General features: G+C 43.0%; 5 protein-coding genes, 1 long non-coding RNA gene and 1 pseudogene across 9 annotated transcripts in view; 3 read left to right on the top strand and 4 right to left on the bottom strand.

Annotated features, from left to right (window-relative positions):
* Window positions 1-3,499: 3,499 nt before the first annotated feature.
* wdr35 (WD repeat domain 35) lies at window positions 3,500-22,384 on the bottom strand. Of its 3 annotated transcripts, none has more exons than XM_030357163.1 (28): window positions 21,974-22,384; window positions 21,774-21,891; window positions 19,459-19,530; window positions 19,045-19,137; window positions 18,825-18,953; window positions 18,149-18,282; window positions 17,525-17,690; window positions 16,913-17,058; window positions 16,503-16,628; window positions 15,908-16,093; window positions 15,045-15,080; window positions 14,868-14,928; window positions 13,878-14,022; window positions 12,964-13,045; window positions 12,480-12,533; window positions 12,234-12,343; window positions 11,687-11,921; window positions 10,792-10,872; window positions 10,406-10,542; window positions 9,089-9,292; window positions 8,517-8,663; window positions 8,107-8,239; window positions 7,780-7,890; window positions 6,560-6,724; window positions 5,854-5,994; window positions 5,350-5,506; window positions 4,586-4,826; window positions 3,500-3,830 (listed from the first exon to the last, which is right to left on the bottom strand). In XM_030357163.1, exons 1-28 carry the CDS (start codon window positions 21,995-21,997, stop codon window positions 3,680-3,682), a joined length of 3,585 nt encoding a protein of 1,194 aa, XP_030213023.1. In that variant the 5' UTR covers window positions 21,998-22,384; the 3' UTR covers window positions 3,500-3,679. The 3 variants fall into 3 exon arrangements, with proteins under 3 accessions (XP_030213023.1, XP_030213024.1, XP_030213025.1); XM_030357164.1 differs by having other exon boundaries at window positions 5,346-5,506; XM_030357165.1 differs by lacking the exon at window positions 15,045-15,080.
* Window positions 22,385-22,826: 442 nt separating this feature from the next.
* On the bottom strand, window positions 22,827-32,331 carry LOC115544383 (matrilin-3). The gene is made up of 13 exons (XM_030357291.1): window positions 31,687-32,331; window positions 30,403-30,978; window positions 28,660-28,779; window positions 28,127-28,246; window positions 27,739-27,858; window positions 27,431-27,550; window positions 27,133-27,258; window positions 26,645-26,764; window positions 26,275-26,394; window positions 25,963-26,082; window positions 25,188-25,307; window positions 24,087-24,188; window positions 22,827-23,875 (listed from the first exon to the last, which is right to left on the bottom strand). The coding sequence occupies exons 1-13, from the start codon at window positions 32,249-32,251 to the stop codon at window positions 23,820-23,822; spliced, it is 2,385 nt and encodes a 794-aa protein (XP_030213151.1). The 5' UTR covers window positions 32,252-32,331; the 3' UTR covers window positions 22,827-23,819.
* Window positions 32,332-33,831: 1,500 nt separating this feature from the next.
* LOC115544531 (G-protein coupled receptor family C group 6 member A-like) lies at window positions 33,832-38,839 on the top strand. The gene is made up of 6 exons (XM_030357531.1): window positions 33,832-34,028; window positions 34,117-34,423; window positions 35,776-36,573; window positions 36,884-37,078; window positions 37,306-37,423; window positions 37,720-38,839. The coding sequence occupies exons 1-6, from the start codon at window positions 33,847-33,849 to the stop codon at window positions 38,646-38,648; spliced, it is 2,529 nt and encodes an 842-aa protein (XP_030213391.1). The 5' UTR covers window positions 33,832-33,846; the 3' UTR covers window positions 38,649-38,839.
* Window positions 38,840-41,520: 2,681 nt separating this feature from the next.
* Window positions 41,521-44,447, bottom strand: LOC115544250 (ornithine decarboxylase 1-like; annotated as a pseudogene).
* Window positions 44,448-49,576: 5,129 nt separating this feature from the next.
* On the top strand, window positions 49,577-57,369 carry LOC115543923 (G-protein coupled receptor family C group 6 member A). Its single transcript, XM_030356608.1, has 6 exons — window positions 49,577-49,786; window positions 49,870-50,176; window positions 53,500-54,294; window positions 54,376-54,570; window positions 55,217-55,328; window positions 55,683-57,369. The coding sequence occupies exons 1-6, from the start codon at window positions 49,605-49,607 to the stop codon at window positions 56,606-56,608; spliced, it is 2,517 nt and encodes an 838-aa protein (XP_030212468.1). The 5' UTR covers window positions 49,577-49,604; the 3' UTR covers window positions 56,609-57,369.
* Window positions 57,370-57,701: 332 nt separating this feature from the next.
* odc1 (ornithine decarboxylase 1) lies at window positions 57,702-65,018 on the bottom strand. 2 transcript variants are annotated; one of them, XM_030356606.1, is made up of 11 exons: window positions 64,865-65,018; window positions 63,386-63,533; window positions 63,116-63,253; window positions 62,816-62,989; window positions 62,395-62,567; window positions 61,754-61,970; window positions 61,582-61,665; window positions 59,838-60,000; window positions 59,515-59,633; window positions 59,189-59,403; window positions 57,702-59,018 (listed from the first exon to the last, which is right to left on the bottom strand). In XM_030356606.1, exons 3-11 carry the CDS (start codon window positions 63,215-63,217, stop codon window positions 58,880-58,882), a joined length of 1,386 nt encoding a protein of 461 aa, XP_030212466.1. In that variant the 5' UTR covers window positions 63,218-63,253; window positions 63,386-63,533; window positions 64,865-65,018; the 3' UTR covers window positions 57,702-58,879. The 2 variants fall into 2 exon arrangements, with proteins under 2 accessions (XP_030212466.1, XP_030212467.1); XM_030356607.1 differs by having other exon boundaries at window positions 58,679-59,018; window positions 59,515-59,630.
* Window positions 65,019-66,717: 1,699 nt separating this feature from the next.
* LOC115543866 (uncharacterized) overlaps window positions 66,718-70,231 on the top strand; it is a 10,341-nt gene continuing 6,827 nt past the window's right edge. The window contains exon 1 of the long non-coding RNA XR_003976765.1: window positions 66,718-66,856. This is a non-coding gene — a long non-coding RNA (uncharacterized LOC115543866). The remainder of the gene's footprint in view (window positions 66,857-70,231) is intronic.

Here is a 70,231-nt window from a genome sequence, read left to right on the forward strand (position 1 = left end):
TTGAGTTTTCCTCAGAAATTGAGCCGCGGTCTCCAGTGGGTTAGGCAGAGTGCACACCACTGCACCATTGAGGCGATGAAAATACACAATAATCAATCATCAATAAACAGGATATACATGACATTAAAATGTATGTGTGCTATTTCTATTATTTCCCTTATGTTTTTTTCATGACGACCAATAAAAAACAACAGTGTTACCCCTTGTGTTTTTTTTCATGACGACCAATAAAAAACAACAGTGTTACCCCTTATGTTTTTTCATGGCGACCAATAAAAAACGACAATGTCACCCCTCATGTTACATTTGATAAAAACGACAGTTACCCCCTAGGTTTTAATGGATAAATATCGACAGTGTTACCCCTTATGTTTTTTTCATGACGACCGATAAAAAAGGGCAGTGTTACTCCTTATGTTTCATTTGATAAAAACGACAGTGTTAACCCTCATGTTTCATTTGATAAAAACGACAGTGTTACCCCTTGTGTTTTTTTTCATGACGACCAAAGAAAAACAACAGTGTTACCCCCTATGTTTTATTTGATAAATATCGACAGTGTTACCCCTTATGTTTATTTCATGACGGCCGATAAAAAACGACAGAGTTACCCCTCATGTTTTTTCCATGTTGACCAATAAAAAACAACAGTCAACCCTGTCGACGTTTTTGCGGGGATCCGAAAATGAGCTGGTTAGAGTGTTAACCTACGAACTTATCTATACACCATCAAGACACCGAATAAAATCATCACAATGGTTATACTTGACTGTATAATTCGCATGAAATAGAAAATAGAGACTTCCAACAGAGGACATCAACCGGACTTGAACCCCGGTCTCCAGGGGGTTAGCTCACAGCTCTCTCCACTTCCCAATGAGATTTTTAATTTAAATATGTCTGAGATTATATATGGCAGCAGTGCAATAGACATGATAGCATTACGTTTAAAATTAAAGATATTGTGTTTTCCTCAGAAATTGAGCCGCGGTCTCCAGTGGGTTAGGCAGAGTGCACACCACTGCACCATTGAGGCGATGAAAATACACAATAATCAATCATCAATAAAGAGGATATACATGACATTAAAATGTATGTGTGTATTTCTATTATTTCCCTTATGTTTTTTTCATGACGACCAATAAAAAACGACAGTGTTACCCCTTATGTTTTTTTCATGGCGACCAATAAAAAACGACAGTGTTACCCCTTATGGTTTTTTTCATGACGGCCAAAGAAAAACGACAGTGTGACCCCTCATGTTTCATTTGATAAAAACGACAATGTTACCCCCTATGTTTTAATGGATAAATATTGACAGTGTTACCCCTTATGTTTTTTTCATGACGACCGATAAAAAAGGGCAGTGTTACCCCTTATGTTTCATTTGATAAAAACGACATTGTTACCCCTTATGTTTTTTTGACATGACTGATGAAAAACAACAGTGTTACCCCTTATATTTTATTTGACAAGGACAATTTTTTTTTCATGACGACCAATAAAAAACAACAGTGGTTCACCTGTCGACGTTTTTGCAGGGATCCGAACCTGACCAGTTTAGAGTGTTAACCACCGAACTTATCAATGCACCACCGAGACACAAATAAAATTCATCACAATTGATATACTTGACTTTAGAATTCGCATGAAATAGAAATAAAAGTCATCCAACAGACGACATCAACCAGACTTGAACCCCGGTCTCCAGGGAGTTAGCTCGCAGCTCTCTCCGCTTCCCACTGAGCTTTGTAATCTGACAAAGTCTGAGGTTATATATCACACGATAGCACTACGTTTAAAATTAAAGATATTATGTTTTCCACAGAAATTGAGCCGTGGTCGCCAGTGGGTTAGGCGGAGTACACTCCACTGCACCACTGAGGCGATGACAATACACCATAATCAATCATCAATAAAGAGGATATACATGACATTAAAATGTATGTGTGTATTTCTATTATTTCCCTTATGTTTTTTTCATGACGACCAATAAAAAACGACAGTGTTACCCCTTATGTTTTGTTCCTGACGACTGACAAAAAACGACAGTGTTACCCCTTATATTTTATTTGACAAAGACAACAGTGTTACCCCTTATGTTTTTCTTCATGACGACCAATAAAAAACAACAGTGTTGTTAATATTTTTCATGACAACCAAATAAAAATGAGAGTGTCACCCCTCATGTTTCATTTGATAAGCACGACAGTGTTACCCCTTATGTTTTTTTCATGACGACGATAAAAAACGACAGTGTTACCCCTTATGTTTCATTTGATTAAAAACAACAGTGTTACCCCCTATGTTTTATTTGATAAATATCAACAGTGTTACCCCTGGGGGGGGGGGGGGGGAACCTCAGACCCCCTGTCTATTTCTGTGCCCCACCAACATGTTTGATCGCCAGCCACCACTGAGAATGACCAATGGAAATAATTCTCTGCACAATTTGAATTGTGTTTAAATGCTACAGTGGTCATTTGTTTAGCCAATTCATGTTAAACAATGAGGGTTTTGATTGTCGGGTCGGGCCTTTGATCGAGCGTTTGTGTTTTTTTTGTTTTTGCTATCATTGCTTTATTGGCCTTTATTATTTACAGAGAGTGCTGCACGCACTTCCTCCCCGTTGTTTTCCTGCACAGACATTGAAATGTTTAAAACAAAACAGATAAAGTACATTAGATAATAATTTTAATAGCACAATAAGTGGGTCTAGATTCTATATAATATATATATATGTGTATATGTATGTATGTGTATATATATATATATATATATATATAATATAAAGTTAAATACATTTGCTCGCCTTGTATATTAAATGTTGTTGATTATGATTTAAGTTTTTATAGTGTATATTGTGAGGCAGAGGTAGGCTAATTCAATGGGTGCATTAGTAGCTTTACATATTTTCATAAACATATGGAAAACATGGGATAGGCCTCGGGATACAAGTGAAAAAGACTTTGTTCCTACCAATACCACATTTTCATTTGGTCTGCTGATAAAATAACTTTTGCATGCATTATGCAGGATTTCTTTCATGGTGGTTGGTGTTCATTAGTCTGTGCCCTCATTGCACTCAAGTGGGCCATCACATTCATACAGAGTATTCCCTTATGTCCCATCTCAATGTATTGATATGACAATAACAATTATTGCTGTCTTTTATAATTCTAAGTTCAGCAGTTTTGGTTCTCAATTAGATATTTAATGATGATCGCCCAATGCAGCACAAAATAAACACTCGATCTTTCCTTGTATTCGCTTGTGAAGTAGGCCTACACTGACAATCGTTTCCATACACAAAAAAAATAAGCTCTTTAATTGATTTGTTGATTTGTCAAAGTTATGATTTGAAGATAAGGGTGCTTATCTGCTTATTTATCTGGCATTTGTCTATCTGTTTTGTTTTGGATGCAATTATAAGCCCTCTCCATTAGAGGGCAGAAAGGGACCACATAATTGCTTGACTTGATGACATGCTGTTGAAGCATTAAGGAGCATAACATCACATATTTTATGTACTGTAAAGCGTCTGCCAAACAACAGAAACACATCAAAAACAGCAACATATAAATCCTGAGCAATCAAATGAAAAGCATAAACAATGTTTAATGAAAAAATATATGTACAGCAAGAACATTGAGCGTTGAATAAAATGACGTGATTGTCTTCAGGCCAGAGAGGAGTGGCACAGTGGGCAGAAGTTATATTTGCTGATCTCCTGCTCCATGGCGCAGTGTTTGCACACGGTGCACATCCAGAACTGAAACTCTTGGATGGGCCGTCCCGTCACGATGCACGTCGGCAGCTTTCCGTCCGTCCTGCCGGGGGTACAGACGTAGAGCTGATAAGAAGCGCTGAATCGCTGGACGCACCGTGAGTTGGATGTAAGAGACTAGTGTAATCTGCAGAAGAAACTGCATAGCATTGATGATAAAGTATTCACATTCGTTATTTCCTTTGTATTTAAACAGTGACACCCGCTGGCATTAGACAATGCACCACAATTGCATTATTTAACTCTGCAAAATACAAAAGAAGATCCTCCCAAAAGAAGGGAAAGAGCATTGTGTTCACGTAACCTGTTGAGATTACGTCAAGCACAGAAGTGACACAGGTGCGGAGAACAAAGGTACTTCCGTAAACTGGCCCATTATTTTGGCAACAGTGTGCAGGCTATTATCCTCATCCTCTTTGTGCAGACTGGTCTCAAGCACCTGACCTACATTACGTTAAGCCCTTAGTTGGCCCCGACAGCCCAGCTCGATTGGTTTGGCATTATTAATAAGAAATGTTTGGTCGTTATTGTCGATACATAAGCACTTCATGCAGCAGCTACGATATTATTGATGCATTATTGATAGACAATTGATCCAGTATAAAAAGCAATATCTATTCCACTTAGCCCATCACCAGACAGACTTATCCATTATGCTCTTATTCCTGGGTAAAGTTACCTGTGTTTTTCCCTGTTTACTTATTTACTCCAGGTAAATTGCTGAAGGTTTTTTTGTCCCCAAAAACGAACCCCCCTGAACTGAACGCGTCTGCTTGAGAGTGCCCGCTGCCGGCTCACCCCTCGGGGGCGCTCTGGGGCTCCAGAGGGCGGCTGTCCTTGGGGCTGTGCTTGGTGAAGATCTCGAATGCCAGGTCCTCGTACTGCTGCCTCTGCTCGGGCTCCAGGCTCTCCAGGGACTCCAGCTTCATGAAGGCCTGGGAGCAGGTGTAGAAGGCCCTGCTGGCCGCCGAGCACACGGCCAGCAGGGAGTAGATCTCCACCGCCGGGATCGTGTCCTCGTAGTCCCGTAGGTGGAGGGCTGCGGGGGTGGGGGCGTTAGTTAAAGCATTTAAACCACAGTTAAAGCATTACCGCGCACCGATCGCATGTGGTTGAGTTTGCTGCCCCCTAGAGGTTTGAAGCATTGCAATGCGGAACTGTGTCCGAAGACGGTAGCACGGTTTAACCTTTGCATAGCAAGAATAAAAAATACATTTAGCGAAGTGGATTATATGAGAAACAATCAGATAAATAAAACCACCTTGCTATGCAACCTAGCAAGTGAGCCAAGGCGTGGGCCCAACTGTTGCCAGCTGGTTGTTGAACTGCCCTCGCTCTGTCCTATTCCTCAATTGAATTGCATAAACATTTTCTGACCATTTTCTCCATTCACCTAAGCTGTTGTGCCCTTTTTACAGCGTTCACTTTGCATTACTCTTTAATCTGAACCCCGATCCATCGTCCGCGTCGCAGTATATAAACCGGTTCACAGCGTAGCCCTGCTGGCGTTGCAGAGGCCTCCACCGGCACGGCCACACGTTCACTCAAGCCGGCCCACCTACCGGTCCGCACGGCGTCCTCCGTGTGGCCGTCTATCAGCTGCCTCTGGGCCAGCAGGAAGAAGTGGTAGGCCTGGGCGCCGCGCCAGGGGTTGTCCACCACGCGGTTGTCCGCGGGCGTGGCGTCTTCCTCCAAGAGCCCGTCCAGCGCCGACGTGGCCTTAAAACCCCCAGAGGGCAGTTCACTGTTAGCGCTGTGTTAGTTAACAGTGGGTAGGATTGTGGAGTGGTATGAAGGAGGGATTCAGACAGTCAAAGGGTTAGACAGTCTAACCCTAACCCTTTATTATGTGTCATTTTGTAGGGTATACATATCCACCTGCTCAATGTCCACAACTGCTTACATCTTAATTGGGGTTATCGCTCATTTCTGAAAGATGAGGAACCTAAATCAACCTCTTACACGTGCAGGACCTGAAATGAGTGTAAACTACTTTACGGGGAACTTGTGGTGAAATGGGAGCAGACCGAGCAGTGACCCAGGGAGGGTGCGTTCCTGCCACGTACCTCCGACTTGCTCCCCTTGGCCTTGGTGAGCTGGGAGGCCTTGACCTGCTCGTGGTGGTCGTTGGCTAGCAGCGCTGCCAACACGTACAGCTTCTTCACCCTCAGCGGTCTGCTCCTCTTCTTGGCCTCCTCGGCTGCGATCTGGAGGTAGTTTCCCCCGAGAGAAAAGTTAAATCCCCTGGCACGGCTTCAGCCTCTCCCCACAGGCTGTGCTGAGCTGCAGTGAGCTAGCGCTGGGATTGCTTTGTGCCAAGTGAGGAAATACGAAAAGGTGGATTGAAAATACTTGAGGGTTTTACTGATTTGTCCCTCCCGGGGGATTTGTCCCGGGAATGCAGAAGGACAACAGGATGAGGCCAATGATTAACGCAAACGAATGGGAAACCTTGAGGAGGTGAACGGCAAGACAGGTCGAGGGGAGAGACAGATCACTAGAGCTGCAGGGAACTGGAGTACTGCACAGCCAAGTTTACCATTTCTACACGAGGACAATTGCCAATTTGGAAATTACACACGTTACATACTTTACGTATTATTTTTAATATGAATCTGAATATAAATGATATTTTTCAGCGTCATAAATAAACAAATCAAGGAAACGGTTTCAATGGGGATTTCTTCACTGAATATAATCAATGCATTTACTACAAGCACTGCCCTCATTAAGACCCTAACAGAAGGGGATCCACTCCAGAAGGTGCCCCACCGTGAACATGAGCTTGGCGGCGTCCAGGAAGTGGTGGGCCTTGCGGTAGAGCTCCACCGCCTCCAGGGTCTTGTTCTTCTCCAGCAGATGAGACGCGTACTTGGCCAGCAGGGACTTGATCTCCTTCATGTTGTAGGACTTGGCCAGCTCCACAGCCTTGTTCCACTGCGGGAGGCACAGCAGGATGCGTTGACATGTGAGACGGACGCACAACGTTTACGCTCACCACACAGAGTATGAAGTGTGCAGCATTATAAATGTGTAAGGGGGGGGGGGGGGGGGGGGGGTCAAACTAATGTATGTTTCCTTAAACAGGGTTATGTGTTTTGATGTTGATTTGTGAGGTGCACAAAGAAAGTCTATGTTGTCACAGTTAAGCCTTCGAAAGCTATTAAACTGAAGGAAAAATTAAAATTTGGGGGGAGCAGGTCTCTCAAAATCTCATATCAATAATAAAAAATACACATAAAATTTTTTATAATAATCATACTAAAGAAATAATATATTATAAACTGTTCTTCAAGCTGAATGAGTGTTCAGAATAATTTCAAATCTCTCAACAAATGATACTATATGTAAAGCTCAACAATATTTGAATAACTACAAACAGTATTGCGGAAACATGTTTGTGTTTGTTTATTGCATCCTGTGTGGTGTTTTAAAAAGGACGAGGGAAACGTCTGAATGTCCTCCCTATTGCAATCATGCTGACAGTTAGAGAAAGCATCCTGATCATTTTGTGGTCACCAAAAGAGAACATTATCACAGCAAGACCCCAAGACCAACCGATTTAGCTTCCTCTCTCTGCCTAATAGCGGTCTTGCTTTGCTCTGAGCAACAGCCAGCTGTGGCCACAGAGGTTTGTATCACAGCCTCACAATGGAGGTAGCAATTTGTATAAGCTCTGACAATGTAGGCTAGCGGATGTCAACCGTTCACATATCCTCTCAATGCAAATCTCTAGGCATAGCATCTCTTATTTATTAATTAATACTCATAATGAAAATGCTGTACGTACATTATATTAGATGTATGCAAAATAAGAAGAACGATTTTTTCTAAATAAGATAACGAAATGAGGTCATGGGCTGATCAATGAATCAAATCAAATGTGCCTAGTTTAATATAAAACATCTCACATGGTACATACAATAATGACAGCCCATACATGGAGACAGGGGAGATGAGGGCTGTGGGACAGCGGCGTGGTCCCGGCTCACCTGGTTGAGATGCACGCACACGTCCACCGCCGCCTTGGGCTGGCTGCACCTCAGGTAGGCCTTCACCGCCTGGTTACACAAGCCCACGGTGACAAACATCTGGCCAACGTCCTGACACAAACACACACACACACACACACACACACACACACACACACACACACACACGTTTAACAATGTGAAGGATAGGATAGGGTAGGATGGAACAGCTTGAGGGTCTCATATGTATTGATCAAATGACACAATGCCGGACATATGTCACATACATTTTTCTGTAACTCAACACAAGAATAGCAAATCGTCCATGCGTGACATAATGCAGCTCACTGGTAGCAGTTTGTGGTTCTCGGGCAGGGAGACACAAAGTTTCTCCAGGCCGTCATAGTCCTCCAACATGTAGTAGCACTCGGCCAACCGCTCCTGGTTCCGTCCCCGTAGGTAGTACTGCAATGCGTTCTGCCTAGAAGGAGCAGCAACCAAACCAGAGTTTCATCTTCAGTCATGCCCAGCTGCAAGCTGTGCCATTAAACAAGGATACCAATAAGAACCAAAAAACAAGCAGCGGAAAAACATAAAAAGGGATAAAAGTGAAGGTGAATATTTGTGTGATGAAAGTCCAAAGAGTCTAGGAGACTCTTTGTACTTACCAAGCACTTACTATTGCTAGGTTAACCCATTCCCGTGAACACCAAAGCTAGCTAGGTTAAGATATAAGTACTATTTCTAACCCTCCGTACCACTTCTGGCGGTCAGCGAAGTAGTCCCCGATGGCGTTGTGGGCCTGCTCCAGCAGAGCGTCGTCCGAGTCCCCCGAGCCCGTGGTGAGCAGCTGCAGCACGCGGAACCAGTCGCCCAGCTTGATCCGAAGGCTGATGGCCAGGTCCCTGCACGCACACACGCACGGAACGCACACAAGCTGTGGTTTTAATTAAAAGGGCACAAAAGTGAACCACTTACCAAGTTGATGACTTCTCATCATCTAACCATAACGTTGTTGTCCGCCATGGTTCCTCACATGGATAGACCAAAAAAGGACATCCAATCCTTTTTCCTCCAGCATCTAAAGAAAGTACATACATTTCCGTACATACTAGGGACTTCGGTTCACAGCCTCCATCTTCCAAGTTGAACCCCTAGCTGTTCTCCATAGATGCCGACGGTGAGGCTGAACCCCCTTTTTAAACAGTAAGAGAGAACGCTAAGCCTCCCTGTTGTGTGTTGGCCCACATGTCCCCTTGCACTGCCTGGACGAGCACCGCAGGGGACACAGGTACAAACGTCCCCGTTGTAGTCTGGCACATGGGGTCACCTGCGGTCCATGTCGAGGTACATCCGCTCGGCCTCCTCGAAGCGGCTGAAGTAGGCCGCCACCTCGGCCTGCTTCATGGCCTCGCTCTGGAGCTTGGCCAGCCTCTTGACCAGCTCGATGCCTTGGTAGTCCTTGCAGTGGACGAACGCCTGCTCCGCCGTCTTCATGTCCAGCTGCTGGAGGGCTGCCTCCGCCAGAAGGCGCCTGGGGGGGGGGGGGGACAGTGTTACCAAGAGGATCAGTCACTGTGAACCTCTATCATCGCGTCCATTTGACGATGTGTAAAAATGAAAATAAACCTATCTGAAGCATATTTCGCAACCCATCGTACCCCATTGTAGTCGAAAATCTGGATTACAGGACATGCCCTAAAGCGATCACGATACCATGATTGAATTATCTGTACTTCTGTTTCTGTGGCAGGTATGCTAGAGTGGGGTTGTCCTTCAGTGAACGGCATGCAGCTGACCTGATGCTGCCCAGGTATGAATATGAGAGCAGCCTCACTGCAGGCTCCTCTTCCTTGACGCTGATGTCAAATCAAGGTCTCTGCATCCTACACTCAAGGTCAATTCCTACTGTGTATTCGATGGGCAGTAACCTAGCACGTAAAAGGCCTGCCATCGTTCAGTGTGCGTCTTTATTTTCCAACGATTTTTGCGAAGATCGTGTCAAGACACATTAAGAGATTTGTGAGATTTGTCACCGCACGAAAGAGCGGTTGACCTCGAGTACAGAGGATCGGCAATCATTCATTCATGTGTTCAGCAGCTCAGTTGGACGACGCTTCGGAGGTTTCTTCTGAGCTTTGGGCGCGGATGCCCGGGGCCGGCGGCGGCTCAGAGTATTTGGAGGGCGGGTGTGAGAACCGAGGAGGCACCCAGAGTGCTCCCTCCGCCGGCGACATCACTCGGCCCGCTGCTCCCTCCGTCTCGCCGCCGAGACTCAGAGGTTCCCCCCCCCCCCCACACACACACCCCCCGACACCACCAGCACCAACGCGTGTTCCAAAGGACCGGTAGCCATGACGTGTCAGCAATTATTTTAGTGTTCTTCATTTTTTAGGGAACGAACACTTGGTTGGAGACAAAGAAGAGTTCCTACTTTTTTCACCCCAAAGGCCCTACTTTACACACGCACACGCACACACACACACACACACACGCACACACGCACACGCACACGCACACGCACACACACGCGCGCGTGAGCGCGTGCGCTCGCACGCCACCTGAGCTCCTATGATGAATGGTACATGGTACTGTACATCCGTCACACATTCCCCTGTATTGCTAGCCTGGAGGTGGTGTGTTGTACCAGAGCCTGGGGTGCGGGTTGTCCTCGATGAACAGCGAGGCGTCTTTGATCCCCACTTTCTCTATGAGGGCCCGGCTGTCCCTCAGGGAGCGGATCTCAAAGTTGATGAGGTAGTCCTTGTTGGGCATCTCTGGTTCCTGCAAGGGGGTCACATTTACATACGGCCATAGTAGCGGACTTCCTTAAACAACTACTTGGGCTTAATTCCATGGCTAAATTCCCTAGCTAGGTTCCCTAACTTTCTTCCCTTACAACTCAGTTAGTATGTTTCAGAGATAATCTTTAGTGTTTCTGGCCTGCTGTTGATTAACTCATTACTTAATACTCAATTCATCGACGTTGTGTTGAACACAGATCTTATTTTCTGCACGAGAATAGACTTTTACCTTCATGATCTCGTCAAGCAGGACAGATTTGATCTCCAGATCCTCAAAGTTGCAGATGTATCCAGATGTTTGAATGGGTTCCTGATTTTTAAAGACGGAATAGATCAAATGTTATTACACATTTTATAACACACATCGTACAACAAATAATGACGTCTGTTAATAATTATTGAATCATTACTATGAATATGATTCTAAATATAATCGCAAGCGGTGATTAACGGGGTCCAAAATTAAAAGTCAAGAACACACTAGTGGAAGATATATAAATATGACATATAATTATGAATGAAAGATGTTGATGAAGATGTTCCACTTAATGAAAAACTGTGCCTAGGCTTCCAGGTGAGCCGGAATGTTGATTGCCTGATGAATTTCAGATGCTGTTCAATGTTGTGTTTCTTAAATAAGTGGCAATGACAGAATGTCATGTTCAGATTGTTCATATTGCTCTAATCAAGATTCAAACTCTCAATCTAAGGATCACCAGTACACGGCATTATCCCGTTGAGCCACTGACATGCCTGAACTGCATGAAGCCTCATTCTCTCCAACTTTATTGGCCAATATTTCTCAAATGGAACCAAATAAAACAAGTTCTGTTTGATGATTTTTGTGAGATTTCCTATGGCGATTTTGGTGAATTTTTGATTATTTTTGTAGCCTGTGAATCTTTGCATCATGTTTGGCTTTAAGACGAAATTGTGGGAAAAGTAAACATTTTTAGGGCATAAGACCCGGGGTTTTATAGATGCATCTGATTCTAGAGATGAATATTTGGAAATAACTTTGAGTCCAGGTCAATCTGGTGAGGAGAAATAAGGCCAATTCCTGATTTTTGACAATAGCGCCACCTTTGGGTGCAGTACCAGAACCAGCCCCCCCCGGCCCTAACCTCCGGGTCCAGGTTCCTGAAGACGTACATCCGGGTCTTCTCCATCATGGAGAACAGGTCCGGGTTGTCGTTGGCCCACTTCATGTCCCAGACGTCCTTGCGCTCGAACTTGGACGGATCTCCGGCCGTGGCGCTGGCCCCGCCCCCGCGGCCCCCGGGGCTGTCGGTGGGGGGGCCGTGAGCCTCCACATCCAACAGGGTCAGCACGCCGGCCACGTCGATGACCGCCAGGCGACTGAGGTCAACAGAGGTCAACAGAGGTCAACAGAGGTCAACAGAGGTTCACTCCTTTCGGTTCACGTCTAAAGGGAGTCTGTTTCCACCATTTAGTTTGACTGAGTCTCGATTGGAAACAGAATGTAGTTTGGGTAAGCAAACAGTTACCACTACAAGTACAATGACTCGACAGCTTAGTATGAAAAGGGCATTTAACGTTCACTATCTTTGCAATTTGGAACAGTGTGGATCATTTGGGGGCTTGGGGTTGATCTCAAAAGACATATTGTGGTAGTTTAGGGCCAATCACAAGTGTCAAGCTGTTGCATACCTGGAGTTGCAGTTCAGGGACAGCTGGTAGGCCCTGTTGTTCAGAGTGTATTTCTGGACCAGGACCATGGTAGGGAGGCTGTATCTGTGCACGGTGCCCGACTCCCGGCCCTTTGAAATCGGACGACCACAGTCAAACGTACGGTACCACATCGTCATCTTTACAGAGTGCCATCGCAAACACTTGGTCATGTGGGGGATAACTATAATCCATTACATTTTCCTAAGAGAGCATGAGCGTACGTACCAGCAGGAGCGTCTTATCGGTCGCAGTAATACAGCAGATGGGATCTCGCGTCGCCTGCATTGGAGTTAAAAAGCAGTATTTCAACTATAACCATTGGTGGAATGGGATACTAAAAAATACTCCATACTCCACACTTATAAAGCTAATGCATTATCCTTACAGACCTACATACTGTTCTATATGATCCCTGAGTCATTCAAAAATATTTTTTATAATCTGAAAGAATAGTTGATAAAACATGTTCACAGGTCTTTCTGTGCATGATTGTCATTTCTATCTGAAGTAGATGTGAGGCTCTTTTGCACTTTGTTGTATGCTGTTTACTGCAATAACGCACTGTAAACCGCACACATACAAACTACACAATGTGTTCTCATTAAGGCGCGTCCAGAGGGAAGGGGAGTCTCTCTCGCGTGGAACGACTTGCCGTCCTGTGTTAGGTTGAATAAAAGAAATCCCAAATCAAAAGATAAAACCAGCTCACTGTGAAGGCTGTGGTGTAATCCAGCCCTCCTCCTCCACTCTCCCCCCCAGCACTGGACGGGGCGTTGTCGATATGGTACAGTCTGGACAGAGCGGCGAGACGGGACAAACCATTGAGACAGTGAGAGGGGAAATCATTTAAACAGTGAAAGGCTGTGTGTGTGTGTGTGTGTGTGTGTGTGTGTGTGTGTGTGTGGGTGTGGGTGTGTGTGTGTGTGTGTGTGTGTGTGGCTGGATGAGTGGGGAAATGGGGTGGAGGCGGTATGAGGGAGGGGGAGGGGGGGGGGGGGGGTTGGCACGGGTGGCAGGAGCCCTCTGGCAGAACCCTGGGCTCGGGCCCCTTGGGGGGACCAGTCTGGGACATAAGCTGGGATCCATTCAGCCACATGAATGGCTGCTCTTCTCCCCACCTCATACCGTCAGTGTGTAAACATCAGTGGTGGTGGCGGTGGCAGCAAATAGTCTGGAACGCACCCGAGTGTCCGGAATCAGCAGACCTGCAGCGATCTTGCCTCCCTGTCACTTTCCACACCGCGCATGGTGTGTGTGTGTGTGTGTGTGTGTGTGTGTGTGTGTGTGTGTGTGTGTGTGTGTGTGTGTGTGTGTGTGTGTGTGTGTGTGTGTGTGTGTGTGTGTGTGTGTGTGTGTGTGTGTGTGTGTGTTGAACGGTAATACTGTTTATATGCTGTTTCACAAACATACCTACAAGGATTTGTGAATTTCTACTGTCATGCTCCCTCCAATCTATTTTCCCCACCTGGTATTTCCTGTTTTAGTCTTTTGGTCACTGGCTTTTCACTCGATTTTCCATGTATTTGTCTCGTCAGAGAGAATCTTGGAAGTCCGGTGAGCTTCTCTGTATAAATACCGTCTGGAGTGCATCGAGTTTGTGGTGCGTTCCTGTACGAGCCTCACCTTTCCCTGCCCTCCTTCCTGGTTCTGGTGACCTGGTTGATCTCCAGAGCAGTCAGTTTCTTGGCCACGCGGTACTGCCACGTGTAGAATGCCTCCTTGGACGCTGCGATCACATGAGTCTTGGTCATGGTGACGTAGAGCGGATCTGACCCAGGAGAGCGGAGGGAGAGAGAGAGGTTCAGTACAGGGTCAAAGGGAAGGACAGAGCAGCCTAGAGTACGGATTGATCCATCGCTTTGATACTGAGGGCTGATAGAGCTGCTGCTCACACGCGTTGTGTTCGCTGAACTAGTTCACGTGGCCTTTATAATTGTTTTATACTTTTTTTTTGCTTCAAATTTTGCTCATATTTGTCTTATCTTATGTTCATTTATTACAACGTATTTCAATTTGCTGCTTCAATTAAGATTTGTACCGTGTATCAACTCAAACTTCAGACGGAAAATTATTTGTTCATGTGTCCCATTTCCCAGGGCATGACTAATAGATTGAACATAAATGACAAAACCATCTGGTTTGAACTGATTCTTTACCTATTTGTGATTACAGACAGCCTGTGACAGTGGTGTGGCTATGAAGGCCTTGTTAAGCCACAGAGAGGAGAGATCTTCCCCGTAAGATCCTCCTCCTGTTTGTTTAGCATGATGCCATGATGTATGGCGGCTGCACACCCAGCCCTGCCATTTACATCAAATTTCCAGATCTGGCCGTCGCCAGCGGTAACAGAGCAAACATTTCACCAGGGTCATGGAAAAGGAATGCAGAATGTCTGCGCGAGATAAAAAAATGGCCGCTGAAGGATGGAAAGGATAGAGTCATGGAAGCCCAAACTGTGCATTGAGGCAAACTTGCTACTGAAACTTTATGGAGGACAGAAACATGCACGGACATTCTGGCAAATTCTATTCGTTGGAGACGGAGCCATCAAAAGTAGCTCTAGTCCGAAGCTAACATTTCAAACCATTTCTTGGCTGTCACCGACCAACTCACCAATATCAATGTACTTTGAATCCAAAGGGGTCCCGATGGAGTTGCACAGGACCAGCACGTACTGTAACACAGGCATGCATGGACACTTTAGCCCCATACACACTGCAGGTGAACACTCCTTGATGTTAGCTGTGTTGGGTTAAGTACGAGTGTCATTAATAGTGGTTTGTACGTTACCCTGGCCCGACTGCCCAGCTCTATCTCAGTATCCTCCTTTGAAGCGACAAGTCAGAAGAGGAACAGCCAGCAAGACATGCAAAAGAGTCAATGTGATCCAGAAGGTTGTTATCTCTACCATAATGTCTCTTATAGAGGCCTACAACATGCAAAGAGTATGGGTGATATTGACTAAATCACAACAGCACAATATATTTGTTATCAATATAATAAAGACATAAATGGGTTTACGGCCTAAGAACGGTTGTTTCAGTGATTATTAGTAATAAATACCAAGTAGGGAGAAACATGCATTTGAGTCACTAAAAATGATACATGCAAAGCATATGACCGCTGTCAAGGAAAGTGCTATTACTTTTTTCTGTCATATCAATCCGCAAGTAGTCCGGTAAATTATCAACCCCAGCGTCGCTAAGCTACGTCAACGTCTTTGGCGGACTATTTCTCTGTTGATCAACACTACGAATGCTGGTAACAAATAAATTGTAAAAGACGCACCGTGTGAAGTAATTTTTTTGGCAATCGTTTCCATAAGCTAAAGACGCGTCTAGTTCACCGTCATGCAGGCTGTGTTCAGTAAAATAAATAGCGATCTGTTTTCGGCGCATGCAGGCCTATCTGCCTAAGCCCACATGGAAATAATTTAGATGTTGAATGTTGATAAAAAAAAAACAGATTGATTTCATACAAATCATAAAAGCCTCTCCCTGTGTCATTGTGTGTGTGTGTATATATGAAGTGCATGCGTGGGGGGTTCTTGATTGACCGATTTGAATATTATTCGAATACTTGAATAGTATTTTTTGCCAGAAATGCACATCCCTAGTGTGTGCATGTACACGTGTGTGCGCGTCCGTGTATACCTGGGGGTGGTTCTCGTCTGCCTTGGTGGCCAGGATGCAGAAGTCTCCCGAGGTGGTGATGGACAGCAGGCTCTTGACGTACTTGATGAACTTCTCGTTGTTCTTGGTGTCCCAGAAGACCACGCAGTACTCCTGCCTCTCTGGCTTAGTGTAGGCATAAACCACAGTGCTGGAGCAGTACCCCCACTGAGAGAGAGAGAGAGAGAGAGAGAGAGAGAGAGAGAGAGAGAGAGAGAGAGAGAGAGAGAGAGAGAGAGAGAGAGAGAGAGAGAGAGAGAGAGAGAGAGAGAGAGAGAGAGAGAGAGAGAGAGAGAGAGAGAGAGAGAGAGAGAGAGAGAGAGAGAGAGAGAGAGAGAGAGAGAGAGAGAGAGAGAGAGAGAGAGAGAGAGAGAGAGAGAGAGAGAGAGAGAGAGAGAGAGAGAGAGAATATAGAATACAGAATACAGACATAATGCTCACGGTATTGTAAGACACAAAAGCACTCCCCTAATGGTGTGCATTATAATAATAATAAATGAAATTTATATAGCGCTTAATATGGTACTCTAAGACGCTTTATGGTATAGGCCGTGATCCACATGATATTGATGTGTACCTTATAATCTGGCCTAATGTTGGCGAAGTAGATGTAGGAGTCCACAGCCAGGCCGATACGCAGCCCCCCGCCCTCCCAGGCCACCGCCGTCATCTGCTTGCCCGGCACCTTCAGAGTCCTCAAGTGCTGTTCCATCACGACAACAAACAGAACGTCGTTACTTATTACAGCTTTGAAAGAAAATGTTAATGTTGAACGCACGTCCGGTGGCATTGAAGGAGGGCAGAAAATATGGAAGGACAAGGTAGAAGGCAGGAAGGATGGAAGGATATAATGAAGGACGGAGGGATGGAAGGATAAAAGGACAGACGGAAGGAAGGAGAGAAAGGTGAACATCCTTGGTAATAACCACGAATGAACGGGAGGTGAGAATTGAAAAACGAATACAATACAACGAGCGTGTAGCATACCTCTCCAAAGGGCGTGTAGAACTGGACCGCGTTGACCTCCTTATCAGACGCGGAGGCCCGCAGCGAGCCCCCCACAGCCAGCACGCTTCCGCTTTGGTTCCACTGGATGCTCACCACGTTCATCAGCGTGTCTATGTACACCGGGTCTGGGGGAGCAAGACTCATTTTCACTAGCCTCGTCAGACCATCCTGACCCCACTCATTCCGTTTCTCTCGGCAGATCAGTCAGCGCTCGAGCCCGTTGAAGGCCAAATGACCGAGACAATGGTGGTGCGCCAGGAAGGCGGAGGAATCGCCATCAATCAGAATTCTTTTTTATCAGAAATAGACTGAATAACCATTTTAAAGATGAACAGAAATCTGCAAGGACAAGGAGACAATGTTTTCTGTCTTTAGTTCCTAATGGAATCGGCAAGAGCGAAGAGAGCCAGAGCATCACCTAGTTATTTTATCTGATTGGCTTTTCTAAACCATATTGAAAATCAATCAACACCCAGCCGAGACCAGACTTAAATATATTGTGTAACGCAAACTTGGATGACATCTGGATGGTCTCACGGGGGCTCAAACTACTAGCGGGGGCTTCCCCTCCTTCAAGATTCCTTCGCTTACTTTCGTCACTCTCGTAGCGCATGATCTGGCAGCGGCCGTTGTCGAAGCAGATGGCGAGGCAGGGGCAGTCGGGCTCCACGTAGCCTTCGGCTCCGGCGTACCAGTGGATGCCCGCGATGCTGATGGCTCCGTTCCCATTGTTCAGAAAGCCCACCGTCATCTTTACCTTCGGTGTAAAGAAGAGGGGAGAGATAAGGGGAGGGGAGAGATGTCCTCCGTCGTCTACGGCGACGAAGGAAGCTGTACTGGGTTTGGTATGGATGGTTCTGCAGGGGCTAACAATAGCCCTAACTCAGTGGGTCCACTTGGAATCATTTCAACTCAAGATGATCATTTCACGTGATATTGACACTCTCTATTCATTTGAATCCAAGTTACAGTTAAAGTTTAAGTTTGAATGTAACATAAATAGAGGGAAAACATGTATCACCCCATTATTGCTTGTGAAATTGAAACCAATGACCGACAAACAATGAAATGGACTTCATCGCAACGGTTCAACTCAGTAGCACAGGGGGTTAAAAGAAAAGGTATTTTTATCAACAAACTCAGTCATCTACACCACGTCTAGCATGATGACCATGACACTATGCTGTTTCCTGCTCAACAGGCGAGCAGACTCACTATGAAGTTGCCCTGGTTGTCGTAGACGTGCACCTCTCCGTTGGCCATTCCGTACAGCAGGATCTTGCTGTCAGGTGACCAGGCCACATGGGCCAGCTGAATGCCTTTCAGCTCCTTACCCCAAATCCGGTTACCTAACAAATACATGAAATCACTCATTCGATTCATTAGAATGTCTACATTACAAAACTACAGAAAATGCTGTGTTGTACACATTGTTACAACACAAACTGATGTGCCCTTTGTCCACTATGGGAACTTCTAACAAAGCCTTAGTTCTTTCTGTTTGCTAAGCCCACCAAGGAGCTTAAAGATTCGCAATTTCAGGTCTAAATAAATCTAAATTATAAACACTCCTTACCCCTACCTCTCCCTACTCCCTCAAAACACTTTCAGCCGTCGAAATGAGAGATTTGCTAATCTAACGTCATGATATTTCTCTACACTGTTACAGAGTGTGAGCAAATTGACCTAGATCGCTGTAGCATTAAAGTCATCGACACCATGACAATATGCGTTTCAGAGCGCGCATAAAAAATAACCTTTAACATCAGGGTGCAATTGATAGTAAGTTGGCCTCAACTGACTCACTATTATCTTAGCATTATATGGTGTCTGGTAGCGCTTCCCATTGCTTTCTTCTAAGCCAGTGGAGGACGAGATCCAGTTTTCCTACCGTCCACTGATCCCACGATGACCGCCCCATCTTCGTACACGATGCAGATCTTCTGGCCGTCGGCGTTCCAGCTCATGCTTCTCACCACCGACTTGTTCCTGTTATTGATCATCTCCTCGTACCACGAGCCTTGGCGGCAGAACGACAATCACTCAATGGATCGAAGATTTGTCTTTAGATGTGTCTTTTTTTTTTTAATGATCATTTTATTAAATCTTACCTTTATACAGCATCCACACAATGATGAGCCCATTCTGGTCACTGGTCGTCAACTTCTGATACTGTTCGTTCCAAGTGACCACTTGCACTGCGCCTGTGTGTGTGTGTGTGTGTGTGTGTGTGTGTGTGTGTGTGTGTGTGTGTGTGTGTGTGTGTGTGTGTGTGTGTGTGTGTGTGTGTGTGTGTGTGTGTGTGTGTGTGTGTGTGTGTGTGTGTGTGTGTGTGTGTGTGTGTTAGGGTTAGGTGTAAAAGATGTGAAATGGGTCAATGCCGTTTCAGTTTTCAATTCATTCAAAGACTTTTGGAATGACTAAGGAATGTGTGGAGTGCAACACGTACACATACATCCAAAGACCTATGGCTAAATATACTAAGAAGCAGAGGTGATCCAATATTTGAGGAGCACGTGACTTACCGCTGTGTCCCTCTAGAGTCTGGTTCATTGACAGATTACTGGGTGCGGCGAGGCCTTTGAGTTTGGCATCATCTGTTGAGAATGCACCACAGATTTACATGCTGAAACACATGATATGACAACATTACATATTTAAGTTGGTGCTTTCGTGTTATACCCATGTCAATGAACCATGGCAGCTTTGGGATACGTTTTAAAAGAATACTTCACCGGTGGAGACACAAATCTGTATTGAAAGTGGGTCTTATAATTAGTCATATAGTAACATGAATTTCTAATTTTGTGCCTCCTTGACCGAGAAAAGGCAGACAGTTACTTTTTGGCGCTTGCGGATTGAAGACGACCACTCCCACAATGCTAATCAGCATTCACTCCCTGAGGGACGTAACATAACAGCCAATCAGCGTTCACTCCCTGCAGTCCAGTGCGAACAGCAGCATGGAGGAGAAGTGATTGTCGATTGTTGAGTCCTGCACGGGTTCATGTACCCGACGGTTGAACCGCACAATTTCGATGAAACGGGGTAAAAAATAATGTACGTACTGTGTTGGACACAGGTGCTGGTTGGGTCGGACGCCTGAACAGCGCGGGTCGGTCGCGGGTTTAGCGATTGCGAGCGAGACTTCTCCGGTGCTGGATATGTTATTCAGGAGCAGAGGAGTAAACTAAACCCGTCCACAGTGGATGATGTGCTTTTTTTGCACAGCAATCTAAAGCACCACGCCAAACAACAGATAGTGAACTTTAGATTGGAAGTGGAAGAACCAGAGACGTCGGAGAACCAGACGAAGTCGTTTGATGATGATATTATGAATGAACGACTGCGTCAGGTTCTCCAACGTCTCTGGTCCTTCCACATGAATCGGAAGTTGCAGTTCAATCTGGAATTCAGAGAGCCAAGCCAAGGTTCTTCCCAAATTCCTTCTCCGAGAATCAATACACGGGTCTCCACATCGGCTGTTTCCGATTGCAAATTTGCTTCTAGCAGGGTCGGAGGGCGTGTCGGTCTAGTTCTCTAGCTAAGCGGTGAAGAAACGTGGCGGTTTACATCTCGTACACGAGCTCCCGCCCCCCTCATTCCTTATTGGTGGGCATACAAATTTGCGGAACCAGTGGTTCCGCAAAAAACCTCGGCCCTTCTAGCAGGCGAGCAAATTTCTACTGACATGACGTCAAACGCGTCATTTGACGTCAGGTCAGGAGAAATGTAAGGAGGACAGCTGGGCCAAGGGCAGACTGGGTTAGACTGAGGCCAGAAAAAAACTTTTTTTATATATTATAATAGCGATTTTATAATGATAGAACGCCGGTTCTGTATTGGTGAAGTATCCCTTTAAGTATATGAACATTATAATGAGTAAGGTTGCATATGAAATGCATCACATACTGTGGTATTATACGTTACATTATAAGTGCCCAAGAAGCATATCCCTCCTTCTGATGCCAAATTCCAAATAAATCAATATTCAGAAAGAGCTCCACATCCACACACATTGGGTCATTCTACTAGGGTAGCCCCGCTCATATTCCGGCGATTTGAGTTCACCCTGCAGAAGGGTCTGGAGAAGAGCAAAACATTTATTTCTAGTTTTTGCGGGAGCCAATCACAAAGCTAGCTTTTCCTCCTGGCACGCTATCGGGTGGTTTAACACAATGACGACAGGGAAGCGACGGCAAGCAGCCAATTGCGTACAGAGTCATTTGAACTGGGCCCATTGATCAAGCCTCTTGTGCTGAAGAAAAATTACGGCGGCTTCCCCAGACCTTTAATAGGTCCATGCCCCAGACCAATGTGCAATCTATATTGAACAATCTACAATAGCCAGGCTAGCATTATACCACAAGGATCAGAGAAGCTTAACCTTCTCTTGGAGACCACCATCAACAACCTCTGCCCAGATGGAGCTCCACACATCCACACACACCTAGCCACCGTTGTCCTCTGTTCGTGACCTCCAAGTGTATACTAAAAGGCACTCTCGAACTGGTTAGCAAAACCATAGGATCTTACTCATGTTTTCTCTAAAGGAATTTCATTTAAAGTGATACAATGGCATAGATTACTATGTTAAAGATCATAATAAGTCTTTTTTTTTTAAAAAAAGGTTTATGGTTCACACCCCTTTAAGTGTGTATTTTTTTTAAGAATATGCCTATACATTTTTCAATATTATCATTGAAGGACCGTAATGGCTTTGGAGATTAAAGCCTTTAATGTACATTCGAAATCAAATCGAGATCAGTAGCTTACTCCTGCGTGTTAGAATCTCCCAAATCTTTGGACCATTGGACCTCCAACAAGTACCACCTCTTACCTGTTTGGGTCTCCAGTTTGAGGACCCTGAGGAGGCCGTCGTCCCCTCCACAGGCAATGAAGCCTTGGTCTTTGTTCCAGGAGACACACTTCAGATGTATATTGTTAGGGATCGCGATCTATGCAGACAGAGGAGACAGAGGATTAGTTGTTGTCTTTGCTCAATGCAATGAAGGTGCCTGAGGCGGAGGAGACACTCACCTTCTTGCTGAGATAGATGAACATGGCGAGTGGTCGGGATGCAGACCCCTCGATCTGACGTAGGCAGGTCAGTTAGGATGTCAATACTTTTGCTCGACGAACTATTTCGATGTATAATAATTATGAGACGAACATTGTCTAAACTTAACTAGGGCTAAAAACACTGCTTGAAAACCCCGTTAGATTAGCCCAGCAGACTGAGTGGACGGAGCTAATGCTGATGCTAATGCACGCAGAGCAGTGCAGCACATTCAAAGATCCGTCTGCCGTTCACATCGCAGCAGTCGGTTTATTGGACGTTTTCTATCGATCTCATTCAGTAAGATACAAAAGTTAGGAGTTAGCTAATAGCTAGGTGAACTCTCATCAGCTCAGCATTTGGGAGTTTAGACCGGTCTCCCTTGGTAACCATAAACCGGAAACGGTGCTGTCAGGGTTGTCCTGGGTGTTGTAGTTCTGGTTGGTTTTGAAATTGCCTACAAGTCCCTCAGGGTTAGCATTGCTTTCTTTGACTATATATATATATGTATATATCTAAGGAGCCGTTTGTCAAACTAAAATATGTTTTCCTTCCAGCTCTATGTTTTTAGAGAATAACCAAATCATTGAACTGGCTACACAGTCACACACACACACACACATAGGCCCACAACCACACGAGAAATTATGCACATTTCTTAAATTCCAAAATATGAGAAAATCTGCTTCCAAATGTGCTTGATAAACGCCACTACATCGACACTACACTGCCAATCCAGTCAACACATTCCATAAAAATAGGGTTAAGCCACATAACACAAGTCAAGGATCAAACCCATGGATATCCTAGATAATACCACGAATACACAATGTGTAAATAAGATACGTGTATTTATTTGGCAATGAGAAAATTTTTTAATATACTGTCAAAATACTACAGGTAACACAACTCAATGTTAACATATTTTCAAGACAAAGCCCTGAACCAAGCGACGGATGGGCACTGATCCATGTACTTCATGAATGCTAATTGGGCAGTGTTTTGGGGTCATTCATAAGCCGATCCTACTCGTTGATCATTAAACATGTATTTCTCTCTGTGGCCTTCTAATTATTTACACGTGAACTCTATTTCTATTCAACCAGAAGCTTCCTTGGAGGTTAATCACATTTGCTAAACAATCATGAGTTTCTGCAATTTGGCATTGTCCTCCCCTAAAAAGAGCATCACGTAACAAAATTCATAATCATGTAATGATATATTTTGTTTCTCAGAGATAATCTGCAGTGTTGTGCGGTGACACGTCCATGCCACTGCCCCGGATAATCACAGTTCAATCTCTCTTAGGCTGGATCTCATTAAAATACCGCTGAGGACACAATTTTAGATAGAATAAAAACATATTATGTGTGTGTTTGTCAAGTGTTTTTAATGAATGAATCTACAGTATATATATATATATATATATATTGAGGTCCAATATCTCCTAAATAATTAAACATTTTCTTTACAAGCAAACAAAGTAGCCCGTTGATCCACTCTCATCAACCCAACATCATGTTCATGCTACAAACTTTCCTGCGTTACACATTGCACACATGGAATATCAACTGCTTACTTTCAATCATATTTCCAGACTTATCAAAGCTCAATATATCCAGACATTACAGACCACAGTGCCTGCATGTATACTGATATATATGCATAAATAATGTGTTATAATGAAGGTAAAAAAGTACCATACAATGATGCACAATATTAATTCAAATTGTATTTTGAGACTAATAGATTAAATAGAATCTGCGCATTAAAGCTTGGCAAATGACCTTGCCAAACATTATTCTGGGTGCTTCTCTCTCATTCTCTTCAGGAGAAATTCTGTTTCTGTTCCATCTGAGTCAGCTTGGTCGAAATCTGATCGAGTGGACCAACTGTCAAGGATATCAACAGCAACATTGTGGCAGTCTGCGATTTTACATAATGATGTTTACCATTGATATGCATGGGAAAATATTGCTTTGAATAATCAAATCCAAATATATTTCCATCAATAAACTTCCAGTCGACCAGCCATTCATTCACCCAGTCCCAATTCATGTCTTTATCAATAATCTTTCAAGTCGAAAAGGATATGTTTTTTGTTCAGGTCCTGGAAGGTAGACTGGACTTTTTTCTGGAATGCCACTTGAGCTTCACACATGCAAGCGTCTTCAGTTATTTCACCACGCATTTCCTCTGAAAGGAGAATTGCAACATTTTGTAAATAATAATAATCCTAAATATATATAAATATATAAATACACATACATATACTTTGCAGACGTCTCTTACTTTCTGTGTACAAGTATGATATCAAATAAACAATGATTCGATTTTAGAAATGGACGTACAAGTTACCGTGTTTTACAAAATACATAAACAATCTGAAAATCATTAATTGAATCTGCAGCATTAATCATTTGTTACAATATTTATCTTGTTTGTTTTGTGTTAGTGTGATTGGGATGCATTATGATCATTGTAATCATTCCAATCCAGTGTCACATATATAGGCAAGAAAAAAAAAGCATACATTAAAAAGCATTCATACGATACATTCAAACTCAAACAGTGAAACCGCAAATAATTGATAATTAATACTGCTACCATATGTCCGTAGCACATTGACCTGGGTATGATGATACATAAGAAAACAGACAAGACAGCAGATCCAAAGCATCACCAACTTCCACTTTATCTTGAAATGATGGCTTATTCCATCACTTCCCATCATTTTGTTACCCTACTTTATACCAGCACAACACATACATTATATCATCAGGTACAGTAGTAGTGATCTACGTATAATTCTGAATGCAATTCTTCCAGCAGCATTGATCTCCATACCTGGCCAATGCAAAATGAGTGACACTGAATTGAGACACAGAATACCCAGAACCTGATTCAGGTCAACTCGAACCCATCATCAAATGATGATGAAGCATTAAGATTTGGTGATTCTCCAGAATCCTTTATTGCAATAGTTTGGAGGACTTGACTGGAAAGTAAAACTCATTTCTTTCAAATTGTCTTTGCTGAAACTGCTCATATATGTGCTAAATATCGTTAAGAAAGTGCCTTAATTAGGCTTAGGCATAGCTTAAGTCACACAATGGAATACTGTGTAGGAAAATCAAATGAATCCTAGAAGCAATTCATAATGATGTACAGAAAAAGATAACTCAAGGTTCTCACGTGAACAAGTGGCCTGGTCTGCGTTCAAGACGTATCCAGTGCGACACTGACAGACGTACGAGTTACCGTTATTCATGCAGACGTGCTGACAGTTATTTCCCAGAGCACACAGATCACCACCTGGAAAAAAGATTGATTGTTTCATTAACTGGTTGTTAGTTGTCTATTTTCATCCAAGAAAGCGTACAACGTGTGCAGCTAGTCCAATGCATTCATGTGATAGACAATATTTTGGACACATGCAATTATTGCTCAGCATCTAGCTTCCATTTTTTTCCCGAGCGCTGAAATTACTGTGTTGCTTTATTGCTCAAATATTGTAAGGAAATGTTTGACAGATTGATGCATGCATTTTCAACTGTTGAAAAAGCGGGGGATCTCATGTGAACTAGTCCCCTGGTCTGCATCTCCAACTAAAAGTATATTTCATTGGATTTGTCGCCTTTCATTGTCTTTGTCTGATTCAAAAACGTGTGTAACTATATTTACTATCAATTTAACACACTGTCCTGAGTTTGTTTCACTTAGTTCAGCTTGTGTTCCACTTCAATTTCCCTCATATTTAACTAACACCCTAGCCTAATCTACAAGTCCTGAACTCCTCCATCCACAACTCTTCAAGCAATCTAATCTGTTATTCTTTGAGCAGTTATTTTGGCCCAGACCGGTGACTCAGTGACACTTCAAATCAAGCTGTGTCAATGAACCAGCACTCATGATATCACAACACTTAAATTGTTTCCTGCAATCCAAAGATTAACCATGAGCTGCTCACGTGAACAAGTTCTCTGGTCTGTGTTCAACATGAATCCCGTTCGGCACTGGCAAGTGTACGAGTTGACGTTGTTGACGCAGATTTGCTGGCAGTTGTGTCCTTGGAGACAGACATCCGCACCTGAAAAATAAGGTTGTTATGTTGTATTTTGTAGTTGTGTCCTTTGATGATATAGAACCCTGCACAACTAGTTGTGAGGTGTATTGACCATGTGAACAACATTTTAAATCTTTTGCTGGATTGTGAAGATATGTAGTCCAATAATATGAGTACACTCCACCAAATATTAATGGAAACATTTCATGTTCTCACGTGAGCAAGTTCTCTGGTCTGCGTTCAACACGAATCCCATTCGACACTGGCAAGTGTACGAGTCACCTTTGTTAACACAGATGTGCTGGCAGGTGTTGCCCTGAGAACACACATCTGCGCCTGGAGACAAAAAGGTCCCAATGTGTCATTGGGTTTTAGTTATTTTGTTGATGTTTGTTGCAGGTATGATTTTTCTTTTATAATTACTTTTGTGGCTGTTAAATGTCTGTAATAAAACAAAATGTTCAATTGTAGGCCCACATCATTTGACTGTTAGATAATTGGCCCCTCCCCCTGATGCCTGTAGGTAAACATCAAGAGGTTTAGAGAAACTGACAAAGATATCTTTATGAACATTTGATTTTCTCACGGGAGCAGGTGCTCTTGTCAGCGTTCAGCGTGAACCCCGTGCGACACTGGCAGACGTACGAGGCACCGTTGTTGGCACAAATGTGCTGGCAGATGTGTCCTTGTGCACAAGCATCAGCACCTGGAAATAAAATGTTTCATTGTTTGACGTAGTTTTTTATGACACAATTTTTCTTTTCAATGACAGGAACTTTTGCAGGGTGCTTTCACACCAAAAGCGGAGTGAATATGGTTCTCGCGTTACTTGGGCGAGATTGCTTGCCCGAACCGCAAGCTTTTCTCGAGTGATAAATTCAGCATCAGGAGAAACTCGCAGGAAAGTTCAAATATTCCAACTTGAGCGACGAATCTGCATCATTCGCATGAGTAGTATCATCCGAATTTGATTTGTATGGACTATGAATGTATTTGTGCCGCACCTTCGCTCTTGGTGTGAACTCATGATCAGAAAAATGCAAAAATTGTTCGCAGCAATAGCAATATTCTTACGTGAACAAGTTTTCTGGTCTGCGTTCAACATGAATCCCGTTCGGCACTGGCAAGTGTACGAGTTCACGTTGTTGACGCAGATGTGCTGGCAGTTGTGTCCTTGGGGACAGAAATCCGCTGAAATCTCTGAAAAACAAGGTTGTGATGCGATTGTTTTTAGTAGGTGTCTTTTGATTGACACCCTGAAACAGCAGCGTTGAATTATTTTGCAGCCCATTTGGCGGCCAAGTCCCTTCTGATTTGTATGCATTGGCCGAATGAGGCAATAGCTAATTTGAATTAATAGTAATCTACTCACGTGAGCAGGTGCTCTTGTCGGCATTCAGCATGAACCCCGTCCGACACTGGCAGACGTACGAGGCACCGTTGTTGGCACAAATGTGCTGGCAGTTGTGGCCTTGTGCACAAGCATCAGCACCTGGAAATAAAAAGTTTGTTGTTGTTATTTATGACACAAAATAACAGTTGAATTGCTTAAAGGTTTGTCAGCCATCCAACTTCTTATTTGTACGTTGTTATACCGAATTCAGAGTATTACGATGTCACTGTCAGGGTGTCTCAGAAAAATGTGTAAAAAATGGTTTGCAGCAATAGCAATAATCTCACGTGAGCAAGTTCTCTGGTCTGCGTTCAACACGAATCCCGTTCGACACTGGCAAGTGTACGAGTTGCCGTTGTTGACGCAGATGTGCTGGCAGTTGTTTCCCTGAGCACATACATCACTACCTGGAAATAAAGATGGTTTCCTTCATTATTTTTGCAAGAACATTACAACATGGCCATTTGTATTGGCTATGTGACCTTAAAAGGGTAGTTGCAAGGCTGCCCTGCATTTACAGTATACATCATTGGGGGGACGGTGAAGCTATAGGCTATAATGCTATGGCTTCACTCTGAGTTAAAGTTTAAGTAAAAAGCAGTTAAATACACAACATCAAAGGTGGTGACTTGACCATTCTTTGACCAGCCACAGAAACAAACATTAAGTTCATACGTGAGCACGTTTTCCGGTCTGTGCTCAAGGTGTAACCCTCTCGGCACTTGCAGGTATACGAGTCGCCACTGTTGACACAAATATGCTGGCAGCTGTGTCCTTGGGAGCACGGATCGGACCCTGTGAAGAAGCAGTCACATGTCTCACTGCCGTTGCCGGCTGCCAACAGCCAAAGGACCCCTTGGCTTTTTTCTGGAAAGTTTCTTAAAAGCTCCCACATAATGATTGGACATATAAGGGTTAGGGTACGTGAAACTCACGTATGGCCCATGTATCCTACTTTTCCGATTTTTGTATCGATAGTTGCTATATATGTTGTGTAATATGTAAGAATACAATTGTGTGGAAATGTCGGTGACACAAAACACAAAAACAAGACACAAAAACACAAAGAATTAGTCACAAGAGTCGATGGAGAGTTTGACCAGAAGGAAAAATTCCACATCAACTCTTGGTCCATGGTGGAAAACCATAGAGGGCCTGAGCCCCACAGAGGTAGAAGGACAAAAAGACACCGAAAGGAAATGTCTTACGTGAGCATGTCTTCTTGTCCATATTCAAGACATAGCCCACACGGCACGTACAGTAGAACGAGTTGCCGCTGTTGACACATGTGTGCTGGCAGTTGTGTCCCATAGAACATGCATCCAGACCTGAAAAGAGACACTTTCCATTTCTCATTGGCTACCTTGACACTGACAGTGCTAGTAATTATGTTAGTGTGTGTTATTTTTGGGTTACAAGCATATTAATTCTATGGTAATAAAGCGATGTGCAGTGCTGATTATTACGAAGCAGATAGACAAGATCAAAGATCACTTTAATAATAATAATAATAACACACCTAATTACCATTTATAATTCAACCAAAACAGCTTTGTTTGGTTGCAAATAAAAATCCCACGAGTTTAAAACAGACTCTTAGGTTTAAACAAAGAAGTAGGGAATGTGGTAACCAGTTCAACTAAATTCCACATTTCGTGATGTGCGTTGAGCAGAGGTATGGAGGCGAGAGCACTAGCACCCTGCATCAAGCCGCAAAGCAAATACGCTTCTCCCAGCAAATAGCAGAAAAGTGAATGACCGTAAATAGGTGGTTTTACAGTGCCTAATCGCTCGTCTTTATTAATGCTGCAATGTGTACGATTTAGCCCTTCCTAATTGGTAGGCGGGAGACTTTCTGAATTTGAACCACTCAATAACCGTATTTTCTCTACACTCAAATTTTCTAGAGTACTAGCAAAGTTCGGCTGGCTGGGTGGCGTGAGTGGTAGGGGTCATGGGTGCGTCGATAGTACGATTATTCTTAACAAAGAGAGAGGTACGGGCAGCACAGCATTATTTATTTGTAGAATATATCATTTTTAGGACGTCTTTTTATCGATAACATTATTTCAATAACTGTCCAGCAGCATTGACTACAGATGTGGTCAGGTTAATTCACGCAATGATCTAGTGGAAATGTTACACATTGCGACTTCAAACACACCATAATTAAAGAGGTATGTTCGCTGTCTAATGATCTCATGATCGTTAATTTCATTTGAGCATTAAGAGAAAATATCGCACTGATATTAGCCTCGATGGTCCTTAAATGTAATACCCCCCTAACAAGTTACCCCTTACACTGTGATCAAAGAGCACTGTTGAGACGCGTTCTTATCTAGGCTTAATGTTTTTGGTAAGATGCTTTGTTAGCCGTTACCTCATTTGAGCACTCTAAGCATCTTTTGTAACCACATCAGGTTACCGAGCAGTGTGCACAGGGCCAGGTCAAAGTGCCGTGCAGGAGTGCCAAGAGTTGAGCGAGGCCTGTAACAAGTGTGGGCAGCATCATGCTGGGCTCCAAATCATTCCAAAGTGGCTAAAGTTAGGCAGAGTTCACCCTGTAGGCTGATCAGTTGGAAGACCAGATTTGTGTTGTCTTCTTTTGGTGAGTTGAGTAGACCATCCACACACCAAATTGACACTTTGTTAGTGGATGATGCAGCCAATGGCAGCATACTGGTGATGCTATAACTTTATTTTTGCCATATGCCTTCTACACCTAAGAAGAACACCCGTGACTTTGGAATGGAACGGGCCCTTTTTGATGCTAGCCCACACAATCACAGGCGCTTTCAAAAAGGTTGAGTCTGACATACCGGTGGTTTCCTCCTTTTTCTCATTTTCGTTATCAACTCCATTACCGCCGCGATTGGCAACTACTCCTACTCCGGAGTCAAACACCCCCCCGTATGCCGCCGGCGTCTCCGCACTCCCCCCATCATCCTTACCGCACAAGGTTTCCCTAAATTTAGATGCAAGCTTCTCAATGACCCCATAGGTCTCCACATAGAAGACGTGGTCGTCCAGAGGGGGGCTGGCCATGAGCCGCAGGGACTCCATGTCGGCTCTGTCCACGCCCACCGCGTAGATCTCGATGCCGGACGCCCGCGCCGCCGCGGCCACGTCCTGAACCTTGTCCTGGGGCCGGCCGTCCGTGACGATGATGGCCACCTTGGCAATGTTCATGGAGGCGGGCCGAGCGCCCGACTCGGCGGTGAAGGCCCGCTCCATGGCGGTCTTGATGGCCAGGCCCGTCATGGTACCCGACGAGAGGGGCTCGATGCGGGCCAGCGCCTGCTTCACGGAGGTCTTGTCGAAGTACGTCTTGAGCATGAAGTCGAGCTGCACCGTGCTGGCGTAGTTGACCACGCCCACCCGCGTGGAGTCCTGGCCGATCTCCAGGTTGTCCACCATGTCCTGGAGGAAGTCCTTGGCCTTCTCGAACTCGACGGGCCGCACACTGCGAGAGCTGTCTATGATGAACACCAGGTCGATGGGCCGGTTCCTGCAGTTTGACCTTGCCGCTGTGTAAACGAGGCGTACATTGAAAAAGGTATTTCAGTTGATACAGGATGAACAATAAACGTGAAAGAGTGTTAAATTGAGTCTCTCAAAAATAGATTAATGAGATGGGATTCTGAGATATGTATCATTTGATTATAAGTAAATAGAATAATTTGCCTAAAATAATCCTATGTGACATTTGGAGAGCAAGTTTCAATGACTCATTTTCAGAAACAAAAGGGTGGGGAGGCAAACGCGGATCTTGGCATGCTCGACTGAGAGGTGTGATTTAGCCTTCACAGACACACACACACACACACACACACACACACACACACACACACACACACACACACACACACACACACACACACACACACACACACAGACAGACGAATGTCTGTCTGTCAGAGATAGATTGAATGTATATCAATCTATCTTTTAAGTTATGTATTTAATATCGCCTTAGTATAGTGTAATAGTCATACCTATAGTCATATCCTATAGATATGACTATAGGTAATTATAGAATAACATTGTTCGCAGGATGATTATCTATAAACAAATCTATAAACTGATTATATTTAAGAGATGGAATTTGTTTTTCACTTGCCATTTAATTTGTTTTTAGATATGTGTTGTGCTATCGACTACCTTTTTGGTACTTGTTGATATGGCCCAATGTGCACACAAAAAATGCGTTCCAATTAATAGGGAAGTGTACTCACCTTCTTGCTCTGGAAGATTCTGCGATAGATGGTTGCTGACTTCCTTTCGCCGAGCTTGATTAACCGACTCTTGATTGATTGACGCTTGGTTGAATGGCGCTGTTCTGATTGCAACAGGAACGACTGGCGATAGCTTGATTGGTGCTTGGTTGATTAGAGATTGGTTGATGGGCGCTTGTTTGACTGGCGCTTGTTTGACTGGCGCTCGGTTGATTGGCGATTGGTTGATTTGCGATGGATTTGGCGCTTGGCTAAATGGTGCTTGGTTGATTGGCGCTTGGTTAAATGGCCGAGGACTCTGCTGAAAGCCTTTGACCGTATATTCTCTTGGAAGGATGGTTTGGAACGATTGTCCATTTGGAAAGGCTTCTTTGAATCTGGGATCAATCGTTTTAACATTTTGAAAGCTCTGATAGACTCTTGGCGGTACGTGTGGTCGCCCGGGATTTAAAAACCTGTCCGCGGGTCGGTGACTCTGATAAGCTCCATAACGTTGATAAGTCCCCTGCGTTCTGGTCGCCAGCATGCCAATCCAACAAACAAGTCCACCGATTAATAGATTCATTTTGCGCGCCCAAATAGTTATCTTTCAGGGTCGTTGCGCCTCTCGGACTCCCTGACAGCGTTGAATGTTTTATATGCCCTGCTCTGCGTGGGTGTCAAGCCCTTGCCCAATCGAAAGGAGCAATCGCGTCCATGGTTCAGTAGCCATGACTGGCTACTAATTAACCCACATGTCAAGATTTGGACTCGCAACCGGTTGATCGGTCGAGCTGTTAAACTAGGCTATAGTCTACGTTCAAGTAATACGTTTGCTTATTTTAGCTGTAATGGACCTACTAATAGAGCATCTGGCAAAGCAGGACGAATGGAAAATAGTTCATGGAAAGTAGTGATGACACGCTTACATGAAAAACGGGAGAAAGGGATGGCCTATAAAGAGACTAAAAAAGCAATGTATTAACTCTCCTCATTTGTTAAAATAATAGAAAGTGCATTGCTGTGATGTATGTAGCTACATGGAATAGATCTAACAGCTGCTAGTGTCACATGCCAAGTATCATGCAGCCTTTTTTGAATATGCACTGCGGATGAAACGTTGCCGCAGGCGTTCCAAAAGTTATGGACGGAGTTTTGGACTACATTTGACTGACATACTATAAATGTATGCCTACATGTAGTATCCATGCCACATGCCTTAAACCTATTTGAACCACCGCTGACTAGTAGTGAGTGGCAATCTATCCATTATGTCCCCAAGCATAATGCAATGATGCAACCTAACCTCTGTGTTAAGTCTGTGTTATTTTTGTTTGTTGTGTCTTGCAGGCCTAACACAAATATGGAAGTGTCTTTATATCATGCACTATCGATTTTTAGGCATATTTGAAAGTTTAGGCCTACTTGCACCCACAAAAAAACACTAGCTTATATGAATGCAATAAATTGGTTTGGCTTTGTTTGTTGTTTTTCATTTTTTCCAGCTTCCGTATTAGGATAGCCAGAGGGTAAGTTTAGCTATTGAAAAAACAGATGCTGAAACAAATGCCATCATGGGGGCACCGTTGATATGCATCGTGTGAAACTTGTCAGGTTTCCATTTGACTGTCTTGCTGATGATCAGTTGTTTTGTAGACTGATTCTGGTACCTTAACAGCTCTGACACCTAGTGGTTAATATATAAATGTACAAAACTGGCCGGATTATTTGGGCCTGATGCATCCATCATGGCGAGATTTTGGTTGGCCTACAGTGTCATTCGCATCGCACACACAGTCTTACTTGTATGGTTAACTAGGGCATTGTTCCCAACTTAATTTCACAGAGCTAGCAGAGTTTCGGAGCTATTCAAAACATGCTGCCATTAGTTTTGCACGCAAAAGTCCAGGCACACACACATATCAGCACAGAATATCCAATGTTCAAGAGATGTTATTTGTATAGCTCCCAGGCTGCATCTTGAGATAAAAATAGATGCTTTGCATATGAAGTGGCATGTATTTGACTTATAAAAGGGACCTGGGACAGGCAAGGGAAATAGTTTCTCTGACTTCCCCTATTTACAGATTATGATTGTCTCTTTCAGGGAACTGAAAAACAGCAGCAGCAGAACGAGGAGCCTCAACCTTCCCCAGTGCGGTACACTCCAGGGTGGGCAGCATGTGGTGCTTTCTGTTGCGTTGTGTGTTATGTTTCCCGGGTCTGCTTTGCACCCTTCCAGCAGCGACTCACCAGCCCCTGCATGAGTACTCCGATGGGGACGTCATCATCGGTGGGCTTTTCCCGATTCACTTACAACCCAATCAAACCTTCCCGTCATCGAGGCACGTCTCGTGCAACGAGTGAGTACAGCCAAACTCAAATCAATTAATAATGTTTTTTTTTTTTTTTTTTACATTAACCGTCTTTCCTTGTTGATTTTTTGTGCAGGTATCATTTTCAACAATTCCTAGCTGCGCAAATGATGATATTTGCGATCAAGAGGGTAAACCAGCGCAGAGCTCTGCCTGATGTGACACTTGGCTACGACGTGTACGATACCTGCGGGGATGTGTCCCTGGCCATGCGGATGGCCCTCAACATGTCCATCGACCAACTGGACCCCCATTGCGGGTTGTTACCTGGAAGGAAGCCCAGTTCAGCGCCCGACCCTCGAGTCAAAGCAGTGATCGGCGAGGGTTCTTCCGAAGTGTCCATCGCTGTTGCACGAATATTAACCCTGTCATCGATCGCCCAGGTAGGGGATTATGTCAATGCATTTGGTTCTCTTGCTTTATGTAGACAAAACGATATTAAAGCAGACATTAGGACCACATACTTGTAGCGCTAACCGTCAGTTTCTGCTTCCACACACACACACACGCGCGCGCGCGCGCGCGCACACACACACACACACACACACACACACACACACACACACACACACACACACACACACACACACACACACACACACACGCGCGCGCGCAAAAGAGTGGTCAACACAACATGTTAAGTTATATACTTTTCATTCTTTTTTGGGCTATTCTCTTCTAGAATCCTTGGACGATACGTCCCATCCACTGAGCGCGTGGAAATCATGTTCATGGGTGGCACTACAGTTGTGCTAATCAGTGCAATCCCCTGTAGTATGTCGCAATTGCACCAGTGCAACAGTACGTAGACTACTTTGTACGGGTTGCTGCAGTATTATACGTAGTAGGCCTACAAGTAAAAAATAAAAAGTATGCGATTTGGAACGAGGAATGAGGCTGCGTTCCAAATGCTTCGTGAACCGCCTCCAGAGGGCATGTGATGTCCGTTTATCCCTTTTTTCTCTGAATAAACCACATGTTGAATACTCACTACTCTGCGAGTCAAGCCCCAAACCACAGAGGAGGAAAAAGTACGCTTCATATAGGCTCATGATCTATGATCTAATTCCTAATGAGATAAAAGTTTTCTGTGAGAAGATGAAAACCACCATCAATCAGAATAAATGAGCATTGAGGAAGGGGTAGGACAGAATATCGATACGGCGATATATCGTCGCCCTTCTTCGTGCGATATGAGAATCGATACACTGGCGACAAATATCTATCTGATATATATTTATATAAAAAAGTATACATAGCCTATATATATTTGTAAATAATTTATTTTGCATTTTTATGCCTTATTACTGAAGAGTTAGAAAGGGAATATTGCCACAAATATCGATATTTTAAATAATAAAATAAGGCGCTCTAAACTGATTTCCCTGCTCCTTGAGGTGGCGCTCAACACATGAATGAAGGAAACTTGAACGGAAGTTAACTAACCAAACACGAGTAACGGAAAAACTCAGTATGGACCATGTATAAAGACTGAAACCCAGCACTTTACCTTTTCACATGTGTTTGTATTCATCGCTAGAAATATATTGCGATGTATTGTTATAGGATTTTCTAACAATATATAGAACATTGCAGAATCGCTGCATCGCGATATTATCATAATCGTTGGCCATGTATCACATATCGTATCGTGAGGTACCGTGTGATTCCCACCCCTAATATAGATGCCTAAAATTAAGTTTTTGTGTGTGCTTTGTGTGTTTGCTGGACCCAGATTAGTTATGCAGCAACCAGCGAACTGCTCAGCAAGAAGGCCAAGTTCCCCACTTTTCTTCGGACAGTGAACAGCGATGTGCTGCAGACCAAAGCCATGGCAGAGCTTGTGAAGACGTTCAACTGGTGGACGGTCGGAATCGTGGGCAGCGACGACGAGTATGGCAAATACGGCAGCGACGGCCTGGTGGATCGTTTCAATGCCATGGATAATGTGTGCGTTGACTTTAAGTTCATCCTGCCTGCCCACTTAGACCTCAGCGATAGCAGTGCCCAAAAGCAATTAACTGAGCTAATGGACACTATTGGAAACTCGACCGCCGAGGCTATCATTCTGTTCACCAGAGAGTCAAACGTGAAGCTTGTTCTGGAAGCCGCCATTCAGAGGAACCTGAACAGAACTTGGATCGCTAGTGATACGTGGTCCAACTCCTCTGACATCAAAGAGCTCCCAGGCATCGAGGCAATCGGGCCCTTCTTTGGAATCGCCTTTAAAAGTCACATTGTTGAAGGCTTTGCCGACTACGTATCTTCAATGGTCGAAGAAAAATCCTCAAACCCCTTATGGGAGTATCATAAATTGAACCATCCGCCCTGTCAAAGTGCCCCTCAAGAGAAGCTGAATTGTTCACTAACGGCGAGCCAATGTATGGAAACGAGATGTCTGGTGCATTACATTTTCTGGGATTTGTCCCTCAATATCTACTTGGCAGTCGAAGTAATAGTCAATGCTCTGAGTAGTCTAATGAAGTGTGACAGAGAAAAATGTCAACGAAATACCAGCTTTACGGCATACGAGGTAGGCTACATTGAGGGTCTTTCAATAATCAAATTTATATTGAAAACACACCAATATATTAGGATGGATCTCCACTGTGTGGGTCTGGGTGTGGGTGGGTTTGTGTATATGAGGGGAGGGGTCAGGGATGTTCCCTGGATGGATTGAGTCGTGGATGGGTCGTAATGGAATAAATAGCTGTAGTAGAAAAGTTACATTCAGGTTTAAAGAAATCCAATAATGTTTCATACACTATTTGATTCTACCCTCCATATAAGGTCAAATGGAATATCCTGTTAAACGTGTTGTCTGATCGTATCTGTTGCTACAGCTATTGAACGAAATCAAGAATGTCAACCTCACCGTGAATGACACAAACATAGTGTTTGATGATAATGGAGATCCCATGCTTGGATATGACATCGTCGCATGGAACTCGCCCAGTTCGGGAACTATTGGAGAGTACCTGCCAGGAAGAAAGATCACTCTCCCCCCGAATCTTGTTGCAAAGATGGCTAATGTAACGGTGAGAACAAAGTGTGTGTGTGTGTGTGTGTGTGTGTGTGTGTGTGTGTGTGTGTGTGTGTGTGTGTGTGTGTGTGTGTGTGTGTGTGTGTGTGTTTGTGTGTGTATGAAATGATAGAAACATAGATATGTACATTTAAACATAATTAATTTACCATTTTAATGAACAGTGAATCGCTTAAACTGAGTGGTTGACCAATTTGAGTTGATTCTGTCCTTCCCCCAAAGTTCACTGCTTTCAACTGCAGTAAGGCCTGTCCAGTGGGACAGGAGCTGAAAAAAAATGGAATGAAATGCTGCAAGCACTGTATTGTGTGTAGTGACGGTTATGTTTCCTCTGAAATTGGTAAGCAATCAGTACTTATATCATGTAACAAAGTATAAAGAGGGAATTATACTCATTTGTTATTATTGTAAATGGCGAACTAAATCAATGTTTTTCTAATCACATTTCAATTGTAAAGCCTTCCATTCGCTTTGTCATGTGTTAATATGTTGTCTTATGTTGATGTCACCCAAAAGCATATTGGCAAGGATAATTTACATTGATTGCATGTTTTCTGCAAGCCATGCAACTTTTGGTAGATAGATAGCCCTGCTCAATTAAATAATGTATTCAACAGTCAGTGAACATTTTTGCAGGTACGCAGAATTGTACAAAGTGTAAAGAAGGTGAGTATTCATCCTGGGAACGTGACAAGTGTTTGGTTAAAGGACATGAATTCCTTAAATGGAAGAACCCCTTTATAATTACCCTGTCGATCTTCAACATAATCGGGATTGTTGCCACCGTTGTGGTGGGTGTTATACTCGTGGTTAATCGAGGCACTCCCATTGTGAAAGCCGTTGGCGGCTACCTGTGTTTCTTGGAGCTTTTCTCCTTACTCGCCTGCTTCTGCCTGAGCTTTACCTTCATAGTGAAACCCTCTCCATTATCCTGCATCACAGGTATGCCGCTATTTGGGATAGCTTTCACTCTCTGTGTTTCCTGCGTTCTGGCCAACCTCCTCCAGATCTTCGTGTGTTTCACCTTTTCCCAGAATATGGGGGGCTGGCTCAGAAAGGTCAACCAGCCACCGGCTGTAGTCGCTATTTTATTTGGGGTCCAGCTGGTCTTGTGCTCAATATGGCTAGCCGTTTTTCCACCGTCTCTTCAAAGAGAACCACATAAGAAAGCCTTCGAACTTAAGTGTGATCCTACATCCAAAGCTCTATTTGGTGCTGTTTTAAGCTATGTGGCTTTATTGGCCGTAGTCAGTTTCCTTTTTGCATTCAAAGGAAAAAAACTGCCAGATCTGTACAAAAACGCCAGCTTTGTCACCATCGGCATGTTGCTGGTTTTGGTGGTGTGGATCATCTTCATACCAGTGTACCTGTTCGGAGACGGGGTCTACACAGAGGCCATCAAGGCGGCGGCTGTCCTTGTGTCCAGCCACAGCATGCTCTGTTGCCACTTGGTCCCCAAGTGTTATATCATGGTGTTCAGGAAGGAGCTGAACGACGAGAAAGCCATCACTGATTACATCAGGAACCACTTTGAACAGAAAGGCATTAATGTTTTAAAGTCATAATTGTGATGTCTCCTCAGATTCTTACTATCACCTGAACTCTTATTTTTCTAAGATCAGGTTGGAATTGGTCTGTTCAGTGGATATAATGGAGTTGTAATGTTGATCTCTGTCTTAGCCCTGTTTATTGTAAATAAAAAAATGTAATTGCATCTGAATACCTGTGAATAAAGCATGCTTCCCATTATAAGCCACTACCTATAAATCAGTTTATGCTTAACAAGGACAGTGTATTCTGATAAATATTGAGCAATAAGCCTTCAGAGACACCATTAAAAGTTTGTTTAAGGCTATATATCAGAAAAAATGAAGGGAGCAGTGTTCAGTCACACCAGAGTACTTGGATTCCTGTTAAGCCCCGGCAGTATTTTGTTTTTTTTCGCCTATACACATACCCAAATGGAAAAGCTTATAACACAGTAACCCTAAGTCCTAGATGGATGTATGATACTTCATTTGAAAGCTGACAAGCTCTAGTTTCTGTAGATATGTATTTGGCATGTATCATACACACAACCTAAATGACATCAGTTCAGACATGGCTCTAAAGCAATTTTTTTTGTCTTCGAAAATAATAGGTCATAATTGAACTACAATAACTAGGATGTGCTTTATATGTAAGGCATATGGCAATATGCCAAATACCTTCTACATCATGCCAACTACACCTGGAAGAAATTTTGGAGTTCTAGGCCTAAACCTTGGGGAGTTAATGGAGTTTTTATGGTGTGTTGTCACTGGCGGCACAAACCTCTCCAAAATGTCTCCAAATGGCCAAATTGTGCCAAATGCATTTACTCTACTTCTGTGACACTGGAAACATTACTGAAGCATTTTGGTGACTATAAAACCTTTCTCCGTGATTCAAAACATAATTTTTTCACACATTCATATTGAGATATTGGCCATATCATGAAAATATGACAAGAACTAAATATGAACAATATATGCGCAAAATATGCGCAAAGTGAGTTGTCTGCCGTGTTGACGCAGCTTTATATCTCGGCTCATACGTATCACAGCTGGACACGCCTAGCAGCGTTGGAAAGGTAAACTCATTGGCTAGAAGCCCAAGTGATTGACATATCAATAGCCAATACGCTGTCCCTATACTAAAGCCGCGAAACAAAGTAAACAAAGCCCATTGGCCCTTCGAACTGGGAGCGCTCCATCTACTTCACGGGCTGTACCGGAGTGAAAACTGAACAGAAAAAGACGGGGACACTTTTATTTTGTAGCCAGCAAAGTGATGAAAACAAGCATATCCAACAACTGCATGCTGGAGCTAGAGAAAATATCGATACGGCTGCGAACGTCTGTATGTTAGTTGACGAACAAAGTTTGGAGATGGTAAACAAATGGACTTTACACGACGATATTCACAAGCTGGAATAATTTTATGAAAAACCATTTGGATGCTTTTGATCAGTGGATTCTCACGGACAATTGGAATATAAATAATTGAGGAATGGACACATATTACGGTTCTCAGATTGCTTCAAAGGTAGGGAGTCACTCTGTTTTCTGGCATTTCCGGTTTACCATGCTGGTTAATATCAATATTTATGGTTTTGTGCTCATGATTTATAAAAAAAAAACAACCGGATGAATAAATTGTGGAGATTCTACCCTTTCTAACGATGTATAGAATGTCTGTAATGATGAAAGTTGAAGCGGGTTATGTCGCTGCGTAGTGGAAACATGTCGTCAACAAACACAAATCGCCCACCGGTGGGCGAATGGGTCTTAAGAGGATAAGAACAAAGTGGCATTCAAGACATTTGTGCCCACCTCCTTCAGTTGGGCCTGTATGGCTCCACCAGCGACCACTGGTTTTATTTGAATGGCTAGCTATACTTTAACTTAATGTGCATCAATTGAATGTGGTAAAGAGAGTTAGGGTTATATCATTGAGTATATGATGATTTTTTCTGAATTGTTAATTTCTTTCACACTGGGCTAATAAATGGATATCTTGTCCTTTGCTTCTGGAAACCTGTTTTTGCTTTCGGAGTCTACGTAATATAATGTATTGGCCTTTATCAGTTTAAGTATGGAGAAAAAAAACCGGGTGTAACTCATGAAGTAAATCAAATATTTCAGGAAAGTTTAACGGCAGGAACTGAATTGTCCCTCCACAGCTAACCCCATGTTTAGCTCATTAAATTTGTCATGAGGATCGACTTCTCAGTTTACACATGATCAGGAAATAAAGTATCATACATGCCGTTTTTTTTTTCTAAGGATCGACTTCTCAGTTTACACATGATCAGGAAATAAAGTATCATACATGCCGTTTTTTTTCTAAGGATCGACTTCTCAGTTTACACATGATCAGGAAATAAAGTATCATACATGCCGTTTTTTCATTTAGAAAAGAAGATCATTAGAAAGAAATACAAAATTCTCAAATTTCCATAGGAACGCGATATAAATGCAATCCCATCTCCATTGATCCATTTTAAATCGTATTGTTAATCAATTGGCTATAACATGGTCACTACTGTTGACCAAATAAGTAATCATTAAACATATCTTAAAGAAAGTTAGCCATTTGAGTCCCTATATTTTATAATTAATCAGTGCTGTACAGAAGTGAAGAACGATCATGTAGCAGCAGTTCTTGATATGAATGAAGACACCCTCTTAATGGAATAGAGGGTTCTCAGATCAACAGGATCCAAAGTTTGACGTATAAAATCCCCCAAACAAACATAACCTGCAATTACGATGTCACAAGTAGTTGATCTGTAACGGCATGGGCGGCACAGTGATATTTTTTCAGATATCAGCTTTTGTAAAAGAAGACCCATTGTGCTTCTGTGGATAAACCGACAGGAAATGCAGCCACTTATGAATAGGGTTAGAGTAAAGCTCAACTCACCAGGCAGGGCAGGACGTTAGAGGAGGCGGCCACTGTGTAGGCCCCCATGTTCTCAAACAGGAAATATAAAATACAGAAAACATAAAATAAACAATCAACAAAATCTGAAAATTATAAATAAAAAAATCTAAAAGCTGTTTATCTTACCGCGTGCAAAATCGGGAGGCATTCAGCATGGTCGTAGAGGATACAGCTGAAGGAACCATACACTCCGTCATTGACATAGTACATCATTGTCTTTTCGTTGGTCTCATCGGAGACCAACGAAATACAGGGAAATACTTATCCAGGGCTGGGTTGATTACTGCTGTGATCTTTAGTAGGAGGGGAGAAGAATGTCATTTTACTATGCCAAGCACAATAAGGCATTCCTAGCTAATTATGTTTAAGCAAAAATTATGTCTTAACTTTGTCCACAAAGTTTACTTTGATCGCATAAAACCACCATAAACAGATAATCCAGTGTCTGGGCCCACTAAAGATGATGATGACCAATGACCAATGATCAATGACCATGAAGATTTCTGAGGAAATTGATAAATTGCCTTATCTATTATTTTATTTTATTGTATGACAATGTTTATATGTGAAGCACTTTGAGCAGGGCCGGCCCAAGCCTTTCGGGGGCCCTAAGCAGAATTTGATATTGGGGCCCCCCCTCCCACCTAGCGGAGTCATTTGCGCTCGACGATTATTGACAAAAATGTCACACTACAATGATTTGACAATGAATTAATTGACATTATCAATTGTATTAATACTGAATTACGTAGATGTGATTTCCTGTATTTTTTATATGGCCAGCTGGAGAAGGGAAATACCTAAATTTAAGCATATTCATAGCATCTTGCTTTTTGACTTATTGAGATGGTGACTTGGGCTTGGGCTTCAGTGCCCCTTGACCTCTTGGGCCTGGAAGGCTCATTCAGTTGCCCTCATGCCAAAAATATTCTAGACTTTTGTCCCTTGATAGACCCCTGTATTATTATAGTCGTTATTTACACCAAAACAGTCACCTTTTAACCTTAGAGGGCACTTAGATCACAGATTTATTTTAAACTTTCATATTCAAAGTGAAGCATCAAGTGTGGTTTACTGAAGTTAAATTGTAAAATAATTAAATACAACAGCATTTGTATTTTTTTTTTAAAGTATCAGTTTAATAAACAGATCTTTCAACAGATTTGTAAATGTGCAATCTTAAACTGAAATCAAAATACACAAACATTAATATTATCAAAAATAACATTACATTTTTTTTAATTATTTTTAATTATAAAATTTCTTTTTCGATAGGGGGCCCCCTGGCGGTCAGGAGGCCCCAAGCGCCCGCTTGTATCGCTTATGCCTCGGGCCGGCCCTGACTTTGAGTCTGCCTTGTGTATGAAAAGGGCTATATAAAAAAAGTTGCCTTGCCTTGCCTTGCCTAAATCAAACACATGTTCTTCACCGCCATCTGGTGGCTGTACGTGTATTTGCAAGTATTTGGGTTGGTGTCATACAATTACATTTGCGCTGAACTTGGAACTGGAATCGGCATACGCTGTGTTCTAGCTTTACTCACTCTCAGACAAGTAGTATCCACATTTAAAATTTCACTTGAACAACAATCTTTCTTTTGGCAGCAAGCTGACATAATATAGTACAGTATATCTCCACAACTGTAAACTGCCATTGCAGTTGTGGAGATATACTCAATTTTATTTTCTGAATAAAAATAAAAAAAGTTTTCCCTGTGGTATCGAAAATCGATATTTTTTAAGGTAGTGTATCAAAGGTATAAAATCCAGTATCGTTACAACACTATTAGCTACATGGAAAGGTGATTAATGCTCTTGGAAAAAGAGCATTAGAACAAAAACAAGATAGACAGGTCAAAGGTGAAAATTACCTCTTCAAATTTGAGTTTGTCATCCTCCGAGCCGGGGAACCCTCCACCAATGTCCAGCAGGCTCATCTTGTAGCCAAACTCCTCCTGGGGACAGCAAAAGGGTAAGTGTGTGATGCAGAAGCATTGAACCCACCGGAGAACCAATCTTCAGATAGAAAGGGGCTGAACTCACGGCCATGTTGAACACACAGCGGGCGTCGGAGATGGCCTGGGTGTACGTCGCGGGGTCCCTGCACATGCTGCCCACGTGGAAGCTGACCCCTATGACGTCCAGGCTGAGCTCCTTGGCCCGCTGCAGCAGACCCCGGCAGCCCTTGAGGGTGGCCCCAAACTTCACACTCAGGGGACACACGAGTTGGAGTCGTCTGTGGCGATACGCAGCACCAGCCTAGAATGGGGACAACTTTAAAAACCCTGCGCAAAATAAGAGACATACAGGACTACCCCTGGCGCCAGAGAGAGGAGGGGGCTGTTTAAACTCCTCTCCGCCCTTTACAATGACGGCCACCCACGCCACAGTGCCGTCTGAACAGAGGAGTCCACTGAGCAACAGAGTACGAGTTCCACAGGGAACCCCTAGTCTCTGTGGCAAATTAATTAACACCTCTCACTAGGGAAATGAGTCAGCCACATGCACTCTGCTTATTTGATGGCTAATATGTATATCTATGCTGTGTCAATATTGTGTTTATTCTCTACCATTAACTTTGATTCATTTATTTTGCAAATAAGGTCCACTGGGATCATAAAGTAGCCTGTATCAGTATGACAGAGTGCGATAAAATGCGGGTTACAATGACCCCATGACTTACTTTGCGTTTTCATGGCAGCGTGCCACCTTCAGGAGTTCCACTTCGCTATCAAAGGTCATCTTCTGGACGCCGTGGGCAGAGGCATACTTGATCTGGGAAGCCTGCTTGCAAGGGTTGGCGTAGATGATTCTGCTCGGTGCCACACCCAATGACTCGATTGTGTGGTGCAGGACAAAATTAGCATTATTACCACAAAAAAATATGCATTGAACCATGATGTGGTTCCTACCAGGTATTCCAGATTTGTTATTTTTATTAATCTCTAATCTCGGTTATGGGGTACCAAACTTCAACCATTAATAAACATGATAGGGCATTGCTTTTTTCCGAATGAGTATAAATATGAACATGAAACAAAAAATAAAAACTCACCTTGCTGGCGCAGTCAAAGCCACAGCCCAGGGAGGCCAGGGTTCGCACCACTGAAATGCTGTTGCTGCATTTGACGGCGTAGAACGGAGTGACCCGTGGAAGAGCCCGTGCCCAGCGCAGGTGCTTCTGTCGCGGATGGCGACTAGGGGTGAACAGTACATTAAGGCAAGGCAAGGCAAGGCAACTTTATTTATATAGCACTTTTCATACACAAAGCAGACTCAAAGTGCTTCACATATAAACATTGTCATACAATAAAATAAAATGACAGATAAGTAAAAGAAAACATATGCAAAGAAATTAGCAAAATAGAAAGTTAAAAAGGCATTTTATTATTAAAATAGAAAATAAAGGCAAAGTTAAAAAAGCTTATTAGAAAGTGCAATGTATTTAAGATTTAGCAGAAAGCTAAAGAAAGCATAAAAGTCTTCAGTCTTGTTTTAAAGGTGCTCAGAGTTGGGGCAAGTCTTAAATCCTCAGGGATTTTATTCCAGCTATTTGTTGCATAGTAACTAAATCCTGCCTTCCCATGTTTTGTGTTTACTCTGGGGATAATTAACAGATTGGTCTCAGAGGATCTTAGTGATCTAGAAGGCTTATGTAGTTGAAAATTGAAGTCACCAGTTATAACTAGACAGTCAATAAGGTGCAATGACATCTATGACTTTCAAAATTTTCAAATTAAAGTTTTCTACAAGATCATCAGCAGAACATGGGTTGAGAGGTGGTAGCAAGGAGATGGCCCTTTTAAAAAGTACATTAGAATTTTCATTGATATACCGTTTTTTGAAAGTATTTGATTTTGTCTGTATGTCTGGAATAAAAGATATGTTAAAGAAAACACAAAAGTGGTCAGTGGTCAGGATTAGTCACAGAGAGATCAGAAACATTGAGGCCCTTTGTGATAACCAGGTCTAGAGTGTGCCCCTTACAATGAGTAGCCTCTTTCACATGTTGAGACAGTTCAAATGTGTCCAAAATGGACACATTCCACACTTGTCATTCAAATCACCTGTATAAAAAAAAGCGCTTTGAGTGGCCAATGGTTAGAAAAGCGCTATATAAATGCAGTCCATTTACATTTACATCAGTATGAGAAATGAAGTAACCAGTTATAACTAGACAGTCAAATTCTGTGGCGATGCTAGACAATAATTCTGTGAAGTCCTCGAAAAAATTTGCAGAGTATGTGGGTGGCATGTAAATAATTAATAGGAGAACTCTGGGGGAGCATTTCAATACAGCACTAAGGTATTCGAATGATGGAAAATCACCAAATAACATCTGTTTCCCCAGAAATATATGTTTAAATACAGCAGCAACCCCTCCACCTCTTTTTCCAGATCTACATGCATCAAAAAAGTGATAGTTGGGAGGAGAAGTCTCTATCAGAACGGTTGCACTGTTATTTTGTTCCAGCCATGTTTCAGTTAAAAACATAAAATCCAGTTTAGAAGTGGTAATAAAATCATTAACTAAAAATGATTTGTTATTAAGAGACCTAACATTAAGTAGAGCCATCCTGATGGTGTTGTTGATAGGCTTTAAGGTTGTTTTTGGTTTGGAAGCAATAGATATGAGATTTGTGAGGTTAGCAGTATGTCTAAGTTTGCCTTTGTTTACTCTCTTAGTGGTTACAGCATGAATGCAAAAGTTGCCCTGTTTTGACGTAGGCAACCTTGGGTTCAGCAGAGGGTGTGGGGGGGGGGCTGGGGCGCCATCCTCTTGGGTGTTATCAGCCTGTGTCAATGTGGCGATGCTATCATTGACACAGATGCAAGTTTGATGCCAACATATTTCAGTTTCTTAATTTCAGCTGGAAAATCGCAAAGGGAGGAGACATTGGGGCTGGAGTTGTTGTTGTGGCTATGGGAGAGATGAGGCTGGAGGTCATCGTCGATGGGGGAATGCAGAGGAGGGGGGTGGCCGTTCCTCGCCGAGCCAGCATCAGCGATGGGGGAGGGCACAGTGTTGATGGCGTCGGGCGGGCTGTTGTCTCTCTTCAAGGTCTGTGGGCTGTCTGCTATCTGTGTGTCAGATAGTGGCAGAGTAGATGTGTGGGGGAGGCTGTAGTCTCGCTTCTTCTCAACCTGTGCTCTGACTGTGGCCTGTGCGTCAGACCATGGAGATTTGTGGGAAAGCGAGAAGAGAAGATTGTCCCTTAACAGTTTTGAGCCTAACCTGTTTGGGTGTAGGCCATCTGCTCTGAAAACGATTTTTTGGTGAAACCGCATAAGTGCGTTTCGGCCGACCGTCCAGACGGAGCTGGCAAATCAGGTGCCCGAAACTGCACATTTCGGAGGTGGTTTCAAATCTATGCCTGAAACGCAAACGATGACTTCATTAGCCCCCCACCTGCTGGGGGACGTCAGAGCTGCATTGAATTTTTTATTTAATATTTTTTATTTGTAATCTTTTAGTAGCTTAAAATAAAGCACCTTGATAAATGTAATTACTAACTGTACATTACAAAGTACTTCTGCTCAATTTAAAAGGTTGAATCTCCTCGTGACTGAATGTTTGTATACAGCGCGCAGCCGCGCAGGCTGTATGCGCACAGGCTTGATGCGCTCCACTTTTTTCTGTGGAGAACCAGAGCCTTGAATATTTACTACAGTGGTTCTACAGCTCGATGCGGTTTCGCAATGACTCAGTTTTTACGGAGATATTCCTGAACCGCATAAAACGAAACCGGATCGTTTTCGCCCGTTTCGGCTCCGTGTGGACGGGGCCTAAGTAATTTAATTAATACAAAGACACTGATTTCCTGTTCATATGTAAATATTTGACATTGTTGTAAGTTGTATTTATTTAATTACTTAGTGTGTGTAAAAAGTACTCATAAATCAAGTATAGCCTGCCTAAATTTTTTGTATGCAAACTCATATAGTATATAGTTCACAGGTATGTTTTGATATCAGTAGGTGAAAAGGTCAGGCAGCATAATAGATTTATAGCATCTTTTGAGAGTAATTTCTTTTTATAAAATCAAAAGGTGGGATTTTGGAAAAAATAAGCTTTGTGTTATGCGTGGGGCAGTTAGCTGAGTTCACCAGATTTGTTTTGATATGGGTATGTCAAAAGGTCATGCCGCATTATAGATTTATAGCATTTTTTAACATTAATGAAATTGTATAAAATCAAAAGGTGTTTTTTTGGAAAAAAATAAGCTTTGTGTTATTTGTGGGGCAGTTAGCTGGGTTCACCAGATGTATTATGATATGGGTAGGTCAAAATGTCAAGCCGCATAATAGATTTATAGCATTTTTAAACATTAAAGAAATTGTATAAAATCAAAGGTGGGTTTTTGGAAAATGATAAGCTTTGTGTTATGTGTGGGGCAGTTGGCTGGGTTCATCAGATGTGTTCCGACATCGGTAAGTGAAAAGGTCAAGCCGCATAATAGATTTATACCATTCTTTGAGAGTAAAAAATATTTATAAAATCACCCGATGTGTTTTGACATGGGTAAGTCAAAAGGTCTAGCCGAAGAATAGATTTAAAGCATTTATCAACATTAAAAAATTTAGAAAATCAAAATATTTATTTTTCACAAAATAAGCTTTGTGTTATAGGCAGGCCTTGTATTGACACATCAAAGTTGGTTGGATACAAATTCGTCCCTCGTAGCCAGTGCTAAATAGATTTTTCGAATGTGTCGAATATCCAACGTCCGATATAAAACCAACTTTACAACGCTGTCTCTTCCCGGGTCGTTTCGCCTCTCTCCCCTCTTGCTAATTTTAGATGTAATGGACCTACTAATAGAGCATCTGGCTAAGCAGGACAAATGGAAACTAGTGCAGAAAGTAGTCATGATACACAGGAGAGAAGGGTGGCCAACACAAAGAGACTAAAAAAGCAATGTATTACAATGTATGAACCTACTCACCTCATTTGTTAAAATAACAGCAAGTGCATTGCTGTGATTTATGTACATGGAATAGATCTAAAAGCTGCTTAGTGTCCCATGCCTAGTATCCTGCTGCCTTTTCTGAACATGCACTGCGGATGAAACGTTGCCAGGTGTTCCAAAAATGATGGACGTAGTTTTGGACTACATTCGACTGACAAGCTTTAAATGGCAATCAATCCATCTCCCAAAGCGTTTAATGCAAATGATGCAACCCAACCTAAGTCTGTGTTATTTTGGATTGTTGTGTCTTGTAGTCCTAACAAAAATTTGGAATTGTCTTTTTATCTATCATGCACCATCGATTTTTAGGCATATTTGAAAGTGGAGGCCTGTACTTGCACACACAAAAAACCACTGTAGCTTATATGAATGCAATTAATTCTGTTTTGGTTTGTTGTTTTTCATTTAGTCCAGCTTCCCTTTTAGGATAGCCAGAGGGTAAGTTTAGCTACTATATTGAAATAACAGATGCTGAAACAAATGCCATCAATAGGGGCACCGTTGATAAGCATAGTGTGAAACTTATCTGTGTGCCAACAAAGTAACAAATGGACCTCCGATATATCTTACATTGTGATATGGTTTCCCTTTGACTGTCTTGCTGATGATCAGTTGATTTGTAGACTGATTCTCGTATGGGATGCGGGATTTGGGTTGGCCTTCAGTGCCATTCGCACACACAGCATGTCTTATTTGCATGTTTAGCTGAGGGATTTTTCCCAACTTACTTTCACAGGTTTCGGAGCCATGCAAAACATGTTGCCATTAGTTTTGAATGCCAAAGTCCAGGCACACACATTGGCACAGAATATCCATTATAACATTCGCTTTAATGTTAATATTTATTTATTTTTGCTCCCAGGCTGCAAATTTACCAAAGAATAAGTGCTTTGCATTTCAACAGATGAAGTGCCATAACGTATTTGACTAATAAAATGGACCTGGGCAGGCGAGGGAAATAGTTCCTCTGACTTCCCCTATTTTTATAATACAGATAGGGTCTCTTTCAGGGAACTGAAAAACAGCAGCAGCAGAACGAGGAGCCTCAACCTTCCCCAGTGCGGTACACTCCAGGGTGGGCAGCATGTGGTGCTTTCTGTTGTGTTGTGTGTTATGGTTCCTGGGTCTGCTTTGCACCCTTCCAGCAGCGACTCACCAGCCCCTGCATGAGTACTCCGATGGGGACGTCATCATCGGAGGGCTTTTCCCGATTCACTCACAACCCAATCGCACCTTCCCGTCATCGAGGCACGTCTCGTGCAACGAGTGAGTACAGCCAAACTAAAATCAATTAATAATGTTGTTGTTTTTTTACATTAACCGTCTTTCCTTGTTGTTTTTTTGTGCAGGTATCATTTTCAAGTATTCCTAGCTGCTCAAATGATGATATTTGCGATCAAGAGGGTAAACCAGCGCAGAGCTCTGCCTAATGTGACACTTGGCTACGACGTGTACGATACCTGCGGGGATGTGTCCCTGGCCATGCGGATGGCCCTCAACATGTCCATCGACCAACTGGACCCCGAGTGCGGGTTGTTACTTGGAAGGAAGCCCAGTTCAGCTCCCAACCCTCGAGTCAAAGCAGTGATCGGCGAGGCTTTTTCCGAAGTGTCCATCGCTGTTGCACGAATATTAACCCTGTCATCGATCGCCCAGGTAGGGGATTATGTCAATGCATTTGGTTCTCTTGCTTTATTTAGACCACACGATATTAAAGCAGACATTAGGACCACATGAGCGCTAACCGTCAGTTTCTACTTTTACACACACACACACACACACACACACACACACACACACACACACACACACACACAGACACACACACACACAGTCGCATAAGAGTGGTCAACACAACATGTTAAGTTATACACTTTTTATACTTATTTGGGTTATTCTCTTCTACAATCCTGTGACGATACGTCCAATTCAGTGAGCCCGTGTAATTCATGTTCATGGGTGGCACTACAGGTGTGCTAATCAGTGCAATCCCCTTTACCGGTAAGTCCCTAGAAATTCTGGGCCCCCTGACAGAATTTATTTATCGTGCCCTCCAGTGGGTGTCGGACAATTGATGAAGTGAGCATCCTGTGATTCTTTTGAAAATGGCCCATCTCTCCGGACTTGGACTCATGTGTAGTCAGGTATACAGAGCTTCAATGTTGCCAAAGAAGGTTTTAACCTCTACACTAGTCTGTGCAGCTTGTACACCAACAAGATTGAATGTGTGTGAGGCACAAGGGGAGAATGTTGCTATGGGATTCTTTTTCTAAATTTGAGCTTGAACACCCTTTATTTTGCCTGACATATTTGCACCGTTATCACATCCTTGTCCCCTGCAATCTCCAATGTCTATGTTTAAGTCCAAAAGCACATTTTCCATCATGTCGGCGATCTCTTGTCCTGTTCTTTTTATTGAAATTTCTGAATCGGATGAACCTCTCCGTTATTGCCCATTCATCCTCACCTGTAATATGGTGAACATATCTCAATAGCAAAACATTTTTCTCTGTGTGAGAAATGTCTGGGGTTGCATCACAAATAATGCCATAATAGATGGCCTCCGACCTTCATTGAGGATTTTTTTCAGGACTCTTAGCCCACACAATTTTATGAATTCATTTTGAATTCTTGGACTCGTGTAATTAGTCGGTCTGCTATTTGTGGAAGTTCTCATTTGCTCTAAGCGTTCCTTTAAAATAAGATCAAAACAAGCTAAAAAAATCAAGGGTTCCCAAGAAATGACCATTGTGAATATTCCCTAGTTCTGTGTTTCTACCCCTGAAAGGCAAATTCCTTGAGGCCAAGTGGAGAGTCACCTGAAGTAATCTCTCTAAGAGAGCTCTGTTCCTTTCTACTTCAGACTGCATCTGTTTTTGTAGGTGACAGTCAATGCCACTTGCAGCCATAACAGAGCACTGCAGATTTTTCCACTTTACATAACACTCTCTGTTGGTCCTGTTATTTTCATGGCTTGGAAATTTGTCATACATTCTTCGCCACTTCACAATGCTCATTTTGTATCCTTCAATACTATTCAGGGAACTATGGGAAGAAAAGGAAAAAAAGGAAGCAGGGAATGCAGAAAAGTGCATTCAAACTCTTGTCATGGACTAAACAATCTCTCTTTACCTTTTCCCTGCCATTTAGTGTCTTGGTATATTTAAGGTAATCAGGGAAAGGCTTTCCCTCTCCATCGTTGGGCATCTCCTCATCTTCCCTAACAGCAATCTTTCTGACAATACTTGCCAATCATTGTCAGCCAATCTTTCTGGCCACAAACCTGTGTCAACAGAAAGCAGCTGATCTGGGTCTGAGACCAGTACATGTGGCTCATCTGCCTCTGGCTCACATCTGTCTGACATGTCCCTCATTTCAGCCTCACTTGGTTCCTCCACTTCCTCATCAGTGCTGCTTCTACTTAGTCTGTCCTCCTTCTCCCCTTCTTCTATTTCAACCTCACTGGTTTCTTCTGTGGGTTAATCATGGCTTGAAGAGGGCCCTGATTCTAAGTCACATTATATAATTCAGAATATGTCTCATAATTATCTGAACATATTAAACAATGTTGTCAACAGTCTTTTTGATTTGATTGAGCTGGGCATGACTAAATATGTATTTGTATGTTTTGATTTGCTGCATTAGCCTACAATAAATAGCAGCTATTAATCTAAGGGTACTTGTAATTTTAGCTGACTTAAAACTTAAAAGCCAGCTAAAATGTACAAGTATCCTTAGTTTAATGTCTGCTAATATAGTAATGCAGCCAATGAAAATATTCAAAATCAGTTTACATAAATGTTAACCTCAAAGACTTTTGTTCATGGATTGCACATAGGCTCACCTTCTTGCCTTTCAACTGAGGGGGAATCCTGGGGCTGCATCTGTGCATGAGGGTAGTTTTCATTAGCTAATGTCAACAGCTATCATGCAATGGCTGGCAAGCAGTATGGAATGTTAATCATTGCATTATCTCCATTTATACCATGGTCTGGGTGAATACTCAATTCTGATTGGCTGGAGGGTGTAGGTTAAAAAGTGTTAATTTACGCCTAGGTAAGACGTTGACGCTATGAAGACGCTGTGGCCACGTTGTACAAATATAAAAACCCTCACGATTTTAACTATAAAACAAATTAAAGTATTATTAATTGATTAAATATTTTTATCTTTCGTAAGTGACCATCGTATAAAGCGGGATAGTGCCCTTCGAGGTGTCCATCAACAGAAATGAATGGACTTCGCGGAAGCAACCGCGGAGGACAGTTCACGCATCCGCGTTGCCGTTGTCCATTCATTTCTGGTAATGGACACCTCATGGGCATTATCCCGTACATATGTCAACATTAATACACATTACACCTGACATTTCCTTTTCAGTAGCAATGTAGGCTATTTGTAGATAGGTGGGCTATTGGATATCATGTGAATGGTAATGCAAACGATCTTTTCAGTTTTATCATCCAGTGCAGGCTGTAATTATTTTAGCTACAGTAGTGCTAGCTGCTAGGCTAGGCTTGTTATCAGGTTGTTGGGAAAGTTTAGAGGGAGGGAATATACCTTTCTTGGTAAAAAAAAAAAAAAACTGGGTTACCAACTGTCGACTCCTTTGAGCTCTTTCCTCTCTTTCTTTCCCCTCTTTCCTCCCCTGACAACCTGACCTCTTCATTTCACCGACCGTCCGGCATACACACAACTGATTGACTGACTGCTTTAGACTGCAGTCTGCCTCCGCACTTGCTTCACCAGAATCACCACTGCCTGGCTACTTTGCTCTGCAGACTTGGGCTGCACCAAATAATAACAAATGAGAGGGGTGAAATAGGGTGACTCCTAATGATTTTTTTAAAATTGAGAAATAAACCACATGTTCATTTAATTTCATGTATCGTATCGTGAGGTACCGTGTGATTCCAACCCCTAATATAGATGCCTAAACATAAGTATTTGTGTGTGCTTTCTGTGTTTACTGAACCCAGATTAGTTATGCATCAACCAGTGAACTGCTCAGCAAGAAGGCCAAGTTCCCCACTTTTCTGCGGACAGTGAACAGCGATGTGCTGCAGACCAAAGCCATGGCAGAGCTTGTGAAGACGCTCAACTGGGAAACGGTCGGAATCGTGGGCAGCGACGACGAGTATGGCAAATACGGCAGCGACGGCCTGGTGGATCAATTCAATGTCATGGATGTGTGCGTTGACTTTAAGGTCATCCTGCCTGCCCACTTAGACCTCAGCGATAGCAGTGTCCAAAAGCAATTAACTGAGCTAATGGACACTATTGGAAACTCGACCGCCGAGGCTATCATTCTTTTCACCCAGGTGTCAATCGTGAAGCTTGTCCTGGAAGCCGCCATTCAGATGAACCTGAACAGAACTTGGATCGCTAGTGATGCATGGTCCAACTCCTCTGACATCAAAGAGCTCCCAGGCATCGAGGCAATCGGGCCCTTCTTTGGAATCGCCTTTAAAAGACATATTGTGGAAGGCTTTGCCGACTACGTATCTTCAATGGTCGAAGAAAAATCCTCAAACCCCTTATGGGAGTATCATAAATTGAACCATCCGCCCTGTCAAAGTGCCCCTCAAGAGAAGCTGAATTGTTCACTAACGGCGAGCCAATGTATGGAAACGAGATGTCTGGTGCATTACATTTTCTCGGATTTGTCCCTCAATATCTACTTGGCAGTCGAAGTAATAGTCAATGCTCTGAGTAGTCTAATGAAGTGTGACAGAGAAAAATGTCAACGAAATACCAGCTTTACGGCATACGAGGTAGGCTACATTGAGGGCCTTTCAATAATAAAATTGATATATCCTGTAAAACGTGTTGTCTGATCATATCTGTTGCTACAGCTATTGAATGAAATCAAGAATGTCGACCTCACCCTGAATGACACACACATAGTGTTTGATGATAATGGAGATCCCATGCTTGGATATGACATCGTCGCATGGAACTCGCCAAGTTCGGGAACTATTGGAGAGTATCTGCCAGGAGGAAAGATCACTCTCCCCCCGAATCTTGTTGCAAAGATGGCTAATGCAACGGTGAGAACAGTGTGTGTGTGTGTGTGTGTGTGTGTGTGTGTGTGTGTGTGTGTGTGTGTGTGTGTGTGTGTGTGTGTGTGTGTGTGTGTGTGTGTGTGTGTGTGTGTGTGTGTGTGTGTGTGTGTGTGTGTGTGTGTGTGTGTGAAACTTAGATATGTACATTTAAACTAGAGCTGTCAAGCGATTAAAATATTTAATCGTGATTAATCGCATTAATGTCATAGTTAACTCGCGATTAATCGCAAATTATTTTTCTATGCTAAATATCCCTTGATTTTTTTGTCCCATAATTCTTCTCATTTTAATTCTCCTATCAACATGGTGAAGTGCATCGGCTTGCCTTGTGCAAATGATTTTTTATTGATAACAACATTGGCATATACTGATCACAAAAGGACGATACAAAAAAAGAGCCTATAGTGCAATTAAACGACTGCTTTGAACAAATGTCATTTGAACATAGCAGTCAGGCTACTGCTTCTTTGTTTTGAGCCCCAAAAAAACAACAACGTGCGTTAACGCCGTTAATAACGCGTTTAACTGACAGCTCTAATTTAAACATAATTAATTTACAATTTTAAAGAACAGTGAATCGCTTAAACTGAGTGGTTGACCAATTTGAGTTGATTCTGTCCTTCCCCCAAAGGTCACTGCTTTCAATTGCAGTAAGACCTGTCCAGCGGGACAGGAGCTGATGAAAAATGGATGCTGCCAGCACTGTAATGTGTGTAGTGAGGGACATTTTTCTCCTGAAATTGGTAAGCAATCAGTATGTATATCATGTAACAAAGTATAGTAAGGGAATTATGGTAATTTGTTATTATTGTCAATGGCAAACTAAAACTATGATTTTCAAATCACATTTAATTTGAAAAGGCTTCTATTCTCTTTGTCATGTGTTAATATGTTAGCTAATATTGATGTCACCCAAAAGTATGTTGGCAAGGATCATTTATTGCATGTTTTCTGCAAGCCATGCAACTTTTGGTAGATGGATAGCCTTGCTCAATTAAATAATGTATTCAACAGTCATTGAACATACATGCTCCTACTCTATATCAAAAACAAATAAATGCAAAAAACTAACCCTTTAGAATTTGTGATTATTGCAGGTACGCAGAAATGTAGAGTGTGTGAAGAAGGTAAGTATTCACCCTTGAAACGTGACAGGTGTTTGGATAAAAAACCTAAATTCCTTGAATGGAGGAACCCCTTTATAATTATCCTGTCGATCTTCAACATAATCGGGATTGTTGCCACCGTTATGGTGGGTGTTATACTCGTGGTTAATCGAGGCACTCCCATTGTGAAAGCCGTTGGCGGCTACCTGTGTTTCTTGGAGCTTTTCTCCTTACTCGCCTGCTTCTGCCTGAGCTTTACCTTCATAGTGAAACCCTCTCCATTATCCTGCATCACAGGTATGCCGCTATTTGGGATAGCTTTCACTCTCTGTGTTTCCTGCATTCTGGCCAACCTCCTCCAGATCTTAGTGTGTTTCACCTTTTCCCAGAATATGGGGGGCTGGCTCAGAAAGGTCAATCAGCCACCGGCTGTAGTCGCAATTTTATTTGGGGTCCAGCTGGTCTTGTGCTCAATATGGCTAGCCTGTTTTCCACCGTCTCTTCAAAGAGAACCACATAAGAAAGCCTTCAAACTTAAGTGTGATCCTACATCCAAAGCTCTATTTGGTGCTGCTTTAAGCTATGTGGGTTTATTGGCCGTAGTCAGTTTCCTTTTTGCATTCAAAGGAAAAAAACTGCCAGATCTGTACAAAAACGCCAGCTTTGTCACCATCGGCATGTTGCTGGTTTTGGTGGTGTGGATCATCTTCATACCAGTGTACCTGTTCGGAGACGGGGTCTACACAGAGGCCATCAAGGCGGCGGCTGTCCTTGTGTCCAGCCACAGCATGCTCTGTTGCCACTTGGTCCCCAAGTGTTATATCATGGTGTTCAGGAAGGAGCTGAACGACGAGAAAGCCATCACTGATTACATCAGGAACCACTTCGAACAGAAAGGCATTGATGTTTTAAAGTAATAATCATGATGTCTCCTCAGATTCTTACCATCACCTGAAATCTTAATTTTCAAAGATCAGGTCGGAATTGGTCTGTCCAATGGATATAATCGAGTTGTAATGTTAGTTAATCTCTGTCTTAGCTCTGTTTAATGTAAATGAAAAATGTCATTGCCTCTACAACTCGGTTTGTACAAACAAATTCAGAGGTCTGTATGTGTGTGAGGGATTAGATTTAAAATCAATGGTGTAATTTGAAAGTTTGTCATATAGCCTACATTGATACAGGATGGTTAGCATACTTTAAAAATAATCGACAATATGAATAAAATGTTATTAAAGCAGATATTTTCTGAATGCTATCATGGTTAACCAAAATAAAGTGAATAATTTGCATTATTTCACTCACTGAGGGAAAACGAAGGAACCGTTTATTTAATGGAAAGCTGAAAGGAGACACCAGGGCCTGCCTGTATTTAAGCCTGTTACACCCCTGCCCAGATTCCTCTTATTCGTTTTCTACAGCAATGAAATTCCAGAGATTGTCAGCAAAACAATGTATTTTGACTCCAGCCAATTCACTATTTTCCATACCTGTGAATAAAGCATGCTTCCCATTATATGCCACTACCTATAAATCAGTTTATGCTTAAGGACGGCGTATTCTGATAAATATTGAGACAACATTAAGTTTGTTTAAGGCTATATATATCAGAAAGAATGAAGGGTGCAGTGTTCAGTCACACCAGAGTACTTGGATTGTATAAGAACAAAGTGGCATTAAAGACCCACCTCCTTCAGTTGGGCCTGTATGGCTCCACCAGCGACAACTGGTCTTACATGAATGGCCTGCTAGTTATATCATTGAGTATATGATTTTTTCTGAATTGTTAATTTATTTTACACTGGGCTAATAAATGGATAACTCTTCCTTTGCTTCTGGAAACCCGTTATTGTTTTCGGAGTCTACATAATATAATTTATTGGCCTGGAGAAAGTTTAACGACAGGAACCGAAACGTCCCTCCACAGATAACCCCATTTTTAACTCATTAAATTTGTTATGAGGAACGACTTCTCAGTTTATACATGATCAGGGAATAAAGTATCACACATGCCGTTTTTTCATTTATTAGAAAGAAATACAAAAATCTCAAATTTCCATAGGAAAGCGATATAAATGCAATCCCATCTCCATTGATCCATTTAAAAATGTATTGTTAATCATTTGGCTATAACATGATCACTAAGGTTGAAAAAAAAAATCATTAAAAATAACAGAAAGAAAGTATGCCATTTGAGTCCCTATATTTTATATTTAATCAGTTCTGGACAGAAGTGAAGACCTCTTGGAAAACGATCATGTAGCAGCAGTTCTTGATATGAAAGACCCCCTCTTAATGGAATGGAGGGTTCTCAGATCAACAGGATCCAAAGTTTGACGCATAAGATCCTCGAAACATACAGACATAACATCCAATTACGATGTCACAAGTAGTTGATCTGTAACGGCATGGGCGGCACAGTGATATTTTGTGAGCCCCAGAGCTGGGACTACAAAGACCTCTTCCCTCAAATTCCGCTTAGCAGAAGCCTTGTTGGAATGCTACGTTACTCAAGAACTTAAGTCCACACTACATAGCGGACTAGCGCTGCTCCCCACCTTCCATACAGAACCGAGTACACCAACAGGTCCACCTAAGCACTCCCTCCCACCCTTGCATCTTACTGGCCTTTCAATGAACGTACACTTAGTAAAGAAGAACACCATTGCCGTATCCCAATAGCCATGCTTCCATGAGTACACTTCAACGTAGTACACTATCCGTACTCACTAAGTGCGCTAATATTTTAGATGTCAGTGTTGTTCCGAATCGAATACTCCGTGGTGCACTAACCGGAAATTACGATCACGACTGCCGCCACGGCTCCTCCCCCGCAATAAACATCCCGCTTTGAACGGTGAACTCTTAACGCCTAGCAGCTATAAAAACTACAAAATGATTAATGCAGGCTATGGGGAAAGAGCGCCGACGTTGGCTCAGCCTGGTTCCGCCCTCTTCCGCTACGTAGCTAAGATGGCTGCCGTTGAGTACGAAAAGTGTACATTGATCCACACTTGACGATTTGATCGTTTTGAGTACACCATCCGAGTCCTTTCAGTACACTTATTTTCACCCGATCTGAATTGGAACGCCCTACGTACTCAAACTAAGGCTAGTTAGTACGGATAGTATGGATATTGGAACACGGCACAGGACGCTGAGGTATTGGGACCGCTGGTGTCGGCTGGTTAGGCCAGGAGGTTCTGGTGGAGCTTAGCGGGCAGCTCCACCGCGCTCTCGCTGCCACAGCTGGCTGCGACGCAGGCTGGGCCGGCCTCATCCACAGGGGCGGGCATGCCCTGGGTGTTGATCTGCTGCATGCACTTCCTGGGGGGGGGGGGGGGGGGGGAAACAAATTCAAACTTCAGGTCAGACTTCAGATTATGCCTGGGTTTAAGATTTCAGCTTTTGTAAAAGAAGACCCCTTGTGCTTCTGTGGATAAACTGACAGGAAATACAGCCACTTATGAATAGGGTTAGAGTAAAGCTCAACTCACCAGGCAGGGCGGGACATGACATAGTGGATGTCTGGAGTTGCAAAGCCGTTGAAGTTAGAGGAGGCGGCCACTGTGTAGGCCCCCATGTTCTCAAACAGCAGCCAGTCTCCCATCTGCAGGTCAGGCAGGCTGCAGTACTCGGCAATGCGGTCCAGGCCGTCACAGGTCGGCCCCCAGATGCTGCACGTGTACATGGCCTCATCTGGCTTTGGCTTCTGCTCAAACAAAAGGGGATATAAGCAATAGTATAGCAGAATTGTTGGAAATAAAATAAATGATCAACAAATTAAAAAATTATAAATAAATATTAAAGCTCTCTATATTACCGTGTGCAAAATTGGGAGGCATTCAGCATGGTCGTAGAGGATACAGTTGAAGGAACCATACACTCCGTCATTGACATAGTACATCATTGTCTTTTCGTTGGTCTCATCGTCCTCTTCTTCTACACCGGAAAAATAGCACGTTATGAGGATGCAATGCATATAAAAAGGCATTTACAGACCGAAATATTTTGAAAGGGTCAAAAGGATAGGTGTCACAACAACCAAATGTAAATCAACCATAGTTTAGTGTAATAAATATAGTGACATTTCGCCGATGAGCAACCGTTTTCGAAAGCCCCCTTTGCTATTGATGCCGGCATTACCATTTGAGGGAGACTGCTCCTTCACGATGACCTTCTTGCTTATGATGTTGACCGCCAGCGTGTAGGCAGACGCAACGTAGTAGCGACCCGGCTCGGCGATGATCCGGACTCCTCCATCAGCAGGGAAATACTTATCCAGGGCTGGGTTGATAATTGCTGTGATCTTTAGTAGGAGGGGAGAAGAATGTCATTTTACTATGCCAAGCACAAAAAGGCATTCCTAGCTAATTGTGTTGTCAAAGAGATTGTTTTTTCGATAAATATCTATACTGACTTTTTGAAAGGGTTTTGATAATCATTCTCTGCAGTATCATTACTCTTGTTTCCAGCTGAGCTTTCTTGCTTATGCATAACTGTTAGGGATGAGTCGGTCGCGACCGATTCGTTACAACGAACGAATCCCGAACGTGAACGACAAGAACTGGTTCCCCAAAACAAGAAGAACTGGTTCTTTGATTCTTTTTTTAACATAAACCAAAAATATGGTCACGTAAATATAGCCCCACGTCGATACCATTCAACGTGGGGCCACTCATATATCCCACTACATTTTTTCGAAAATAGACTTGACCTCCATCTGTTTATTGGATAAACGCATTTCCCAATCCCAGGAGTCTTTGCTCCATTCTACGTCAATTTAAGGACAAACCAAGAAATTAAACTGCAGTTCGTATTTTTTATTTATGACCATGAAAGTTCTGTAATGCCTGAACAATGAAGAATTAAATGTAAAGTAAAATAAAATTATAAATGTAAAACCATGAATGAAATATAGAAAGTAAGCAAGTGGTATAAATATTGGTGGGACGTTCGGTTATTCTATATAGCAGGTACTCCAAACGGCGGACCGCGGTCTTGACGGTCCTGTCCGGACCCATGACCAATTTAAAATAAAATATGTAATTTTTTTTAAGACGTAATCTGACATAACGAATGAATCAAAACGACCGAATCAAATAAACAAATCGTTATAGTGAACTGAACTGAAAGATCTAGTTCCCGGAAAAGAATCATTTTGCCCATCCCTAATAACTGTACATGCACAGCAATGGCACACGTAACAAAATTTTACCTTCACAACCTTAATTATATGAAAGCTGAGCATCCACTGATTCCAAGACTCCAAACCATATCAATCTGTGACTAGAACTCAACGAACTAGAGTTAATAACTTAATCAAGAACCAACGTACAATTTTATTTTTACAACCAAAAATGATGTCCCATCTTAGTCCTCAAAGTTTACTTTGATCGATAAAACCACCATAAACAGATAATCCAGTGTTTGGGCCCACTAATGATGGTGTTTGCAATCAATGACCAAGAAGGTTTCTGAGGAACTAGATAAATTGGATTAAATCAGAACACATGTCCTTCAGTGCCATCTGGTGGCCATACTTGGATTTGCAAGTGTTTGGCTTCATGTCACCGTTGTACTAGCTTTATTCACCGTTAACCAAGTAGTATCCACAATGAAAACTTCACTTGAACAACAATCTTTATTTTGCCACCAAGCTGACATATTATAGCCCTTGCAGTTGTAGAGAAATACTCCATTTTATTTTCTGAACAAAAATAAATAAAAGTTCTCCCAGTGGTATCGAAAAGCGATATTTCAAGCTAGTGTATCGAAGGTAGAAAATCCAGTATCGTAAAAACACTAAGCCATAGGATAGGTGATTAATACTCTTGGAAAAAGAGCAGAAGAACAAAAACAAGACAGACAGGGCACAGGTGAAAATTACCTCTTCAAATTTGAGTTTGACATCCTCAGAGCCGGGGAACCCTCCACCAATGTCCAGCAGGCTCATCTTGTAGCCAAACTCCTCCTGGGGACAGCAAAAGGGTAAGTGTGTGATGCAGATGCATTGAACCCACCGGAGAACCAATCTTCAGATAGAAAGGGGCTGAACTCACGGCCATATCGAACACACAGCGGGCGTCGGAGATGGCCTGGGTGTACGTCGCGGGGTCCCTGCACATGCTGCCCACGTGGAAGCTGACCCCTATGACGTCCAGGCTGAGCTCCTTGGCCCGCTGCAGCAGACCCCGGCAGCCCTTGAGGGTGGCCCCAAACTTCACACTCAGGGGACACACCGAGTTGGAGTCGTCTGTGGCGATACGCAGCACCAGCCTAGAATGGGGACAACTTTAAAAACCCTGCGCAAAATAAGAGACATGCAGGACTACCCCTGGCGCCTGAGAGAGGAGGGGGCTGTTTAAACTCCTCTCCGCCCTTTACAATGACGGCCACCCATGCCACAGTGCCGTCTGAACAGAGGAGTCCACTGAGCAACAGAGTACGAGTTCCACAGGGAACCCCTAGTCTTTGTGGCAAATGAATTAACACCTCTCACTAGGGAAATGAGTCAGCCACACGCACTCTGCTTATTTTATGGCTAATATGTATATCTATGCTGTGTCAATATTGTGTTTATTCTCTACCATTAACTTTGATTGATTTATTTTGCAAATAAGGTCCACTGGGATCATAAAGTAGCCTGTATCAGTATGACAGAGTGCGATAAAATGCGGGTTACAATGACCCCATGACTTACTTTGCGTTTTCATGGCAGCGTGCCACCTTCAGGAGTTCCACTTCGCTATCAAAGGTCATCTTCTGGACGCCGTGGGCAGAGGCATACTTGATCTGGGAAGCCTGCTTGCAAGGGTTGGCGTAGATGATTCTGCTCGGCGCCACACCCAATGACTCGATTTGTTGAATCTCCGCCTGAAGTGCAGGACAAAATTAACATTATTCCCACATTAAAAAAAGATGCATTGAACCATGATGTGGTTCCAACCAGATATTCTAGATTTTTTTTATCTTAATCTCCAGATTTAGTCAAAACATGGCCTTTCTGGGTCTGACCAATCGGTTATGGGGTCTCAAACTTCAACCATCAATAAAAAAGACACAGCATTTATGTTTTCCGAATGAGTATAAATAGGAAAATGAAACTAAAAATAAAAACTCACCTTGCTGGCGCAGTCAAAGCCGCAGCCCAGGGAGGCCAGGGTTCGCACCACTGAAATGCTGTTGTTGCATTTGACGGCGTAGAACGGAGTGACCCGTGGAAGAGCCCGTGCCCAGCGCAGGTGCTTCTTCACCAAGTCACCCAGGTCACACACGTAGAAGGCATCACGGTCGTCCTACAGAGGTTCAGAAGCGTTAAATATATAATACCTTTCGGTGGGGTGACCACACGTGCATACATATTGCTGAACACAGCAAAGCAGGCGCCACGCTTTGTTAACAATTCAGAATAAGACCCTTACACCGGTGGAGGACTCGATGATCGTCTGGTCAACGCTGTCTCGGGCGGTAAAGCCTTCCTCCAATAAGGACAGGTTGAACTCGGCCGGACAGAGAGTTTTCATCGTCACAGGGGGGATAAAAGGAGTCACAAAAACACCCTGGAAGAGGAAGAGCGCATGCATAGTCAGAAACACAGAATCGAGGGTGGCATTCGGAACACAAGTAATACAATTAATGCAACGTTAAATTCTGACGGTCAGTAAAAAAGAAAACAGGTGAAAGCAACTTACTTGGATACTAAGGAGATTTAATCCGTTGAGGCTTTAATCAGGTTAAGGGTAGCCAGGGAGGCTCGCCGGTAAAGTTGAATCCTTTCAGATAAGACTCGAGGCCGCGGCCTGCAGAGTAGCCAGTGTGTACTTTCCTGAAGTGGTTTATCTAGAAAGATTGCAGAGGACTAGTATTTTAGACAAATTCACTCGCATAAGTGACAACAAAAAATAACGCAGGGCTGTTAAAATTTGGTCCATGAGATGACTCACGTGGTGGACCATTAACATGCAACATTTTTACAATAATTAATATTTTCTGATGTTAAAATACAGTGCAGATAAGTGTATAATGTTGTACCCACAGCTACAACCATCGGTAAAACCGGCATCGCCAATTGTAATTGAAACCAGTGTTTGGCATTACGCAGACTACATGTGGAAAGCTGCTTAACAGCACGACACCCAAATGATCTCTACCCATTAAACTAATCGAATTATAGCATGGCTCCACATTTTATGAATGGCACCTTGAAGGAGCCAACATCGCAACAGGGCTTGTACATCGAAGTGCATCATGGGATATTTTAACCCCGCCATTTCTAGAGTACTGGAGAGTTGTAGTAAAACCCAAAATAAGCCCTATCCTAATCAAAAAGTTGTTTTTCCAGGTGGGACAAACCATGGCAGTTTCAAACAACAATTTCCCCAGAATAACGACCACACCCAACTGCCGTTCCTCCTATACTTGCGAAATGGAGGCGGGCATGGCGATGTTACGTCACGGTGTATACGCCCTACCCTGACGTAACGGTTGCCGGTGTTCTGCCAAATATGATACCTATCAAATCGTGCTACCTAGAGGTTCTGCGCAAGGTAGCATGATGCTATCCTATCAAGCTTGATAGGGTAGTCATGAATCCATTCATGACAAGGTAGCATACAATTGCAGAACGTCTAAATCGGAGATTTCAGTGGTACAGCGTGTATATTTTACACCAGTACTACACCGTACTATTGCCGGCATGCGCATGCGCAGAACCACTACTTTCGAAGGAGAAACTTCCTCCATCCATGTGGTTGATTAACAATTTATAGAGCATGATAATCTAGCGTGGAGTAATTCCGACAAATCGAGAACGATATCAAACCGTGTGCCTAGAGTCTTTAAAACCATCACAATTCGTCTCTTTAGATATATAACTATGTAACGGGTTCGGATATACAATGAAACGCTCACGGACCAAAGCCACGTCGTATCAAATCAAGAAGCCATTAACCCGGCCCCTAGCGCCTAACCATTTAAACGGCTAAAAGCCAGATTGACCAATCAAAATATATTTACATTCACATTGAAAGTCAGATCGTTTTTACACAAGTGATATTTAACACATCTTAAAAGTAAGGAAATATAACGTTACATTTACCCGGTGAAAACTGACATTGAATTAAAGTTAGTTCTAAGAAATTGAAATTAGTTAATTCAATCGACGTTCTTACCTTAAAAAGCATTTACAAAGAGTGTGTCCATTAGACCAGAATTCTGGAATGAAATGATAAAGTGCAGCAGTAAGACGTGGTGCTCCTCTCTACAGACTGAGCTCAAACGGTAATGGACGACCCCTCTCCACCACGGTATTTATAGACGTCGCGTCGCTAAGGCAACACGGAGACTAGCTCAAACCGGCCGCCCACCGACGCCTGAACCGGTTTGGTCTTGTCATCCAATACACAGGGTTGTGGTCATCCGATTCCCCGGTTCTCAGAGCCCTAGGACAACGACAATAATTGTTGTCGCAAACTCTACAGCGACCTTTCCTTTCCAGGAATCAGTTAAAAAGGAGATGTTTAACTTTAAGTGACTTAAATATATTAAAATGATACGAAGTGTTTGCTCTCTTCAAAGCAAAAAACTTTCAATCAATCTACACTGAGCAGCTGACTACTGCTACTTCGGATTCCATTGCTGAAATCACAATAGAGACCATTTTTATTTTAGTTTTTATTTTATTTTTTACAATTCTTGAATCTGCTAAATTGAGAAGGCGAAAGATTGCATTGAACATGTCTTTCCTAGGGCTCCCCGAAGTTTAGAACTGGCCCTGGATGTAATCTCTACACTTAAGGAGGGTTTATTGTCTGCCAAACAATTGTTTTCGTTACTCAGCCCTATATGTCGTTACCGCTGCAAAATACAACCTTTAGTGGCCTGTGAAAGGTAATCTGTGCAACTATGAACAAAGGGTGGACTATTGCTTATTTGATGCAAACCGATATTGTGCTTATTCCCACCAACTCCTGCTGTATGAGTATAATTCTAATTATATTAGCCTGTGTGGGGGCAGTATATGTTTTTAAAGATTGTGATGAACCAATTAAAAAATAACTGCTTATTTAGGTTATTTATTTATTAGTATGAAAAATACTAAACTATCCCTGGGTTTAAGTCTATATAGTAGGAATGCAGGTTCAAGCTTACTCGCAAATGAGGGCGGGACAGGACATGGAGCAGGTCTGGATTTGCAAAGCCACTAAAGTTTGAGGAGTATCAGTGTAGGAAACCCATGTTCTCAAACAGCAGCCAGCCTCCTTGTTGCAGGTCAGGCAGGCAGGCAGCAGAACTCGGCGATGCGGTCCAGGTCTGATAGGTCAAATATTATTAAACTAACAGTGACGTTGAACTTGCCTTGTGCAAGATCCGGGGGAAATAAGCATGTTCATATTGGACACAGTTGGAGGAACCGTACACTTACCGTCATAAACAAGTACATTATTGAGGTCTTTGAATCTGCAAATAACGGGAGAATTAAGTCATAGCCGCTGAGGTAGGCTACTACAACAGGGCTGGCAAATACAGGGGATCGAGGTAGAAGTTGGTTGCAGGGGCTTTGTGGCCACATCTACCGTCAGGCTGCTGAAGGGGATGGGATTCTGAGGACCTCTAGCACACCATAAGGCCGTCAGCAGGGTGACAGCAGAAGGGGCGCAGCTAGGACGCCAGTGTGCGCCGTTGAGCACTCGGGAGCTGTCAGTTATAACGTCCATCCCGACTGAAGTAATTGCAGTTTACTATCAAATATATTTGATGACAAAGCTATCTGATATATCTACTCTATGAAATAACTATGAACTAAACCATTAGCATATAAGATAAATAATAATAATACATTTCATTTATAGTGCCCTTTTCATCCGAAGATCTCAAAGGGCTACAGGTTCATGTGGCAAAAATCAAAATAAAAAGGGGGTTTAAAAACATCTAAGAGCGGGAGCTAAAGGTTTTTTTACAAAGAAAATTTTAAGACCTTTTTTAAAGCAATCAGTGGATTGTGGATATAACATTCACTCTTGCAATTGCAAAGCAGAAATCACTCTGACTCACTTTGTGTTTTCATGGGAGTTGACCAGCTATGAGTTCCGCTTCACTATAAAATGTAATCTGGACACCGTGGAAAGAGCGGTATATTTGATCTGGGACATCTGCTTGGAAGGGTAAGCATACGTTTCATTCTTGGCTCGCTAGACTCTAGATTCAACCTGAACAATATTTAACTTAAAGCTGAGGGCTTTAACCAGTCTGAAGGGAACAAGCTATCAATGATTCGTCTACTAAGGCTGCATTCTAATATGACGAAAGCATTCATTCCAGAAGGAATCAAATAATAATGATTTGACCAATGTGGTCCAGTGACACATCTGGAATTTAAATCCAGTGCATAGCTTTAGTTCAAAGCAGCAGCCACTGGATTGAAAGTGTCACAAGGACCAAATATCTGTGGCTGAGGTCATGGAAAATAATTTCAGTTAAGCCCATAGTCTCAAAAAAACAAGAAAAGCAATGGCCAGAGAATCAAGCAAAGCCATAAGAGAACAAAAGGTACAAATTATTCTTTCCGATTGTATGTTTTGTACGTTTTTTTATGAAATTGCTTCATACCAAACATCAATCAGATCAGTAGAAAATCAACAAGGTCGCAGTACCACAGACAGTCGTCACCATAATGGTGCCTATTTGGTATTTGTGTACTACATAGTATATACAAGCACCCCCAAGACCATCTCTCTCTCTCTCTCTCTAATGGAATTTCTGTTATTCCCCCCCTCCCCCAAGTTACCAAAGGCCCAATAACAAACATGATTGTCATCGTCTGCCCACATCATACACTCTGTGTGTGTGTGTGTGTGTGCGTGCGTGCGTGCGTGCGTGCGTGCGTGCGTGCGTGCGTGCGTGCGTGCGTGCGTGCGTGCGTGCGTGTCCTTAAAAAACTAATAGAAAAGCCTCCTTCTCACAGTTTTCATTAATCAATGGGAATAAAAGAAGAGTAAGTCATTGTTTGGACGCCATTTCCATTAATTGAAACCCAAGTTTTGCAACCTGTGCCAAAATCAACAATACCAATTTGTTTGATGATGGCCGTCATCGGGAACACATGTTTATAATTCCATGTATGTCCAACCCGAAAACGGTGACTACTACTATAAAGCTAAACAATAGTTTTAAAGTCAAACAACATTAAGAGCTGAACAGAATATCAGTTGGTGGGCCCAGATGCTACTGATCAGACCGGAAATCTGAGAGTTTCTCTTCTGGGCTGCAAGCCAATATGAGCAGATGGCCCAAGTTTGCTTCCTGTGTGTGTTTGTGGGCGTGTGTTTGTGTGGTGGGGTGTGTGTTAGGGGGGACTAATTTGCTAGGGGGGCTTTGCATTAACCCTTCCTGATTCTTTCCCCGCCTTTTCTCCTGTAAGGTCAGACCATGTGACCCAGAAAGCCTTTGACTGGGGAAGCTCTTAACAAGCCTTTGAGTACACTGATCGTTTCATCAGCTTCAAACTCACAGGTTTACAGTAGTGACTACACCCACAAGCCCACTGACGCTGAAGAAAACCTTGAACTGAGAGGTTAGGAATGGGCCAGACACAATTGCGACCTAGAGTTAGAAGAAGGCAGGAACTATTTCATAATGTATTTCTACAAACCCCAAATAGTTATTTTATTGATATTATGTTATTTTTCTAGGTAGTGTTTAAGTAGGCTATTTCCTCTAAACAAAAAACAAAAACAAAACTATGATTGGAGATAAGTGGGTTATCTGCTGTATTTGTGTATAAATAAAACCTTTAGTTTAGAATGACAAGTACCCTACAAGATAGTCTAGTTATACATTCCTAAATATCGTTCCGTAAGTGAGACTCTGTGCTCTTCCTATGCAGGTCCTCCTCTGTGAACTGAGCCAGGGTTTCCCCGAATGCCCGAGGCCCACTGCCAGCGGGCCGGTCCCCCTCCACCCCTTCCCTCCTCCCCCTTCTATCGAGGTTGACTTGCTCCGACTAAGCTCGCCCAACGACGTGGACAGCAAAATGTGGTCTCGTCTTTATCATTTTTTTTTTCTTTTGGCCCGGGACTGCTTTTGTGCCCGTCTGCGGTTCCCTCTGTGCTCGCCCCAGAACGGCTTACATCAGCACATTTCACTGCTTTGATCCTATGTGGATGGAAAAAAAGAGACTGGGAGAAAAAAGTGAATCCGTTTTTTTTCTCCCTCTGAAGCTTCTTTCTATGCCTTTCAACACTGACACATCATCATAGCCCTGTGGCGTCAAGTAGGACACTTGGAGAGATGTGTTAGACAGACAGTGAACCCGTTGCACATTTGATGAGGTAACAGCACCAATAATACTATAAGTACTGATTCTCATGACGACAAAGGTAGGCTCATTTCATATCGTGCAGATTCACAATTTCCAGACATCTCTAACTTGAGTATGGTTGATTGGATATTTGGGGATGTTTTGCTGCCCTTTTGTGGAACTTTAAAACGTCCACAAATATATACAACATATGACCTCTTGGCACACGGTCGATTCATATTCTCTGGAACTTCCTTAGGAAGTTGGAGGAGGGAAATGGAAAAGGCAGGTGTTTCCAGCACATGTGCACGTATGCTTTTCCTGCATATGTAGATGAATGTCAGTAACTTTGGTCAAAAGCAAGGGATCCAAATCTGGTGGTTAGGATCCCACTCCGGGGCGTTCAGGTAACCCTTGCCGTGTCATGGGACGACCTCTGAGGAGGCTGGAGGGGATTAATCTCTTCCAGACCTGTCTGTCTGACCCACTGCACCCTCACCCTGCTCCCCGGCTGTCTGTCTGACCCACTGCACCCTCACCCTGCTCCCCGGCTGTCTGTCTGACCCACTGCACCCTCACCCTGCTCCCCGGCTGTCTGTCTGACCCACTGCACCCTCACTCTGCTCCCCACCTGTTTGTCAGTGGCCCCGGGAGCTGGGTTCCAATGTGATCCCTCTAGTCCTACAGTATGTGACGGAAGGTTTCAGACAGACCACTGCGCACATGAATTTGCCTTATGTGACGCCCTGCCTCTCTCTGTCTATTGGTTGTGGGTGGAGATTGGGAAAGGGCGTCAGGCCAATTGGCCACACCTGTGGATCCTAGGGATCCAGAGATTTAAGGGCTGGGTAGCCATGTGTTGGGTCTCTCTTTTGCTGCTTCTAGGCTGGGCGCTGGGCTCCGTCTTCCACCCGCCATGTGGTTTTAAGTATCATCCCTTTTGTTTAAATATAATTGCTTATGTTTACTTTAACGAGTAAAAACGGGTTACTAATAAACTAGTTTCTCTTTATGTCATGTGTGGACTCCCTTTGTTTTGCCACTACCTGACCCGGTGTGTGACAAAATGGGGGCTCGTCCAATTGGTTAGTTTAAGGGTCATTTGGTCAAATTCAGCCTGGATGGTCTGAATATGGTTTGTGTGCTGGCATTTGTTTTGGGTTCCTTTTAGGAATTGTAGTTTTGCATTAGTAAGTTGTTTGGTTTCAAAGGATTGATTGGCTTATTGCTAGCACCTGTT

Source organism: Gadus morhua, chromosome 5 (genome assembly GCF_902167405.1).
Source record: "Gadus morhua chromosome 5, gadMor3.0, whole genome shotgun sequence".
Classification (NCBI taxonomy): domain Eukaryota; kingdom Metazoa; phylum Chordata; class Actinopteri; order Gadiformes; family Gadidae; genus Gadus; species Gadus morhua.

Coding starts and splice junctions, on each gene's coding strand:
- wdr35 (XM_030357163.1), bottom strand. CDS start 21,997: ATGTTCATCTATCTCAGCAAGAAG. Junction 21,892..21,973: donor TCATCTATCTCAGCAAGAAG/GTGAGTGTCTCC, acceptor CTGTCTGCATAG/ATCGCGATCCCTAACAATAT. Junction 15,081..15,907: donor CAGACGAGAACCACCCCCAG/GTATACACGGAC, acceptor GTCGCTTCAAAG/GAGGATACTGAGATAGAGCT.
- LOC115544383 (XM_030357291.1), bottom strand. CDS start 32,251: ATGAATCTATTAATCGGTGGACTTGTTTGTTGGATTGGCATGCTGGCG. Junction 30,979..31,686: donor GAATCTTCCAGAGCAAGAAG/GTGAGTACACTT, acceptor TCGTTTACACAG/CGGCAAGGTCAAACTGCAGG. Junction 27,551..27,738: donor AGACCAGAGAACTTGCTCAC/GTGAGATTATTG, acceptor TTTTATTTCCAG/GTGCTGATGCTTGTGCACAA.
- LOC115544531 (XM_030357531.1), top strand. CDS start 33,847: ATGTGGTGCTTTCTGTTGCGTTGTGTGTTATGTTTCCCGGGTCTGCTT. Junction 36,574..36,883: donor CCAGCTTTACGGCATACGAG/GTAGGCTACATT, acceptor CTGTTGCTACAG/CTATTGAACGAAATCAAGAA. Junction 37,079..37,305: donor CAAAGATGGCTAATGTAACG/GTGAGAACAAAG, acceptor CTTCCCCCAAAG/TTCACTGCTTTCAACTGCAG.
- LOC115543923 (XM_030356608.1), top strand. CDS start 49,605: ATGTGGTGCTTTCTGTTGTGTTGTGTGTTATGGTTCCTGGGTCTGCTT. Junction 50,177..53,499: donor CCCTGTCATCGATCGCCCAG/GTAGGGGATTAT, acceptor TACTGAACCCAG/ATTAGTTATGCATCAACCAG. Junction 54,571..55,216: donor CAAAGATGGCTAATGCAACG/GTGAGAACAGTG, acceptor CTTCCCCCAAAG/GTCACTGCTTTCAATTGCAG.
- odc1 (XM_030356606.1), bottom strand. CDS start 63,217: ATGAAAACTCTCTGTCCGGCCGAGTTCAACCTGTCCTTATTGGAGGAA. Junction 61,666..61,753: donor GCTGTGTGTTCGATATGGCC/GTGAGTTCAGCC, acceptor TGCTGTCCCCAG/GAGGAGTTTGGCTACAAGAT. Junction 60,001..61,581: donor TCAAACTCAAATTTGAAGAG/GTAATTTTCACC, acceptor CTCCTACTAAAG/ATCACAGCAATTATCAACCC.